At 41.5% G+C, this 72,089-nt stretch overlaps 2 protein-coding genes and 1 pseudogene across 6 annotated transcripts in view; 2 read left to right on the top strand and 1 right to left on the bottom strand.

Annotated features, from left to right (window-relative positions):
- The window catches only part of Proc (protein C, inactivator of coagulation factors Va and VIIIa), a 14,291-nt gene extending 11,858 nt beyond the window's left edge, over nt 1-2,433 (top strand). For both annotated transcript variants that reach the window (XM_021150694.3, XM_021150695.3), the window contains exons 8-9: nt 360-477; nt 1,743-2,433. In XM_021150694.3, the coding sequence (XP_021006353.2) occupies nt 360-477; nt 1,743-2,329 (705 nt within the window). In that variant the 3' untranslated portion in view covers nt 2,330-2,433. The remainder of the gene's footprint in view (nt 1-359; nt 478-1,742) is intronic.
- A 15,184-nt stretch (nt 2,434-17,617) lies between these two features.
- Nucleotides 17,618-17,889, top strand: LOC110285055 (large ribosomal subunit protein eL43 pseudogene; annotated as a pseudogene).
- Nucleotides 17,890-22,638: 4,749 nt separating this feature from the next.
- On the bottom strand, nt 22,639-63,751 carry Iws1 (interacts with SUPT6H, CTD assembly factor 1). Of its 4 annotated transcripts, none has more exons than XM_029471893.2 (14): nt 63,251-63,749; nt 60,857-60,972; nt 50,849-51,755; nt 47,990-48,182; nt 47,241-47,298; nt 46,745-46,842; nt 45,042-45,192; nt 44,278-44,360; nt 43,043-43,172; nt 41,929-42,046; nt 40,892-41,003; nt 40,224-40,280; nt 38,099-38,210; nt 22,639-22,824 (listed from the first exon to the last, which is right to left on the bottom strand). In XM_029471893.2, exons 1-14 carry the CDS (start codon nt 63,282-63,284, stop codon nt 22,813-22,815), a joined length of 2,181 nt encoding a protein of 726 aa, XP_029327753.1. In that variant the 5' UTR covers nt 63,285-63,749; the 3' UTR covers nt 22,639-22,812. The 4 variants fall into 4 exon arrangements, with proteins under 4 accessions (XP_029327753.1, XP_029327751.1, XP_021006457.1 ...); XM_029471891.2 differs by lacking the exon at nt 22,639-22,824 and adding an exon at nt 32,884-33,248 and having other exon boundaries at nt 47,990-48,179; nt 63,251-63,750; XM_021150798.3 differs by lacking the exon at nt 22,639-22,824 and adding an exon at nt 32,884-33,248 and having other exon boundaries at nt 63,251-63,748.
- Nucleotides 63,752-72,089: the final 8,338 nt, after the last annotated feature.

The following is a 72,089-nucleotide window of genomic DNA, read 5'->3' as shown; positions in this document are numbered from 1 at the left end:
GGACCAAGTTGGCCCTCAGGACAGGGGCAGAGAAAGGAACAAGGGAGAGAGAGAGCCCCAAGCAGCCGGAACTGCAAAAGCTCCCCAGAGGATGCGAGGCCTGGCCCAGTCCCAGCTTTGACATCGGTGTGGCTGAGAGTGCCTATAGGAACTACAGAGGCCATGTCAGGGAGATTCCCTGACACAGGCTAATACCAGTTAGTGTCACAAATAGAAAACACTGGAAAAAAGACCTTAAGTCTATGTGTGCCGCTGGGATCAAGAACCCAGGGGAGTGTTTGAGAAACACCGGAAGCCCCTTAGGATTCAGAGATCCTATTCCAGGAATTATCAGAAGCAGTCGAATATGTTCTTTACAGGCAATCCTTCTGGACTCCAAGAAGAAGCTGGCCTGTGGAGGGGTGCTCATCCACACCTCCTGGGTGCTGACGGCAGCCCACTGCGTGGAGGACACCAAGAAGCTTACTGTGAGGCTCGGTGAGAGCTGCAGCCAGAGGCCTGGGGTGGCTCGGGGGAGGCAAGCTTGCTGACCAAGGGTGGGTGATCCTGGCAACTACATACTTAGGTTCCACAGAGGATGCGTGCAGGACAGAGGCAACTATGCTAGCACCTGCTCACACTGGGACTCCAGTCAGCTGGGATTTTTCTGGTGTTCATCTCAGATCTAGGCCCACATATCTGTTATTGAGTAGGGGTCTCCTCACTCCTACTCCTCTGGAGTCAGCTCTGTGTGGGCCTCAGCACCTGGCCATGGTCAGACCCATGATACTGTGTGAGCTTCACACAGACTGACAGGGTGGAGCTGTGTAACATTGGCCAGCCTTGCTAACTGCTCCCCTGGGAGTCTGAGGGTTCCCAAATCCAGGCCCAACTCTGTGATAAATTTCTGGAGAGGCTTTTGGTAGACGTTATACTACAAAGAAGAAAGGTGGGTCAATAAATAGCCTAGTTGTTAAAGTGAATTCTTAGTTTAATTCCAAGCACCCACATAGAATCCAGACATAGTATTTATAGCTAATCTCATGGCTGGAGATGCAGAAACAAGAGTGTCCCTGGGGCCTGCTGACCGGCCAGTCAAGCTGAATCTGTGAGCTTCGGCTTGTGTGAGTTCTGCCTCAAATACAAGGTGGAGAGCAATCAAGGAAGAAACTAAACATTGTCCCCTAGCCTCTGCATGCACTCTCACACATGCATGCACCCTCATACACATGCATCGTCATGAACACAAGCACATACAGACATATGCAAGCACGTATGTAATAACAACAACAAAAAAGGATGCCCTGAGGATGACAAAATTAATACATTGTACAACTATTCAGTCTGGACAATGCCTATGGCCCCAGAGCCCTCAGCTGCTGAAGAGGACCTGCCGCTTTTCTGTGGTCGAGATCATTCTTCCTAGCAGTGCCCTGGCCTTGCTGGTGCTCCACCTTGGGTCTTGCTGGTGCTCCTCCTTGGCCTTGCTGGTGCTCCCCTTTAGGTCTCGCTGCCCTGGAGACAATCTCTTCGTAATATTGCTCTTTGCCCCACTCCTGTCTCTGCTTGGTCTCGGGTCTACAGGAGTCTCTGGCTTCTCTGCTGTTTCAAACTTCATTTTGCTGTCCTATCTATGAATTCTGGGAGCAGGCTAGGCCCCTGCCCCTTAGGAACAGATGATGTCCTAGGGCCTACCTACTCATGCTTCTTGGCAGGAAGTCTCAGTTTCCCCGGGCTACTCTCACAGCATCCTTGCCTTGCAGGTGAGTATGATCTGCGCCGCAGGGACCACTGGGAGCTGGACCTGGACATCAAGGAGATCCTCGTCCACCCTAACTACACCCGGAGCAGCAGTGACAACGACATTGCTCTGATCCACCTGGCCCAGCCAGCCACTCTCTCCAAAACCATAGTGCCCATCTGCCTGCCAAACAATGGGCTGGCGCAGGAGCTCACTCAGGCTGGCCAGGAGACAGTGGTGACAGGCTGGGGCTATCAAAGCGACAGAATCAAGGATGGCAGAAGGAACCGCACCTTCATCCTCACCTTCATCCGCATCCCTTTGGTTGCTCGAAATGAGTGCGTAGAGGTCATGAAGAATGTGGTCTCGGAGAACATGCTGTGTGCAGGCATCATTGGGGACACGAGAGACGCCTGTGATGGTGACAGTGGGGGGCCCATGGTGGTCTTCTTTCGGGGCACCTGGTTCCTGGTGGGCCTGGTGAGCTGGGGTGAGGGCTGTGGGCACACCAACAACTATGGCATCTACACCAGAGTGGGAAGCTACCTCAAATGGATTCACAGCTACATTGGGGAAAAGGATGCCTCCCTTAAGAGCCAGAAGCTGTAGCACCCCTCCCTGCTCACCTCTGGACCCTAGAAGTCACTCTTGGAGTAAGACTGGGCTAGTGAGTACCAAGTCAGAGGACATTAAAAGAGCATGCAACAAACATACCTACCCGAGTACCTGTCTGTCTTTTCATCCTTTTTATGGGCTACTCTGGGGGAAAGTAGCATTAATTGAGCATTTACTCTACACCAAGTCTATGAAAAGAACCTGCTTAACTCCCAAAGCAGTTGTGTAGAAGATCTAGTGGGATCTGAGCTGATATCACTTCTGGGGGTGGGTGGAGGAGATTGGTTTAGAGAAAGGAATTTTTTTTTTTTAGAAGATTCTGCAAGAGATTAATAGAGCCTTTCACAGGGCCTCAGAAAGAGCCCATGTTGGTTACATCAGAAAAGCTTGCCAGTGACCTGTGGCCAGTGAGGCTCAGAATGGCCATATGGTGGAGCCAGGATTCAAACCAAGGTCACACTCCCAAACTCAGCTGCTTCTCTTTTTTATTATCCCTGGGTCTGTGTGTATGTGTGTGTGTGTGTGTGTGTGTATGTGTGTGGGTGGATACATGCATGCATGCGTGTGTGTGTGTGTTATATATGTTTGGAGACCAGAGGACAACTTCGTTTCTCAACACCATCCACTTGTTTTGTTTTGTTTTGTTTTGTTTTGTTTTGTTTTGTTTTGTTTTGTTTGTTGACATGGGGTCTCTCACTGTCCTGAAATCTACCCAGTAGGTTAGGCTGGCTGGCCACCAAACCCCACCCCACCCTGGCTTTGACAAGTGGAGACAGAAGATCAGTAGTCCACTGGGGACGTGACCAGATGTCCAGAAGGTGCTCCTCATGGTGCCCTACAGTTTTGTTGAGGAGTCTGTATAATAATGAAGCTGGGTGCAGTGGCAGCACCTGTAGCCCCCAATACAAAAGAGAAGGAAGAAGGACAAAGTCGAATGTGGAGGACAAACAGGGGAGAGAGGGGGAGAGAAAGGGAGGGAGTCTGTCTTAGAGTTTTACAGCTGTGAACAGACACCATGACCAAGGTAACTCTTGTAAGAATAACATTTAGTTGGGGCTGGCTTACAGGTTCAGAAGTTCAGTCCATTATCATCAAGGCAGGAACATGGCAGCATTCAAGGCAGGCATGGTGCAGGAGGAGCTGAGAGTTCTATATCTTCATCTGAAGATTGCTAGTAGAATACTGGCTTCCAGGCAGCTAGGATGAGGGTCTTAAAGCCCACACCCAGTGACACACCTACTCCAACAGGGCCACACCTCCTAATCGTGCCACTCCCTGGGCTGAGCATATAGAAACCACCACAGAGTCTAACTAGTGTGGTCCACTTTGCCCCCATGGAAGACCATCACTGGGGCATAGACAACCTCCAGAGCCCACCCTGACAGTTCCTGTCCCTCCCTTCTCCAGCAGTCATCAGTTTCAAATAGCTCCTCAAGGACAGATGGGACCTTGTGAGCTTCTCCCCGCTGCAGGCTGGAATGCTGGTTGGCTTGATCTTTTACAGATCTGGCATAGCTCTGTTGTTTTTAATCTATTAATTATTTGGGGGATGGAGGCCATGTGCGTGGCATGTTACATGGGTGGAGGTCAGAGGACAACTTTTGGGAGTCACTTCTCTCCTTTCAACGTGATCTAACTCAGGTTGTCAGCTTGGCAGCAAATGCCCTTACCTGGTGAGCCATCTCACTGCCCCCTCCAAAAAGCATAATTAGGTGAGACAGGATTTACATGGAAAAAAAAAAAGCTGAAAATAATTGATCAGAAGTCTTCAAATTAGTCCAGCTCTCTGTGGTTCTGAATTGGGTTAATGTTTTTTCTTCTCTGGTTGTGACGATTAATTTTGGTTGTCAATTTGACTGGATTAGGCAATAATCAATCAGTTAGCAGTTGTGTCATTCTAGTTTTGGCTACTATAATAAAAGGCTTGAGGCATGCCAACTTTATAAAGAAAAGAGATTTATTTAGCTCACCATACATACATAATAGTAAACCAAAATTTTTAAAGGTTTGCTCATATTGAAGTAGAAAAGGTCAATTACTAGATCCCGACTTACTGATTTCTTTAGTGATTTACTTAAAGCCCTGCTTGCACTGTCTGTTTGTCAAGCATGATGCCACTTGCTACCTGGAACAGAATGACCTGGAGAAAGAGCTGAGAGGTCACTGCTGACTGCCACATGTAGTCACTCTTAAGGGCTCTTTAGACCTTACTTGTTTGCCTGCCTCATCTTACAGTTCTAAAGCAAAAATGAGAACACAAGCTATACCTAGGACTGAAGCCTTTTGGGAGGTGTCCTGGCTTCGGTCCACCAGTGATATCGCTCCTCTGCTCTGGTTGGTGCTGGGGTGCTTACTCAAGAACCATCCTGGCAACAGTGTCACTTCCCACAACGGTACTGGGGATGTTTACGGAACAGCTTGTGTTGGTGTGTAAGTACGAAGCCATACGCTGCTGGTAGTAACGAGTACCTCTGACACGTCATGAGCAAAGCTGATAAATAAACACTCGGAGCCGGGCGTGGTGGCGCACGCCTTTAATCCCAGCACTCGGGAGGCAGAGGCAGGCGGATTTCTGAGTTCGAGGCCAGCCTGGTCTACAAAGTGAGTTCCAGGACAGCCAGGGCTATACAGAGAAACCCTGTCTCGAAAAACCAAAAAAAAAAAAAAAAAAAAAAAAAAAAAAAACTCGGATTTGTACTTTCATTTTCAGCAGGTAGGTGGAGTACTTCCGAAGCAGTTTGGGCAAATGCTGCCTGTGGTTTCTCAGAGACAGCACACGTCCACACTTTCCTGCCAGTGTACAAGTTTGTTCTTCCCAGCAATATCAATGACATGTGAGGAAAAGGAGATACAATCCTTAAATTCAAATTTAGCTTGGTCACAGTGATGAGAATAAGTGATTGTTGTCTGTGAGCCATAAGTGACACCTAAGTCACCCCCTCCAAGGCTTAAGGAGCATCAGAAGGGGCAGAAAGACTGAGGAAGGAGTGGCTGTTGTAGAATGCTATCTTCCAGGCATCACATGGATGCTATATTCTCTTTTTTTCTTTATAGTTTTTTGAGGCAACGTTTCTCTGTAGCTCAGGCTGTTCTGGAACTTGCTCTGTAGAACAAACTGGCCTCAAACTCACAGAGATTCACCTGCCTCTGCCTCCTGAGTGCTGGAATCAAAGGTGTACACCACCACCTGGTGGACGTTACATTCTTGGACAGATTTTTGTCCTACTAAAATCTAATTATGCAGGAGAGAGGAGCTCACAAGGCCTCACCCCTAATGAAGGATCCGTAGGCAGTTAATTGTTGCTGGAGGAGAAAAGACATTTTCTTCAGTGGTGGAGCCACTGGTAAGACACCAGATAAATGAAAAAAAAAGAAAGGAAAGGAGGGGAGGGGAGGGGAGGGGAGGGGAGGGGAGGGGAGGGGAGGGGAGGGGAGGGGAGGGGAGGACTGGCCCTAGGTATGGTGGAGGGGAGTTTACTATACATATGTGGGAGTACATAGTCAGAGGCAGACACATCTGGAAGTTGCAAGTAGACGTGGCCAGACTAAGCTGGTCTATGTGGGGAGAGGGGGAAGGGATGGGAGAGGGTGGAGACCTTCAGTCAGAAAAGATGACTCTTAGGCAATGGAAGGGGTGGCCAGTGTGAAGCAAACACCTTGGGACTAGTTCCTAGTGTGAGAGTAATTTGTACTTACCAACACCTACAGTATAAAGAAGCAAACTCTAGCAGGGACAACTGGGGGGGGGGTGGTCAGACTTCAGAAAGAAAAAGACATTCTGGCTGCACAGCCACCTGCAAGTGACAGAGTTAGTGTTGACTTATCTTACTTGTAACACCTCAACAGTAGACCTGTTAAGAAACCAAGAAAATACATTTATTGTTCCAACCAAATTGGACATTGGTGCAGTTGATCTTTTTGTCTGTTGTGGGTTCCCTTTCTTTTTTTCTTTTCTTCTTTTTTTTTTTTTCTTTTCTTTTTTTGTTTTTTTCAAGACAGGGTTTCTCTGTGTAGTCCTGGCTGTCCTGGAACTCACTTTGTAGACCAGGCTGGCCTCAAACTCAGAAATCTACCCGCTTCTGCCTCCATGGGTTCCCTTTCTAGGGTGAGTTGATATATATGTGTGTGGACCTGTGTTTCCAGGGAAAGTATGTCACTCAACAGAGGTAATTGGTGTAATGACTGGGTCCCTGTACATTCACTGCTCTGGCCCTTTCTTTAATGTTCCCCTCCCCCTCCTCCTCCTCCTCCTCCTCCCCCTCCCCCTCCTCCTCCTCTTCCTCCTCCTCCTCCTCTTCTTCCTCCTCCTCCTCCTCCTCCCCCCCTCCTCCTCCTCCTCCTCCTCTTCCTCCTCCTCCTCCTCCTCTTCCTCCTCCCCCTCCTCCCCCTCCTCCTCCTCTTCCTCCTCTTCTTCCTCCTCCTTCTCTTCCTCTGCCTCCTATCCTGTCTAGAGGCTTGCAGACCAGCTTGTGAATTCCAGAGCAGTGAGGGCTACATAGAGAAGCCCTGTCTCAAAACAACAACAACAACAACAACAACAACAACAACAACAGCAACAACAAAACAACAAACCAAAAACAACAAAAACAAACCATAAACTAGTGAGCTAACAAATAAGTAAGTAATTAGTAAATAGATAGATAAATGATAAACGAGTGAATGAATGAAATAAAAACAAGACCTGAATGTCATGGAACTGCTGTTTGTCAGCCCCTTCACCTGACACCAAGCTTGGATGCCACCTGCTCACCATCCCCCAACACAGCTAACACATGGGTCTGCACTATCATACAACACACATCCCTGCAACCATGAAAACTGTAACCAAACAATTCAGAAGGCAACAATGCTGGACAGATGGGCATTCTGAATCTCTTTACATTCACCAAGTTGTAAGATAGCTAGCTACCTTGGAAGGCAGGGACACAAGTGGGAGCGCAAACAGGTGGTTCATAAGCCTCCATGTTAGTGTTTCTGAGCAGAGTCTCTTAGTTATGTGAAACAAAACCAACAAAGATAGAGAAAATCAGAACAGCAGTGGAAGAGTTAAAATGCCCATTTGTATCAGTCAGAAAAAAAAAAAAAGAATTGTTTTTACTTTTGCAGAGGGTCTCTTTTAGCCCAGGATAGCTCCTACTTGCTATGTTGCTGAAGATGATCTTCTGGTCCTATTTCCAGCTCTTATATGCTGGGATTACAGGCATGGGCCAGCATCCCCACTTTATGCAGTTCTCCAGTACTGAAAGGATGGAGCCCAGTGCTTTGGGCATCCAAGGCCAAGGCTCCCACCTCCCTCATAAGTCAGATCCCCAGCACTGCTGTCTCTCAGTGTCATTCCAAGTCCCTCACATTTGTGTTTATAGTTATTATGTATTTATTTTTACTTTTATTCTATCTTTCTGTCTATCTCTCTGTCTATCTCTCTGTCTATCTATCTGTCTGTCTGTCCATCCTTCCATCTGTCTGTTTATCTATCTACCTATCCATCTATCTATCTATAATGCCTGCTCACGTCAGGAAATCCAATGCCTCTGTCCTCCCTGAGCACCTGCACTCTATCCACACACATAAATGTATACATTTAAAAGCCATATAAATTAAACTTAAAATAATTACTCTGGCATTAAAAAGATAGAATGAGCCGGGCGTGGTGGCACACGCCTTTAATCCCAGCATTTGGGAGGCAGAGGCAGGCAGATTTCTGAGTTCGAGGCCACCCTGGTCTACAGAGTGAGTTCCAGGACAGCCAGGGCTACACAGAGAAACCCTGTCTCAAAAAAAACAAAACAAAACAAAAAGATAGAATGAGAGCAAAGTGACCTTGGGCTGTGGATGGGATGGACCATCGGGCACTGGGTTGGGAAGTTGAACTGGTCCAGGTGCCCAGAACCCAGAGTTCTCTCTTCAGCAGTTCATAACCTGGGGTGTTGCCACAGCACACACAGCAAGGCTAATTCTGCTGGTTGTTGGAACTTAGGGTAGGATGAGTAGAAGCCTGCTACTGATTCTGTCTCTCTCTGTTTCTCTCTCCTCCCTCCCTCCCTCCCTCCCTCCCTCCCTCCCTCCCTCCCTCCCTCCCTTCCTCCTCTTTACTTCTTCTTTTCCTCCTCCTCCCTCTTCCTCTTCTTCCTCTGTCTCCCCACCCCTTATTTTGATATAGGGTTTCTTTGTGTATCCTGGCTGTCCTGGAACTCACTCTGTAGCCCAGGTGGGCCTCGAACTCTCAGCCTCAGTCCCCAGAATGCTGAGAACACAGGTCTGAGTGATCACTGATGGCTAAAAGTTGGGATTACATTGTTGTTGCTTGTTTGTTTATTCTTTTGTACATGGGACCCAAATACAAATAGTAGCCTCAACAATAAACACGGGGATAAGTTGCTCCTCTGCTTTAGGGTCTCCCTGACCTCTGCTTTTGTTTGTTTGTTTGTTTGTTTTTTGTCTTTGGTATGTTTTGTTTTCTGTTGTTATCATGTCTATAAATTCATATTCCTTCCTCCCTCCTTCCTTCCCTTCCTACTTCTCTCTCTTTCTTTATCCCTCCCTTCCCCCTACTCTCTCTCACCCCCAGATAGGAAGCAAGCATGATAAAAGCTTGTGGTGTTTTCCTTTTTATGTAGAGAGTACTGTGTAGTGAGTGTTATCCTATGGGTGCTGCCATTCTGCTGTATGTTACCTGCTGTATGTTATATCAACCTAGATGGTGGTGAACTCACATGGTTGCTTCCATCTTGGTGAGGTTACCAGCCGAGATGTCTGCCCTCCACATGATTGCCTCCATCTTGGTGAGGTCAATGTTTAATAAAGTAACAAAGCAAGACATTATAAACAAACATTCCAGCACAAAATCTTCTTGAGATTAGAGACATAGTAGGAAGTCAGGTGAGGTCATGCAGGCCGTTAATCCCATCACTTGGGGAACAGAGGCAGGTAGAACTTTGAGTTGAAGGCAGGTATATTTAGTGATTTCCAGGGCTATGCAGAGAGGCCCCTGACCCAACTAATAAGTAAACAGGATAAATAAAGAAATAAATATAATGAACTTGGAATAAAACAAAGAAAGGAAGAAACAAGGGAAGGCAGTGCTGGGAGCCTGGCTTATGGTGGATGGGGGAATTCTGTGCTAGGGTGACTGAAACTCTGGGCTCCATCCTCTGTACTGCATAAACTCTATGGTATGTTAGCCCCTGTCTGTAACAAGGAGCTGTCCACGGTTGCAGTACTGCCTTTCCCATCTCAGCTGCCCCTCAGGAGCTGTCCACAGTGGTGACACTTTTTCAGCCTCAGCCTACAGCTTTAGGGAAACACCACTGCAGGAGCTGTCCCATAGGTGCTATACACTGAGGCAGCACCTTCTCTGTGGTCTCACCCCTCCAGACCCCACCCCCAGCAGCCCCACAGGGATGGCACCTCAGTAAAAGCCAACTGTGGCCAGAGAAGACTTCCTACCCTAACTCATGGACCCGATGCAGGGAAAACGGGGTGAAAAAAAGCCACCAAGCCCTGAGCTCCCCCAAGCTCAGGACTTGAAATCTCACCAATCCTCACTATAGAAATCTCTGCCCTGAGAAGCTCTGCCCCCTCAGAAATCCTATATAAGAACTGTCCCTTTGTCCAGTTCCCTGCCATCTGCTCCCAGGAGCAGAGGGCAGTTATCTCTGGATTCATCCCTCCACACCCTGGACCCTCCAATAAATCTTTCATGAGATTTCATGCTTCCTGTGATTCTCAGTGGAAGAAGCCAAAAAGAAAAGAACCAAAGAGAGGGAGCCAGGCTGAAGCTCCTGAGTTCTTCAGCTCAGCTGTGGATACCTGTGATGTTTTTGTTTTGTTTTTTTTTTTAAAGATTTATTTATTTATTATATGTTAGTACACTGTAGCTATCTTCAGACACACCAGAAGAGGGAGTCAGATCTTGTTACAGATGGTTGTGAGCCACCATATGGTTGTTGGGATTTGAACTCAGGACCTTCAGAAGAGCAGTCAGTGCTCTTACCCGCTGAGCCATCTCACCAGCCCCCCTGTGATGGTTTGTATATGCTGTCTAGGGAATGGCATGATTAGAAGGTATGGCCCTGTTGAAGTAGGTGTGTCACTGTGGGTGTGGGCTATAAGACCCTCATCTTAACTGCATGGAAGTCATTCTTCCACTAGCAACCTTCAGATGAAGATGTAGGACTCTCAGCTCCTCCTGCACCATGCCTGCCTAGATGCTGCCCTGCTCCCACCTTGATGATAATGGACTGAACCTCTGAACCTGTAAGCCAGCCCCAATTAAATGTTGTCCTTTATAAGACTTGCCTTGGTTGTAGTGTCTGTTCACAGCAGTAAAACCATGACTAAGACAGTATCTTCTCCTGGGAGCTGCAACAACTCTGCTGAGGAGGCTTCCTCTCAGAGCTATGTGGTTCCTGGTATCTGTAAAATTCCCTTCTATTGGGACACTTTCTAACCTCAGATCTGTGTGGTTCCTGGCCCCTGTGTCTTGGGATGCCCTTCCATTAGAACAGCTTCTCCCCTCAGAGCTGCATGGTTCCTGGACTTCTGAGTCCCAGGAGACCCTTCCATCTGAGCAGAAACACTTACAGGAGCAGAGTCCTCCAACACCACGGTTTTGTTTTGAAAGACCAAGACCAACCCTGAGGAGGTTTCTGGCAAAGGCAGATTCTAGGTGCACCTGGAGGAGACCTATAGTGCAGGACCATCAGTCATAGGTTGCTAGGCACCAATGGGCAAAGGTAGGGAAGAAATCTTACCAGAAGATTCTATTCCATTCCATTCTCCTCACAATGTAAGAGCCAAAGTTAACCTCTAAGGCCCAAGAACAAGGTAACTCTCCAGAATGCTGGGAGCTGTAGTTCTTGGGAAACAACAAGCCATGTTTTCACCCTAAACAAGTTTGTTTGAATCAACTACACTGAATGTACTTGATCATATGTAGGAGAGAGAAGATTGATTCTAGCTCAGGGTTTCAGGCTATTTCAGTCCACCATGATGGGAAAGGCATGACATTGTTTATGACAGTAAGAGCATGTAACAGAGGCTCCTCACATCACAACAGGCCAAAATGCAGAGGACAGTGCAACCAGAGGACAGTCTGTAACTTTCCAAGTCCCTCTTCTAGTGAGTTGCTTCCACCACCTCTCAGATGGTGCTACAGCTCAGGAACAGTTGTTTGAGATGTGAGATGAAGGGCAGGTACTCAACTATGGCTGTATTGTATCCTTCTATAGTTGTCCTCTGTGTGTTGAGCTATGTGCGAGATTCTCAGGTCATCGGGGTACCTGTTTTACTTTGTCAGACATATGAGACTCCTGAGAACTCTTCCTGACATCCTTGTCAGCCCAAGCTTTGGTTTAGTGTGTGCAGTACCACTCTTAGGTCTTATCTGCATATCCCTGATGGCCCATCAAGATGTGTATCTCACTGGGCTTGATGCTTAGTGGTGTATGCCTTTAAAACTAGTATTAGGAAGACAGCAACAAACAGATCTCTGTGAATTCAAGGCCACCTTGCTCTATATATTGTTTCAGAACAGACAGGGTTATGTATATAGCTTCTGTCTCAAAAAACTTAAAAAAAAGGTTGTTATGGGTCTGGGCTCACTCAGATATATCTCACCATGACCAGAAATAACTTTTAATAAGAGAAGACTTTTTGTTTTTAATTAGATACTGGCATTCAGATTGATTTGGCCCATGTCTGCCCCTGAGAGTGTTCTCAAGCCTTAGTCCCTAGCTATACTTGATTACCCAGGGTCACCTACTGCCATGGCAACAGACCCAAATTGCTGATTACCGAGCATCCACTGCTCTCATGGTAACAGACCTGAACATTCTACTACCCAGACTCCCCTGTTGTAGCAACAGGCCAGAAGACTCCATTGCTGTCATGGCAACAGATCTGATTAGGCCCTAGTATACCATCAGCCCAAGGCTTATAAAGTAAAAATCACGAAATTACATTTTTCAGTGCCTACATGCAGATAGGGTCTATTTTCAACATTTATGTTTTGGAGTTATCCTAGTCATTTAGCAGAGTATGCAAATTTGATTACAAAAGCAGAAATACCATTCTTAGGCCCTGTTGTCTTACAAGATCAGCAAATTTTACAAGATCAGTCAAGTTAATAGTCTTTGTAGGGGGCTGGAGAGATGGCTCAGCAGTTACAAGCAGCGACTGCTCTTCCAGAGGTCCTGAGTTCAATTTCCAGCAACCACATGGTGGCTCACAACCATCTGTAATGAGATCTGATGCCCTCTACTGGTGTGTCTGAAGACAGCTACAGTGTACTCATGTAAATAATAAATAAAACTTAAAAAAAATAGTTTTTGTAGCCAGGCAGTGGTGGTGTCACACCTTTAGTCCCAGTACTTGGGAGGCAGAGGCAGGCGAATTTCTGAGTTCGAAGCCAGTCTGGTCTACGGAGTGAGTTCCAGGACAGCCAGGGCTACAAAGAGAAACCCTGTCTCGAAAAGCCAAAAAAAAAAAGTCTTTGTTTGAGAAAACAGGGAAGAAAGCTGCTATTATTCAGCCTGCACAGGCTGAGAGCTTACATGTTGGAGGCTTTATTTTGTTCTTCTTTTTGACCTTCCAAGCATAGTAAGAGTAAATTTTAAATATTATGTTAATTATAACAAGATAAGCATCTCTCCCACCTTTACTGATCACTTAGATGCCCTCTTTTGTGAAATTCTTAACCAAGTTCTCTTTATTATTAGCCAGTGTTTTCTAAAGGAACAGAACTGATACTAGAATGAATATATAGACATATGCATACTAAAAGATATATGCGTAAAAATGCATGCATAATTACTAGCATGGCTTACAGGCTATAGTGAGAGTAGTCCAACAATGTTTGTTTCCTGATAGAAAACGCCAGGAATCCAGTAGTTGCTCATCCAGAAGTCTGAATGCCTCAGCAGTCTCATAATGGTACTACAAGTCCTAGGAGATCCATAGAGGACTGTTGGTCTTCAGTCCATGTTGGAATTCCATAGAAGTAGGTTCTAACAGCAGCAAAAGAATGACTCAGCAGCAGGAGCAACAAACACACCAGTGATTGGGAGAGCAAGAAGGTACAAAAGCAAAACTTACTTTTTCGATGTGCTTTTGTGTGTGATGCCACCAGAAGTTGTGGACCAGACTTAGGGAGAATCTTCCCACCTCAAAAGAGCCAATCAAGAAAATTCCTCACTGGTGTGCCCAGCTGTTAAGGTTTTAGTTCCGGATGTAGCTAAGTAGACAACTGGGATTAGCCATCATAATCTCTATTTTCTATATTTAGAGACTATAAAATTGTGTAGTTTTATATATTTTTAAAAATCATCAACAGGACCTTTGAAAAAAATCTATGCTGGATGTAGTGGGGTTTTGTTGTTGTTTTGTTTTTAAATCTAATCTCATTCTGTGTTTTTTTTTTTTTTTTTCCACAAGCAGAATTCTTAATAGCAGGTTTGGGTTTTCTTTTATTTTCTTTATAGAACTTTTTGTGTCCCATTTAAGAAATCTTTGCATCCTGGGTCATCAACATTATTTTCATCTAATAGCATACTTAGGGGGCTAGTGAAGTGGCTCAGGGGTTGAGTGTGTGCTGCTCTGCCAGCCAGAGGCCCTTAGTTCAGTTTCAGTATCTACCTTAGGCAGGTCCTTAGTGCCTGTGACACCAGCTCCGGAGTTTATGCACTCTTCTGGTTTCCACAAACACCTGCACTCACAGCACAGGTATAGACATAATTTCTTAAAATGAAACCTTTAAAAACAGAATTAGCCAGGCATGGTGAGCACATGCTTATAATCCCAGCACTCAGGAGATAGGAGGAGGAGGAGGAGGACCAGGAGTTCAAGCCCAGCCTCAGCTATGTAGAAAGCTCAAGGTCAGCCTTGGCTGCATGAAAACCCACTTCAAAAACAAACACAAAATCATTCTAAAAGTAGATATACATACAGGGGAAGATCATTGCTGTAAGATGCTTTTGTCATGGGAACCTCCTGGGTTTCACCAAAAGTTTTACTTTCTATCAGACAGGCCTATCTCCCTAAAGCAGAGATTGAGAAAATGGCATGAAATATTGAGGTCGGATTTATATATTAGTTCCCAAACTGCAAGACCACTGGGTTTTCAAAGGTTTTTGGTTATGTAGGAACTTGGCAGAACATTTCAAAATAATTTTCAGAACACATCAGGATGGAAGTTGTGGTATAGGATGTGGAAGATGTCAAATTCCAGAAAATTAGTCAAGATGTGGTCAAACTCAAGTTTTATAGGAAACAGGAAATGAACTTATTTTGACCTTGTAACCAGGTGGCTTTTAATTTTAAGATGGAGTCAGGCTGGCCCATCAGTTTCAGCTCAGCTCTGTTCTACAAGGTGGTCTGTTGTGGATGGACCTGGTGCTGTTTGTATTTTGATGCTAATTCCGCTCTCCTGGGAGGGACTGCAGACAAGGAATGAGTCACATACTCTTGTAACTTTTTTTTTTTTTCCAATCCTCTCATGAATAAAGGAGCCAATCTCTGGGAGAGTAGGAGGGACTTCTGGGTTGCACAGAGGAAGAGAGGAGAGTTAGGCCTTTCAGACAAGGATAGCAGTGTGAGGACTGACAGATTCGCCACTGGAGGATTTAGATTTAATAAGGTTTATGAGGGCTAGGATTTATGTTGCTGCACCCAGCAATTAAGTTACTGTTGTTTCTGAACTAAGTTTGTGTTGTTTTCCTTCATGCAGTGGCTTGACCAGGTTCAAGAGAGAAAGGTACAGCAGCAGAATGTGGGTTTGCCTGAGGTGCACCACAAAGGCCGTGGGGGATTTGAAGCATGGGGTTGGTGTGGTAATGACCCACCAGTGGGAACCTAGAGAGTTGGGTAGAAAGATTTTGGAGTTCTGAGTCAAGAGTCTCCACGAGATAAAAACAGGTTGGCCATGGTCCTCCAGTGCATGACCGGGCAGGCTGCTGGGGCAGAGGCACAAGTGCAGGAATGTGCCTGTTCTTTTTAGATTTTCCCAAAACAGTGGTCAAGTATGTGGTCAGAACTCGACAAAAATCTCTTTCTAGCAGGCAGGCAAGTTCTTCCTCTGGCCAGTATCTAGGGTTTTAGCTTTTTCCATTTTTCATCATGGGACTCCTGAGGAAATAATCTTTGGAGTCCATTGTTTCAATAGTTTAGTAGCAAAGGGACTAGTACTTCTGAATGTTCATGTGTACTAGAATGTGTGTGTGCACACATGCCACTGTGTGCATGTGTATGCAAAAGCCAGATGTTAATGGCAGGTAGCCCAACTAATGGAGCTGAACTTTTTAATTTTTTTTTTTTTTTTGGTTTTTCGAGACAGGGTTTCTCTGTATAGCCCTGGCTATCCTGGAACTCACTTTGTAGACCAGGCTGGCCTCGAACTCAGAAATCCACCTGCCTCTGCCTCCTGAGTGCTGGGATTTAAAAGGTATGTGCCACCATGCCAGGCGGAGCTGAACTCTTAACTTTGTTCCTCATCCTTCCACAACAAGTGTTTTATCCACTGGGCCACTTCTCCAGCCCTTTCTTTTTCTTTTTTTTTTTTTTAAAGATTTATTTATTTATTATATGTAAGTACACTGTAGCTGTCTTCAGACACACCAGAAGAGGGAGTCAGATCTCATTACAAATGGTTGTGAGCCACCATGTGGTTGCTGGGATTTGAACTCTGGACCTTCGGAAGAGCAGTCGGGTGCTCTTACCCACTGAGCCATCTCACCAGCCCATCTCCAGCTCTTTCTTGATAGCCCCTTTCATTAGGTGGCTTGGTTGTACATATTTTTAATTACAACACTCAGAAGTCAGAAAAAGATCTCTGAGTTCAAGTCCATCCTGATCTTCATGATGAATTCCAGGCCAGCTAGGACTCCATAGTGAGGCTCTCTCATATAACAAAACTTTCAGGTCTGAGAGATGCTTCAGTTAGAAGAGCTTAAGCCTAACAGTTTGCTCCCCAGAACCCAAGTAAAGGGTGGAATCAGCTCTCTGACTGTACATATGCAGCATATATTTATATAATAGTAAGGGTTTTTAAAGGTTTCAGCAAAGTATGATGGTGCATGCTTTTAATTCAAGAGGCAAAGGCTGATAGAGCACTTTGACCTCAAGGCCTGCTCAATCTATACAGCGAATTGCAGGCTACCAAGGTGACATAGTAAGACCGTTTAAAAAAAAAAAAAAGATTTGTGTGTGTATACACACAGGAGTGAGCATATGCCAATGGCATTAGATCTCTTAGAATTGGAGTTTCAAGGAGTCTTGTGCTGCCAGACATGGGTGAGAAATCCAAATTCAAGTTTTTGGCAAAAGTAATCAACAATCTTGACCATTCCCCAACCCAATAATTTTTAATCTAGGCATATGTATATGTGAGGGGCTGCACATAAGTCTGTACTCCATATGTCCCTGGTGCTTGTAGAGGCCAGAAGAGGGCATAGGGTGCCCTGAACTGGAATTACAGACAATCATTGAGCTGTCATGTAGGTACTAGGATCCCAACCTGGGTTCTCTGCAAGAGCAAGTGCTCTTAACTGCTGAGCCATGTCTTTAGACCCTTGTCCATGTTCTTTAAAGCATTTGAATATGACCACCACACGTCTCATTTCATCCAGGTATCCTCTCCTCTTCCTGTAGCCTAAAGAAAAGGAACATAGACTGTCTATCACTCAAAAATTCAGACCAGCGTGAGGACATGGAGCAGTAGCATGGAAATGCATGTGAATGATGAGAGGGTAGTTCTCATAGATACTGGAGATATGCCAAGGCCCTGGGGAGTTGCTATGACCTTGAGCTTCTTCATAGCAGTGTTAGGGAAAGAAAAGGCCTCTGAGGAATAGACACAAGCAGGCACACAGAGGCTGAATGATGTACAGAAGAAACAAAGGTCTGGAAGGGAGTGAGACTCCGCACAGCATATCCTTACCTGTGCCCACTGGCTTAGCAACAGCTGCTTTTTCTCCTAGTCAGGAATACTAGGATGGATTAGCTCTCCTATGGTTCAGTATAGTGAAATATTTTCATATTTGTTAGCCCCTGAATCCAACCAGAGAACAGACACTCCTCAAGTAGAAAAAGTGGAGGAAATATATTTATTGATTAAAAATATGAAACAAATCAGATTTAAAGCCAGAGCATGATGTTTATTTTTCAGCCTTTCTCCATTTGAATATAATTTTTCTTTCCTAATTGGTAAAGGTTACTTATCAATAAGAATAACTAGCAGTTGTACATTGTGTCTCTTCCTTTTGGGGCTTGGGCTTTAGTTCCTGAGACATGGCTAAAGGCACCTAGAATATAGAGATCATTGGGGAATATGGGACCCACTATGTTAAATCCCTACGGAAAATGATGAAGAAAACTGAAATCAGCCAGTCCGTCAAGTACTCTTGCTCCTTCAAGATCAAGATGAAGAGACGAGGCATTGGCATCTAGCACTGCAGTTCCTACATGAAAAGAATATCTTGCAGAGCCTGGACCTACAACACCATTCTGCCATCACAATGAAGTCTGCCATCAGAAGACTCAAGGAACTGAAAGACCAGTAGAAATGTTATCATCTGAGACTTGCCTAGCCTGCAATAAATGGATTAATTTACATAAAAATACTACCAACCTTTGTGACCTGGAAGTGATTTTTGTCTGGAACTAGATGTATTGGCTGGCATTTATTTGTCCTGTGGTCAGTGAATGAAAAACATAAATAAAAAGGAAAGGACATGACTGCTCCTAGGTATGGAGGAAGAGAAAGTTTATTATAGGTATGTGAGAGAGCATAGCCAGAGGCAGACACAGCTGGAAGAGTCTAGAGTGGTCATGACCCAGAACCTGGTGGGAAAGAGGGAGAGAGAAAGGGGAAGAAGGGAACCAAGTACAGCAGCCAGGAGGCTAAAGGTACAAACAAGTAAAAGTGGGCACCTAACATGTCTGAATTATATAGGGACAGCCTTGGGCCAGCGTTCAGGGTACATGGTGGGGTATGTCAGCCATACGCTGTAACAGGTATGGACTAAAGGATGCTGGGAGAGTCTGGAGTTTCAGGCCTGCTTTAAAATGTTTAATAGGCACATCTGCTGCTTGTCCTGGGCTTGAAACTTAACACCACAGCCCTTTCTTGATAATAAATGAATAAGGGGCAACATAATAATTTATGACTACCTTTTCCTCACACTGGGACACTGTTGTTGGGGATCCCAAAAGCTAGAATGTTGGCCAAGTCCAGGAAGAGCAGGCTGTTTCCCTTGCTGTCTAGGCTGCAGGACCATCTGGGGCTAAGAACACAAAGACAGCAGGTGGGGTAGTTTGCAGTCTTCCATTGATTGGAAATCTGCTGAAACAGATATACATTAGGAACAGAAGGTAAAGTTAAAGAGTTTGGGGAAATTTTTTCCTTAGGTTTATATTTAAAACTTTTAGGCCCATGGTTCTGGTAGTTGGGAGAGGGGAGTCCCAAAACCAGAAAAAGGGGAAGAGATTCCACCTTCAGAAATGGGCAGGTAGGGAAACAGGCTGTTGGTTGACAGTCCATTTGACCTGTGAGAAGTTGATCCATGTCTATACCCTAAAGCTTACAAGAATTTTTTCAGTTTACAAAAGAGGATTAAGTTTTAGATATATTAGCATTCCTACTGTTTGTAATCTGAACTGAAATCCACATTGTAGAAAGAGCAGCAGATTCACACCTTTAAGACAGAGTGAAAAAGTGTGAGACCCAAAATGATTTCCTTTATCCAGAACACTGGGTGTGTATAGATTAAATAGATTTTTTTTTTTAAGCACAATGAGAAGCACTTCTAAGTCTCTATTTAGAAGACAACCAAAGAAAATCTAAAATCTTGAGCTTGTGATTATAATATTAGTCAGTGTTTACCAGAGCTAGATTAATAGCTTATTAGAACTTCATTGGTTAATATTAAAACTCTAAACTTTTGAAGTCTTAATATAAATCTGAAACATTTTTCATTTTTACATGTATCTTAAATGCTTTCTTATACCTTTACAAATTACATTTACACACTTTCTTAGACCTTTATGACTTATAGTTACATACCTTAAAACACTTTCTAGACCTTACAAGTTACTTAAGGTTTCATACCCTCAGACCTGACATAAACTTTACAGTTTTTATCCAATTATTTACCATGAGAAACAGGTAGTTGATTACTGACAGCAGTCATTGTAAAGCAGCTTCCTTTAAATAAAGGGATAGTAAAAAGTTATTTTAAAACCTGTTTTGTGAGCTTATTTCTTTTTTTTAAGTCTGGTAGTAAGGTTCTCAGACGGAGGTCTAGGAAAGTGAGGCCTTAGGCCTGATTCTTTCATATGAAGAGAACTGAGAAGACAACTGAAGCCTTGGCTGCCGTTGTTAAACTGACAAATCTGTCACTAGTCCAGTCATCAATTCCATCTAAGATCTGAGAAGGATAAATTTCACAGGAATAAGCAGGAAGCACAGACCAAATAGCTCCTGAATAGATTAAATGTGACAAGTTTACCAGCTACCTAGACAACCACCTGACAACTCTTCTGTGATCATTTTGACTTCACTGGGGGAGGGGTCCCAGTGCAGCATCAGTCCTTGGCTACCAGGCCCAGAAGAGAGATTTCCCTGTGGTGTAGGAACTTGGGGGGCTGGCCTAACTTGTCAACGCTAAGTGGTGTGATCAACTCTCCAGTGTCCTGCTTGTCCACAGGTTGGACAGGGTCCTTGCAGCGGGTGAGGTGAAGAGCAGCTTTTCACCCAGTGTCTGGCTTTACCACATTTAAAGCAAACTCCAGATAGAGTTCTTCTGTGGCCATCATCTTCTCTGGAAACCTTGGGTAACTTCTAGACACTGGGGTCTCTGTCTGTCATAGTAAGCTTTTTCCATTAAACATTTTATATGTTATGTTCAGAAGATTCCTCAAAGTTTTGAGGACCATTCTCTATCAAGTACATAACTAACAAACTTTGCTTGTTTCTAGTTAGTTGTTTTAGGCTTAACTTTGAGAACATGTACAGGAGGCTAAATAAAGCTTATTCCAGAAATTATTTACATTAGTACTTAGCATGAACCTGAATAGACCTTCCTTAGAAATTAAAAATCTTATCAAATATACCTTATTTATCAAACATATTATTGTTATTTATTTAAATTTTTTAGACGCTTGAACAGTTAGCAAAGACACTAGTCAAACATACATCTTAAATCAGTTTTTCTTTAATCTGAGTTGACCTTTATAACCTTAAATTTTTAGCATCAAACAAAAATTCTAAAATATCTGAAGACTTCTTGTTACTTCCTTAGTCTAAAAAGATACACAGTAATAAACTAAGGGATTGAGCTATCTTACCATTGTTACTTTATGCCAAGTGGTCATCTTAAAGATAGTGAAGACACATGGTAAATATACCCTTTAACCTTAGTAAAAATGACTGCCACCAGGCAGTGGTGGCGCACACCTTTAATCCCAGCACTTGGGAGGCAGAGGCAGGCGGATTTTTGAGTTCAAGGCCACCCTGGTCTACAGAGAGAGTTCCAGGACAGCCAGGGCTACACAGAGAAACCCTGTCTCAGAAAACCAAAAAAAAAAAAAGACTGCCAGTCCTGTGGCTGCTTACATCTTGCTAAGGTCATCAGCCAAGATGGAGGCAAGTCATAAAGCTGCTGTTTCAATCATGTTTTCCTAGTAGATCTATTTTTTTTTAAAGCAAGAGTTGAATCCAAGTTTTATACCACAGTTGAATCACATATATAGTATGTTATAGCAAATTAAAATTCCTATGTATAGGTTAGTCATAAGCTTCTTAAGTTTTAAGCCAAATTTTGTTACAGAATTTATAAATAATTGTTTATCAAAACGAAGAGCAGGGAAGTAAAAAGGATAAAGGTGAATATGATCAAACAGACTATACACATATGTGAAATGTCATAATGAAAACCAATTATGTAAACTAATATATGCTAATAAAAACACCAAACCCTTTAAATTAATTCTCCAGTGGAATTTATTAGTGCTACCAAGACACTGACAGTTTAAATGTTTTTTTTTTTTTTTAAAGATTTATTTATTGGTTATATGTAAGTACACTGTAGTTGTCTTCAGACACTCCAGAAGAGGGAGTCAGATCTTGTTACGGATGGTTGTGAGCCACCATGTGGTTGCTGGGATTTGAACTCTGGACCTTTGGAAGAGCAGTCGGGTACTCTTACCCACTGAGCCACCTCACCAGCCCCTAAATGTTTTTATTACTTACATGAACATGCACACATTCTTTTGCTAACTTCAATTTGTTATAAAAACTGCTGGACTAATGAGAAACTGTAAGGTAAGCTGCCCAAGTAACTTCATTTTGCCCTAGTTTTAGCTAACTCCATCACAAGCTGCACCCTACTGTTTCCTGATGAGTAGAACATTCTCACACAGCTAAACCTGTAGCTTTAGGAAGTCCACAACATAAAACAAACTCGTTGTTTGTTTTTCAAGGCAAGGTTTCTCTGTGTAGCCCTGGCTGTCTTGGAACTCACTTCTGTAGACTGACCTAGAATTCAGAGGTCTGCCTGCCCCTGCCTCCTGAGTACTGGGATTAAAAGCATGTACCATCATCACCAGGCTAAAATAAACTTTTTTCCGCCCTGAGACAAGAGTTTTTCTATATAGATCTGGCTGTCCTGGACTCTCTTTGTAGACCAGGCTGGCCTTGAACTCACAGAGGTCCACCTGCCTCTACCTCCTGAGTGCTGGAATTGGTGTATGCCACCATGACTAGCTTAAAACAAACTGTTAATTAAACCTGTTTTATACAGTGCTGGGGATCAAACTTAGGAATTTATACTGCTGGGTCTGGTGGTGCATGCTATAGGTCTTATGTGAAATAGGTTTTCAGTTAAGAACTGTCAGTCACACTGGATATTGTGGTACATACCTTTAATTTTACCACTCAGGAGGTAGAAGCAGAAGGATCTGAGTTTGAGGCTACCCTGGTCCATACAGTGTGTTCCAGGGCAGCCAGGAACTCACTCTTCAGGTCTGGCCTGGCTTCTTCCCTGACTTGGCTTTCAAAAAGCCTTAACATAGTTGTGTTTGACTACACTGGATTATCATCCAAAAGACCAGTGCTTACTGACCCACTAGCCTCTGATGGTCTTAATATAAGACTTCTCTGAAGAAACTCTATTTCCACATTATTTCTAGTCAAAACCCTTCTTACTGCTTATGAAATGTGCACCAAAGTCAATTAGAAATCATGCTTCCTGCAAAATCCAAGGGCAGGTGATTACCCCTCTCTTCACTCTCAAACCAGAAGTAATAAATTCTGTATCATGAGAAATCCTCATTGTTAACTGACAATTGGTGTCTATATCATTGCTTTTTTTTAATCGATGTGATAAAGGCCAAGAGCTTATTTGGGGCTTACAGCTCCAGAGGGTTAGAGTCCCCAATGGCAGAGTAAAGGTGGCAGGTGGCAAACAGGAGCAGCAGCTGAAGGCTCACATCTTGATCTGCAAGCAGGAAACAGAGAGGTATAATTCACAGTGGCACGAATCTTTTGAAACCTCAAAACCCATTCATTTCCCAGTACTATACTTCTTCCAGGAATGCCACACACTTAACCGTCCAAAGATAGGTACAAACTGGGGACCAAATATTCCAATGCCTTAAACTTAGAGGGGGATATCTCATTCAAACCACCACATTCCCTGGCTCACATAGGCTTATGGCCATACATAATGCAAAATGTATTTAGTCCAACTTCAAAAGTCCCCACTATCTTCCAGTCTCAAAACAGCTTAATAGAGTCCAAACTTTCTGACACTCAGGGCAATCTTAATTGGAAGACCCTGTAAAGTCAAAAGCAAGTTACATATGTCCAACATACAATGGCACAGAATATATATTGCCATTCTAAAATTGAGGAATATAAGTTCAGTAGTCAATACTGCCCCAATACAAGACCAAAACACAGTAGGGCAAACCTCCAAATCCTGTAGATCAGTGTCTGATGTCAAAGGGCTGAGATGGCCCTCCTTGTTTGGCTTTGCTGCCTATAGGATACATCAATCAACCCATCTCTCTCTCCTGTCTTTCTCTTGGGGTGGTCCCATTTCTTCTATGTAGCTCTCCTTGGCAGATATCCCATGGCTCTGGCACCTCTAACATCTTAGAGGCTTCAGTGGAACCCAGAATTTAGTCCCACATGCCTGGCCTCCAAGGCTTTCCTTAACTGTAGAGGAAGGTTCCACAATCCCTTTACATGTGCATCAATTATGACTCTAAAGTCAGAACTGGTTGGATAATATTGTCAAGGTTCAGCTACCAATTGGCATGAATCCTGCTTCTCTTGAGTCATTTTTCCTAACAGTTTTTGTTAATTCCTTAGGCCTTTTCCTTCCCTTTTTCATAAGCTGGACCTTCAGCTGAGTGGACTCTTGCCCTGAGGGCATCCATTTGTTCATTTCAATGCAGATCTGGCCTCCCTTAACAGTCATAGTCTCTCTTCAAGCTCAAATCTTGGCTTTAACATTAATCTTGTCAGTGTTCTTTCCTGTCCAAACTCTACATTTTGTACTTCTTTCTGGCCTATTTGCTTTTCTTCATTGTAGACCTGCAAAAATGAAATAAAGTGAATAATTCCTAATAACTACACAACAGACTTAGTATTAGGCTGGCTTGAAATCTCCTCAGCCAAAGAAGTTAGTCTACTACTTGTAAATTTAACCCCAGGCAAATTCTTAAGGGCAGAAAGCCACCATATTCTCTGCCAAATATTGTAACAACGGTCTCCAGGGCATCTGCTTATATCGATTCCCTCTGAAAACTCTTGTGTGGTGGTTCCATAGTTCATAGTTCTTGCACTGCCTGGCAAGCTCCTACAAGAATGGCCCATTAAGCTCTGCTTACAGCATTGAACAGCTTTTCTAGCTTAAAGTTCCAAAGGCACACTGTTCCCCCAAACCACATGGTCAGGTCTGTCACAGCTAATAACCCACTCGTGGTACCAACTTATATATTAGTTACTTTTCTACAGTTGTGATCAAACACCATAGCCAAAGCAACTTATAGGTTTATTTGGGGCTTACAGTTTCAGAGGGTTGAAGTCCACGTTGGCATAGTGAAGGTAGCAGGTGGCAAACAGGAGCAGCAGCTGAAAGCTCACATCTTGAACCACAAGCAGGAAACAGACGGTGATAACTCTAAATGGTGTGAGTCTTTTGAAACCTCAAAGTCCACCTCCAGTAATATATTTCCAGCAAGGTCACAAGCCTTCACCTTCTACCAATAGCCACCAACTGCAAACCAAGTATTTAAATGCCCCAGACTTAATGGATATAGTGTATTGGTTTCCTCTGAGATTGACACATTCCATCTCCCAGGGAAGCTCCTTAAAACAGAAAGTTAAGCAGCTCAAAATAGCTTCAGGAAATTCCTGACATTGACCAGATTCACTAGGTCCCTCCATTCCAGACACAGGCTCAGAGTAGCTCTCCCATGAGCAAAGGTGACTCAGATAAGCCAAGATGCAAAGACTCTGAGACCAAATCAGCTGCTCTGAGGAAGTAGTGATTGACTGAACTGCCTGGGAGGGCCTTAGACCAACTGACACTCTAACCTGAAGTTTCCAGCTTTTGTGAGCTGTCATCCATGTTGGGGTGGGCTGTGATGATGCAGTTGCTTTTTTTTTTTTTGTATTTCAAGGCAGGGTTTCTCTGTATAGCCTTGGCTGTCCTGGAACTCACTCTGTAGACCAGGCTGGCCTCGAACTCAGAAATCCACCTGCCTCTACCTTCCAAGTGCTGGGATTAAAGGCGTGCACCACCTCTGACCAGCTTTGCAGTTGTCTTTGAATCATTTCTTCTGCAGTTAAGTAACACCAGTAAAACTCATTGGTTACTAAGCTGGACTTGAGTGGTATCCATATTTTTGGTCTGTCGTTGGCTCTCTGTCTGTGGTAAGTATATACATGTATATGTTGCATCTCCCCAGGAAAATTCTGTCACACAATAACTGGTCTTCAAATATGTGAAGTGGACTGTTGAAATAGAGCAGTGAAATACTGCTGGGCTGAGCAGGTAATGTGTTTCCTGTGCAAGCCTGACAAAATGAGTTCCATCCCTAGAATCCATGGAAAGGTAGGAGAGAATCAATTCTCCAAAGCTGTCCTCTGATCTTTACATATGTAATGCGGCACCCTTGTGTACACATACATATGCAATAATGTATTTTTTAATGAGGGATAAATGAAGAAAGCAGAGGAAACTAGTCCATTATTACCTTGTAAGAAATGCTGAAGGGAATCCTTCAAGTTGTAAAGAAAGGATACTAGACACATCAAAGCCATATAAGAACATAAAAGTTTCCTATAAGAATAATCACACAAACAAAAAAAAACCAGCATTAGTGTAATTTTGGTTCACAACTGTTTTTTATTCAACAGTATTTAAAATAGAAAAGCATAAAAAGTTATAAACTTGTTATTGGATTCACATGTTATTTGTGACATTGATAATGTAAAAAAGAGGGATACAGCTATAAAGAAGCTTTGTATGTGATTGAAATATGTTTAGATTGTTGAAACTTTAGGATGTTTCAAGTAAGCCTCATAAAAATCACATAAACAATATACACAAAAAGAAATTCAATCACACAGCCACTATAAATATAAACCACACGCAAACAAACAGTAAGAGAAGAAATGAAGGACCCAAAACTGTAAGACATAGAAAACAACAAAATGGCAAGTGATCCCTTTCCTTTAACAGTTACAGTAGTCACTTTGTCAATGGATTTAATCCCCTAATAGAGCATACAGCTTAGAAGAACACATTTAAAACTTAAGGTTCAACTATATAGTGTATACGAGAGACTTTAGAACCAAATACACTGATAGAATGAAAAACATGTCCCATGCAACAATAGTAACTCATAGTGGAAAGTAGCACACAGTAAGAGACAAGGATATTATGTAATGAAATAAAGGCTAACTCATCAATTAGACACAGCAATTATCAACAAAGATATGCCAACTAAAACTGCTAGGTATATGAAGGAAATAAAGACAGGGGACTATGGAAAAAATAAGACTGTTCTAGGGTTACAGATAGAAGTAAGGTAGACCAACAAGGAAAAAGAACACTTGAACACCACCACATACTATTTGGACCCCATAACACATATACAGAACACATTACCCAATAAGCAGAATATACATTTTTCTCAAGTGAACACAGAACACTTTGGGGGATATATCAAAGCCACAAAGAGCCTTAACATATTAAGCAAAATTACAAAACCCACAAATATATGTAAAATAAATAAGACATTTTTAAACAACTACTGGTTGAAAGGAGAAACCACCAGGAAAACTGGAACACTCCCTGAAACAAATGCACAAACTACCAGACGTATTGTGCTATGACAAAAGCAATGCTCAAATTCACAGCTATGCAGCACAGTCCTCAACAACCTAACTTTACTCTTCAATGAACAAGGAAATGAACAAGTAGACAGGTCAGAGCAGAGGAAACTAAAAACAAAACAAAACAAAAAACCCCAACCAAACAAACAAAAAACTAAAACCACAAACAAATCCAGAACCCAAAGACTGTCTTTCAAATCTCAAAACTGGTAAAACCTTCAGGTAGACTAGCTAGGAAAAGGGGGAAAAAATCAAAATGGGGACAATGCGGAGATGGCTCAGTAGATAAAGTGCCTCCTATGCAATCAGGAAACCAGAGCTCAGATCCCCAGAACTCCACCTGGAAAGTGAAAAGGCTAGGCAGGGGTGGGGGCTCTCTATAAATCCCAGGACTTTAAAGAGGCAGAGGTGGGGGATTCCTAGGGCACATGACTAGCCAGTCAGGAGCTCTGTATTCAACTGAGAGACTAATCAATAAATAGAGATAAAAGATGAGACCTTAACTTTACGCGCCCCCATCCCCACACACATATATGTGCACACACTTGTACACAAGTGACTATAAATACACATAGTGATGTACCTTTAAAAGGGTTAGGGACATCATGGCTAGTTTTGCAAGAATAAAAAGTACAAAGCACTATAAACTGTATTGCATCAATATAACCATTAGGTAATAGACAAAATAGAAAAACCACCAACTTTGATTCATGAAGAATTAAAAATTTAAATAGAAAAAAAAAATGCCAGGCGTGGTGGCGCATGCCTTTAATCCCAGCACTCAGGAGGCAGAGGTAGGCAGATTTCTGAGTTCAAGGCCAGCCTGGTCTACAATGTGAGTTCCAGGACAGCCAGGGCTACACAGAGAAACCCTGTCTCAAACAAACAAACAAACAACAAAAACAAAAAAATTTAAATAGGCAGACCTCTAACTAGTGAGATTACATCTAGTACCCAAATCTTCCCAGCAAAGGAAAGCCCAGTCCAGGTAGCTTTAACAGTCTATTCTACCAACCATCTAAACAACTAACACTATTCCTCTGCCCTGCCTTTTTTTTTGGGTCTTGTTTGTTTGTTTTTTGAGACAGGTTCTCACCATATAGCCTTGGGTGACTTGGAGCTGCCACACAGACCAGGTTAGCCTCAAACTCAGAAATCCTCCTGCCTCTCGAATGTTGGGATTAAAGGCATGCATCACCATGACTGACCAAATTAAAATTAATTCTGACAAATTATTCTGAAAACTTAAAAAAGGAGGGAGCATTTTCAAAATATCAGCATTACTCTTATACCAAAACCATAGCAAACTGTAAACTGAAAAGCCTAATGTGGGCCAAGGAGATGCTCAGCCGCCAAGCCTGACAACCTGAGTTCGACCCTCAAAACCCACATGGTAGAACTGACTCAAGGTGTCCTCTGATACACAAACACACTAAATGTAAAATTAAAAAAATTACTAGCAAACAGAATTCAACAACACTTTAAAGGATTACGTAGGGCTGAAGAGATGGCTCAGTGGTTCAGAGAACTGGTTGTTCTTGCAGAGGATCCTAGGTTCAGTTCCTAGTACCTGCATGGCAGATGACGACCACCCTGTTAACTCTAGTACCAGGAGACTAATGCCCTCTGATGATCTCTATGGGTACCAGGCACACATGTGGTGCACACATAGACATACAGGTATGTAGGTAAACATTCACACATATAAAATAAAAATAAAGCTTTTCAAAAAGTATCTAATTCAAAAAGTATTAGATACTATGACATGATCAAGAAGGATTTACTGACAGTGTTAGGATGACTTAACAGAGTAACAATGACAGAAATCTGATAGGTTGGAGAGAGCTTAGTTGGTAAAAGTAGATTGCCTTGCCAGCAGGAAGGCTCATGTTTAGTCCCCAGGCAGGATCTATGGAAAGGCATGTGTGATGGTGCACATCTAAGAATAGAACCTAATTAGAGAGCTCCAGGACAGTCAGAGACCTGACTCTAAAGACAAGGTGGGCGATGCCTGAGGGTTGTCCTCTGACCTGCACAACAGTGTGCACGTATGCACCGACAGATACTCGTGCATATGTACATTTGTATAATGTAAAAATGCATGCATACATAAATACATACATACATACATCAGTGAAATATACACTACCAAGATGAAAGAAAAACCAGTGATTTCAAAGGATACAGAAAAATCATTTTATAAAATCCAAATATTGTCATAATAAAAACGGAATAAATTAAAAGTAGAAGGAAGGTCAACAATGTAAAAGCCATACATGAAGGTCCCACATTATACTCAGTGAAGAAGGACAAAGCCCTTTCTTTAGTCCCATAAGACCAGGATGCCCATTTCATCACTAGGATTCACCCAATGCTAAATTCTACAATCAGGCAAGAGGAAGAAGTGAAAGGTATCCAAATGGAAAGGAAGAGGTAAAATTGTCAGTTGCATTTGTTCATGAACAATAATCCTAAATGAAAATTAGGAAAATAGAACAATTTATAACAACATCACAAGGAATTAATATACTTAGGAATAAATTCAACCATGGACTCTAAATGGAAAGACAGTTCTGTTTAAGAACCATAAGATTTAACATTGTTAAAACTCAGGACTTCCTCAAATGGCAAATGTAACCCAATCTCTGTTGAAAACCCAATGACAGCTACAGACAAGTCATACAAAACCTCAAAGAAGCCCAGAGTCCAAACATATCGAATGGAAAAGTGGAGGGGCCCAGCAGGATGGCTCTTCAGGTAAAAGTGTGGGCAGTGCAAGCCACATAACTCAGGGGGAAGAACCTATTCCTGAAAGTTGTCCTCTGGCGTCCACATGCAGCTGTGGGGCAGGCACGCACATATTCATACACACTTTCTCCTTCATTTCAAAGAATCCCAGCAACCAAAACAATACTGGAGTGAATAAATCATATTACTTGACTTCAAATTTTACTATAAAGCTCCAGAAGTAAAAACAGGATAATGAGGATAAAAAAAACAAACAAAACTAACTAAACGTCTGGAGAAAATACAGAAGTAAACCCTCATACTGTCAAATACGTTTTGATAAGGGATCCAAGAGCAGTAAGGGTCAGTCTTTCAACAAAGATGTACAGAAATAAAAGTAAACCTTTTACAACATAAAATTATCTCAAATGGATCAGACTTAACAGTAGGGCCAAAGTTACAAAAGTCATTTTAAAAAGCACAAAGCTATACATAGAAACAGGCTGGTGAGATAGCTCAAATGGTCAAAATTCTTGCCACTAAAGTCTTGCAACCTGTCTCATCCTTAGAATCCAAGTAAATAAAGGTGGAAGGCAAGAACTCCATAAAATTGTGATTTTCCATGTGCATACCAGCCCCCCCCCCCATAAATCAAAAAAGTAGGTTCCTAGAATAGTCTAAATCAGAGGCAGAAAGCAGAATGAACTTGTCAAGAGCTGGTGGAAGGAGCTAAGGTGTTTGTTGTTTGAGGCAGGATCTATGCAAGTCTTAGCTGGTCTAGAGCTCTCTATAAAGACTAGGATGACTTTGAACTCAGAAACTGTCCTGCTTCTGTCTGCTTAGTGCTGGGATTAAAAACGTGCACTACTGTGCCCAGTACAGCTAAAGTTTGTAAGATGAAGGTGGCTCATACACTGTGAACCCAGCCAATGCACCTAAACTGTATGGTAAAAAGTGGTTAAGATACAAATCTTTTGCCAAAGTGAAAGCATTTTACAAACAAACCAAAAAACAACCCAAACCAAAAAGCGACTACCCAGCATTCCATACAAGAGGTCAAAGTTAATGTGGCCAACCCTGAGACGAAGTGTCTCAGGTAGCCCAGGCTGGCTTTGTGCTTGCCATGTAGCCAGGCCAGGTTGGCAAGGTGACAGGCCAGATAGCTGTGGCACTGGGGGTGGAACCCAGACTTAGCTCGTGGTAGGCAAGCACTCCACCAACAGAGCTGCATCATCTAGCCCCTAAAAACCATGGGCTGTCTCTATTCTCAGACAGGGTTTCTCTGTATAGCTCTTGCTGACCTAAAACGCAATCAATAAAGCAGGATGGCCTCAAACTCAAGAGATCCACCTGCCTCTGTTTCCCAAATGCAGGCATTAAAGATGTGTAATGCCCTGCCACAAAACATATTTTTAAGAGAAATATGCTTAGATATGGAGCTTGAGAAGAAAGGTTCTTGATAAACTATACTCACATGCTCTGCAAAAGAAGTCTTAGATATAGAACGTAAAACGAGGCACACGGAAAAATGTTGAAGGGTACATGGGAGCTAATTTTAGTATTCTAGAAACTATAGTAAAATGGAAACTATGAAGGCAATGAATGGGTCAAGCTTGGGGCTCCACACCCCCAAATCCACACAGCAAAGGTAATTTATAAAGAAATTAGCATCTTTCCCTTTAAGTAGTGCAGAATCAGGGTAAGGGTTTACCACTTGCTGGTTATATTTACTTGCATTAACAACATGGTGTTAAGTGAGGCTCATCCCAAGACACCATAATAACTCTTAAAAACTTGCTTTACATGTTCAGAACTGTTTTGAGTTCATTAGATGCTTTTATTGTTTTTAGTTAATGAAATTAAACAAAGCCAGAGGTAGTTTGCCACCACCTAGTTCATAACTGTTGCTCTGAAGGTTTCTGATTCACACTCCATTTGTTCTTGCATGCGGAGTGTACTTTAATGAGGCTTTATGGGGCTATTTTCTTTTCTCTCTCTCTTTTTTTTTTTTTTTTTCGAGACAGGGTTTCTCTGTGTAGCCCTGGCTGTCCTGGAAGTCACTCTGTAGACCAGGCTGGCCTTGAACTCAGAAATCCGCCTGCCTCTGCCTCCCAAGTGCTGGCATTAAAGGTGTGTGTCACCACACCAGGCTTGAGAGGTTCTTATGGAGTGTTCTAGTCCATGAAGTCCACATTCCTTCAATTGTCCAAAGGCCATTGTGGCCAATAATCTATTTTTTAAATCAAGGCTCCAGTTTGTACTAGAAGAGGACTTAAGTAATGAATGAGTTACTGATAAAACTTTTTTGATCTATAGAAATCTCTCATGATTTTTAAGAATTCTCAAAACCATAGTTTCTCCTTTTTCTATTTGTCCAATTGCTATATGTAACTAATTTTCAATTATATCTGTATTTTCTTAACTTTTTCTCCCCACAGCTTAACTCTCCAGATTTAAACAAATAAAACATCTCTAACAAGAGAAATAAAAAGTATGCTTGTTGTATTTCCAACTCTACTGAGATACCATCTTTATTTGAACAGTCTTTGAGTAACTCAAAGTTACTGTTGGAAGAGCTCCCAATATTCCTGCCTCTGCCTCCAAAGTGCTGAGATTATAGGCATACACAACACAATTCTGATACCAAATGCTCAGTGTTAGTGTAAGAATTGACAGTTCTAGGGATCAGATTTCCTCCACAAGACTGTCCCAACTTCAGACCTGGACTGCAAGTGGTATCTTTAGACCAGAAAAATTCCAGGGTAGCTATAAAGAGGCAAGTTCCCAAGAATTTCTTGGCTTAAAAATCTGCTGAATGACTCATAGAACTTGGAAAAGCACTATGTCTTTCAATAAAAGGTTATACTTATAACTGATCTTATTAGAAAAGATACAAATTAAGCCAACCAGGTCAATGAAGATTCAGGAGTAGTATGGAGGGTGGTGCAGAGCTTCTGTGCCTTTGTTCTCTTGGCACATCAACATAGTTGCAGTATCCAGAGCATTTAAGAGTCTTGCCATGTAATCCAGGCTAGCCTCAAACTCATGACCCTCTTATTTCGACATCAGTCTCCAAAATGCTGGGATTATAGGTGTGCAAGGCACCTGGCTTGTCCAGAGTTCTTTTCTTTACTGCAGCTTCAATACAAAGGTATGACTGATTAATCAAACAGGCAATGCGACTAGGTCAAGCATATTTCTGTTGACTAGTCTTAGAGTGAACTTAGGGCCCTACGATGAGCCAAGTCAAGAGTATAACAAAGATAGTTCAAGAATTGTAAAGGTTTGAGATATTCCTTGTCAGGAGCCAGGAACAAAGGCCAGACAAATTCCTCATATCATACTTACACATTGAAACGGACTGGCTTTTGCTCTCACAGAGAATAGTGTCTAAGACAATGATGAGACAACCCCCCAAAACCATACTGAAATTTTATTACGTACAGTTGATAGAAGCAGGGTAGTAAGCACTCTTCTGTACAAAGCAGACAACTGGTCTTAAATACAACCGAGAGAAATGTTAGTCCTACAACAACACATGATACAAACGGAACCATTGAGAGACACACTAAAACATTTAAAATTATCTTCTTTCTCCATAGTCCACTGTGCAGCTTTTCTTTTAGAGATGGGGACACATCCCAGGCAAGATCACAATGGCATTTTATTGCCCTCGATGCTGATTTTCACTGCATGTGCAGATCTGCTTTTTTTCCTGATATCTGTGAACTTTCTCATTTGTTTATCCAGTCGACTGATACCTTTCTTGGAGGATGCCTGAAACTAAGATTGGGGAAAATTGAAGAACAAATTATTGAAATATGTAAATCTAGCAGTCAGAAGAGCCTGAAACTTAACAATAACCAGAACATGCCTTGGTGACAAGAACAAAGTGTTAGGAAAAACCTACTGAACTCTCAGTGACGATTAACTGGTTACTGTCAGTGCTTTACTTTTAATTTTGCCACAATCCATAGAAACTTCCCAAATGACAGGAGGAGGAAATACAGAAACTATAATCTCCCCAATCTCATCAATGACATCTGACAGGCTAGTTACCTGACATACAATTTCAAACAATTCTGGCATTAAAAAACAAACACCAAAGACAAGTTATTAGAGAAAGACTTTAAACATAACCAACACAGGCAAACTCTGAGGTGCTAAAGTTCTAGACTCAGCCTTGGGGTGAGTGTCTCTGCTCTGCTTCAGTGGTATCAAGAATCCTGTGCAAACTATACCCATGGTCGCTACGACTGTTAGGATATTTTCACTTGCTTTTACAGTTAAAAGCTTAGTTTTTGTTGTTGTGCTTTGTTTAAAACAAATATTTAAAAATATTTCAAGCCGGGCAGTGGTGGCGCATGCCTTTAATCCCAGCACTTGGGAGGCAGAAGCAGGCAGATTTCTGAGTTCAAGGCCAGCCTGGTCTACAGAGTGAGTTCCAGGACAGCCAGGGCTACACAGAGAAACCCTGTCTCGAAAAACAAAACAAAAAATGAATGGTGACTATGATAGCTTGAATGAGAAGAATAGCAGCTACAGCCTCATGTATTTGAATGCTTAGTCACCAGGGAGTGGAACTGTTTGAAAGAATTATAAGTATTAAGAGGTATGGCCTTGTTGGAGGAAGTGTGTCACTGCAGGTGGATTTTGAGGTTTTAAAAGCCCACGACAGGCCCAGTCTCTCCCCCCTCCTCTGCCTGTGGATCAAGATGCAACTCTTAGCTCCAGTACCATGAATGTCCCATGCTCCCACCATGCCCCCCACTCTGATGATAATGGACTCACTAACCTGCTGAGACTATAAGCAAGCCCTTAACTGCTCTCTTTTGTAAGAGTTGCCTGGGTCATGACATCTCTTCACTGCACTAGAGCAATGACTAAGATAAGCAAGTGACCTTCCTTCCTTGCTGGCTGGCTACATTGCTATGTAGGCTGCAGTGGGTAGGTAGTGGGGGAAAAGGAAAAATAATCACTGATGGTTTTACCCATCATGAACACTGAATGCTGCAATACTGACTTGCCAAGCAAGATGTGCCCACTGTGGCAATAAATGGCATGACTGTTATGAAGGTAACCAAGCACTTTCTTGTTACATTTGAGGCTTGCTTTACAGGAGAGAATTCACGTTGGTACTGTAAGCCTGGCTGAAAGCCATAGATAGCTTGGGAGGTCATAAGCCCCAGGACCCTACTACTACTGTGTTGCTACACTGTCATGTTGTCGAAATGTCTTCAAATAGTCGTGGTTATACTTATACATTACTCCTACTCTCAGCCTTGGTCAGAGACGCTCCTTTCTATAGTAGGCAGCAGTTAGTGTAGTGAGTCATAATTAGTCAAAATACTGAGAACAGTGGCTGTTCAGTTGTCAGCTTTAAGTGGGAAACCTGTATCAATACCCACCCAAGGCTCAGGGAACACAGAGAAAGAGAGAAAGAGGAAAACATAAGAGCCAAAGGATGGGGAGGAATACTGGGGAATGCTGTGGTTGTGCTCATGAGCTATGGTTACCTACCCAAGATTAAGCCAACACTGCAGCAGACAGCATAAACTGCCTTCAATGAATTATAAAAACTATATATAAATAAATAGGAGACAGTGAGATGGTTCAGTGGGTAAAACCTCTGCCAAGCCTGACAACCTGAGTTTGATTTCCAGAACCAGGTGCACTACGGCACACAAACCTAGAGATATATAAGCACATGCACAAATACATGTAAATTAAAAACCAAAACCAAGAAACTATATAAGGAGAAAATATGAAGGTAAGAAAAGTACATGGGTATCCAGAAGGATAAGAGAGGAGATACTGGGGGTGGGCAGACAGGACCAAGCTACACTGCATACACACACGTAATTGTCAAAAAACAACAACAAAAACGATGACAGATTAGAGAAGACAGGGGCTTTTCTTTTACTTCTCTCCAAATATTTATTACCGAATTCCCTCCAAAGCTATAACCTTAGAAGCACTAGGAAGGTAAGTAAGACTCTCCACAACTTCTGTACTGTAAGCCATTCATAGACTTAGCCTCTAGTATGAAGCTAGTTGATCATTAGGCAAGGAACAAACTGTCCATGGCATTCTTCAAGTTTGCTAAGAATATCCCAACTCCAAACTTGGCACTATATACTCAGCGTAAAAAATCACTGTCAGATGAGGAAAAGTTTTATCACCAGCATACCATTCCTAAGCCTTCCTTTTATTTTGTACAAGGAGTTGGTGGAGGCCTGACCGCTCAGCGCTCTGACAATGACCCGCCTCCCTGAAGCCCCACAGACCAAGCTGGATGTCTCTTTGTTCACTCCCAAGATCTTCCCTTAGCAGTCTGAACCCTCCAGGATCTGCTTGGCATGAGCCCCAGGAACACACCCAGGCTAGTGGCAGACTGCTCCTCCTGCTCTTGTCCACAGACTTCTCAACGACTGACATCTCACCACAGCCACCAGTACCTAGACCACTAAATCCAATCATCTTCATTTCCTGATTCATCAACTCTCTAACATTCCCTTGGATAGTAGGAAAGCCACAATGTTTTATCAAGAGGGGAAAAAAGCCTTTAGAAAACTAGCAAGGAACATTTACTAAAACAAGGAGGGACACAGCTACATGACAACACATAATAAATCATTAAGAATGGGAGTCAGATGGAATTTTGCCATATTAAATTAAAACCAACCCCTCAAACTAAGAGTATGATCACATTACAGACCAATTTTTTAAAAAAAAGGCTAATGGTCATGCATGCATAAAAAGCAGCAAAAATCTGTAGTTGAAAATGTTAACATATAGTGAGAGAACAAGTTATATTAATTATAATAATATCTGTAATGCCTGTATTGTAAAACTTTATAAAAATATGCATTGCTGCCACCGTTTTACTGTTACTTTTTAAAAAGCCCCATCATTCACAGGCAGATGGGGCTCTATGAGTTTGAGGGCAGTTTACTCTACTCAGCAAGTTTTGGGCCAGCCAAAATATTGTCTCTCAAAATAAAATTTTGTTTTTGTTTTTTTTGTTTAAGACTTATTTACTTATTTTATGTATGTGAGTGTACTGTCACTGTCTTCAAACACGCTAGAAGAGGGCACTGAATCCCATTACAGATGGTTGTGAGCCACCATGTGGTTACTGGGAATTGAACTCAGGACCTCTGAAAGAACAGTGCTCTTAACCACTGAGCCATCTCTCCAGCCCCAAAATAAATATTTTTTTAAAAAATCAGAAATAAATAAGTATATATTCATATAAATCACAAAGACTATTAATATATCCCTTAAAAATAAATCTCCCATGTAGATTAATGAGGAGAAATGAACAAACAATATGCTGATAGAGCTAAATTCTGGAAGCCTAGATATATATCAGCAAATGATTGGAAACTTGGGATGAGAGCTCTCCTTCACACTGGAGGAGAAGAATGTACAGCTCTCCTACCCCTCTCCCTACAAGGATATGGGCTCATAACAACCCACAACACATGATGGGCACATAGACCATGCTTCCAGAGCAGACCGGCCAACATGCACTCTCAATGCACTGGCTTATAACCAGGTGATGAATACCGTTGAATATACCTACAGATCCAGTAGTAGGTGTTAAGTAATGGAGTTCTTGATGAATGCTATCATGTCACTGACTACAGGAAAAAAGTCACTTCTTGTGCACCAACAAACTACTAAGGCAGTTTGTATACCTGTAATGCAGACTATGATTCTGGGTCCAAATAAAAAGGCTTTTTCAGCTGGGTAGTGGTGATACGTGCCTTTAATCCCAGCACTCAGGAGGCAGGGGCAGTTGGCTTGAAAGTTCAAGGCCTGCCTGGTCTACACAATGAGTTCCAGGGCAGTCAGGGCTACACTGAGACAGCCTGGGTTTGGGTTTGCTCTTTTTATAAAAATTAGTGACAATAGGGACAAACAAAATGTTTATTGGGAAAGTAATGACCTATTAGTCTCTATTATTTCCTAGAAGGGGACCTAAGGCCAACTCCTAAGGATTCAGAAGCCTTAGTGACGCAGGATGCTGGTCAGGATTATTTGTTTCAGAAGCTGATTTCAGGCCAGGCTCTTTTCTAACCTAAAAAGCACATACTTGTTTCCACTCTGCTGGCAAGTCAAGCCCATGCACAGCTCATGCTTCCTTGGGAATACCTCGGATATACACATTCTGGAAGGGCAGGACTATAGAGGCATCCTGTTGCCTTCAATGCTGAACTTGACAGCACGGTGCATTTTGCTGAGCCTCTTCTGTTCTGCAAACCGCCTCTTATGCTTTTCCAATCGACTTAGGCCCTTTTTAAGAATACCAGGCTAGAAAGAGTGGTTTGATGGGAGAAAAAGATTACCAAGAAACAACATTTGTGTAATATCTTCATTGATGACAGGGAAAGTGTCAATTGTGACAATTTCACAATAGAAATGTTTAAGCAGATGGAGAGAAAGGGAGGTGAGGATCCGAGAAAGGAGGTGAATTTTCTTTCTCATGATTCTTTAAGTGATTGAATGAGTACCTAAGAGATCCCAAAACAGATCTCTGTGACTCAAACCCTAACTGCTATAAACATTATTAAACACAGAGAAGGGAAAACAATTTAAACTGTCCTGCTCTTCCTCTGCTCACTCACCCTGGATGACTCCATTTCTACATTCCACTTGGGCCTGACAACATAGTCCTTGTTTGATGGCATTGGGACTCTTGCACGGGCACAGAAGCCAGGATCTCCAGGTCTAAGAGCCCTAAGGAAGGAAAGAAACACACATACTGCTTACTTAATTGGCCACAGCAAAGGCTAAGTGAGATTTTGCCCTTTTATTCCTTGGCCCACCCCATTCAGCTACAACACTTTAAATCTTAACCACAGACTACCTACCTACCCCTCATTACATGGCTCCTCAATGATAATTTCCTCTTTATTTGTATGAATTCTTGTTTCTCCTTGGCTTTAGATGTTATCATGCTCTATCCTCTCCAAGGCTAGTCTCAAGAAAATGTTTTCTTAAATTTATGTGTCTCAGCATTTGCTTTCATCTATGCATATGTACCGCAAGAAAAAGGAGTCAGACCCACTGGAGCTGGAGTTACAAACAATGTGAGTGCTGGGAACTGACTGCAGGATCCCTGAAATAATAGCAAGTATTCTTCCGACAAGGGGCCCTCAAGGCCAACTCCTAAGGATTCAGACGACTTGATGACTCAGGATGCTGGTCAGGATTATTTGTTTCAGAAGCTGAATTCCCCATCTCTCCAGCTCCAGAGTACTCTAAATCCTAAGTTTTCTAACCAAGTCTCAAGAGTCACCAGGACTTGAGGAAAAAATTAGATTGTCAAAATGATCCCCCAAAGCTTCATATATCCCCATAGTTTCCCAAAGTTCCATGAATGCCCATAGTTCACAAGGTCTCTGCATATGCAACTCACACATTTTCATTTGTTTCTTCTTATAGAAAACTTGTGAGGTCACTACAAATCCCCTAGCAGCTCTATGAAGTAACAGAGAGATGCCAGTGTCTCTCTCAATATTAACTTTGCAAACTATCGCACATCCCAGCCAGGATACTGATACAACCTATCTCCCTTACCTTCTTAGCTTTACTCAGGACAAGTTTTACTTGTGCTTATCTGTAGTTCTAGGCAACTTTGAAAACAACCATACTACACTAAGGTCACACTTCTTAAGTGAGTCAAGCCTCTCTGTCAAGGTCTGAGCAGTTAAGCCATTCAGTCCTTTGGAGCTCCCTCTAAAGGAATGGTGAGAGTAGACCTCTACCTCTACTGGGAGCAGGGAACAAACATCTATACTCTCATCTCCAGGCTCTGCTCCAGCATGCACTGACACATCTTCACTACTGGCTCCTCAGCTACACTCCTTTGCCAACTTGGCTAGTTCATTTTTATTTGAGACTCTAAATTGAACATTTACCCCTGCTTTGGATATAACCATCAAGTTTATATGTCTACCCTGACTAGACTCCATGGTGGTTCTAAGAGTATCATAGAAACATATGGAAGGGCTAGAAAATAACTAATTTCTTCAAATCTACTTACTCTTCCTACATTTTGGTAGATGGTTCTATCACTGTCTCTATATTTTGGTTTGAGTCTTCAATTGTAAGCTGACTTCTCCCCTAAATATGTCACCAACTCTTCTACAATGTCTTCTCAGCCTCTGTTACCCTACTACGAGCCCCATTTAACTGTATCACTCACTGCCTTCAGCCCACTGCTCTAACCTGTCCAAATGATGCCCTCAGAGCCAGAATTTCTAATCAAATATGACAGTTTCACATATAAACTCAAAACTTTCTGCTAAATCATAAAGAGAAGCAACAATTCCACATTTTGATCTCAGTTGGGCTCCTGCTAGTTCACATCTGCATTGCTAGGATCTCACAGTGCCGCCGGATCAGCACATCTGCCATTTTGAAACCAGGATTGCATATGAACCCATACATCTTGGTCTATATCCCTTCATGAAACTACTTGATAGCATGGGGAAATTTTTAAGTTCTTTTGTATTCTTTAAGACTTAAAAGGATTCTAACACTTACCAATCAACAACAAAATACTTGTTAAATGATCTATCCTCTTAATTCTTCAGAGCACACAATATACTGTTATATATTTAATAAACATTAAATTGAAAAAAATTACCCTTTGTCAAAGGAACACATAATTTAATTTTGTGCTTATAATGAAGTAAAAAGAAAATCTTCTCTATAAACTAAGAAAGATCAAGACAGAACTCTTACTTTTCTTCTCCTGTTAGGACCTTCTCCAGGTCTCTTCGTGGGGTCTGACCACCAGTGCTGGAAAAAGAGCAAACAGTGAGATAACAGAAATCTCAAATTCTTAGAACTAGGGAAAAGCATGAGAAAATATCACATTTATATTATAACTAATACTTTATACTGAACCATAAAAAAACAATTAATTAAAAGTATGTGTGTGAGAGTATGCATGTGGCGGTCAGAGGATTACTGGAGTTAGTTTTCCTTCCATCTTTACTTGGGTCATGCGGATCACTCAAGTTGCCAGACTTGCACAGCAAGTGCCTTTCTGCTCTGAACCATCTTGCTGGCCTGAGAACTTGTCATTGTTTTAATGTATTCTTCACTGTAACTGTCATTTGTGCAGGAGGTTTCATTCTGGGTGACCTACCCAAACTATACTTATAAATGATTGCCCTGCCCTTCCAAGATATATCCAGAATACTGATAAATTAAACCAATAACATTTTTTTCCTCTTACAGTTTAGGAACAGGGCTGAGAAAGCTGTTTTCTGCAAATGTCTAGAACACTACCATCTCTAGCACTGCAACCCTGGGAGAGCATATTGTACTCAGCTGTCCCAGAAAGGTCTTCCCTAGATGCCATCAGATTAAACTACACTTGTGCATTCATACCTGTTCCCTCATACCTGCTCATTCTTCGTCGCTGTGGCATTTGTTCTAGATCTCTCTGCTCCCTTTCTTCTCTTGTCATTCCTTTATAGTTTGAGGTAAGACCAAATATGGGCCGAGACCACTCATCTGCAAAAAGGGAAAATAATAAGAATTTAGTTCACAAAACAGCATTTTCTCCCAGGCCTTTAAATAAACATAACCTAATTCTGGGCAGTACTGTAGGTATTTATAGAGTATTTCTTTCTTAAATGTGGCACATGGGAAAGATGAAAACCAACCTAGAGCTTCCAGTCAATCTGTACTTCAGTTAGGATCTAGATCTCTCTGTCATAAACAAGGAAGCATATGAAAAGGTCTTGGAGGCTGACAAGAGCAACTGTGGCTAACTTTCTTTTTGTGTTTTGGTATTTTTAAAAGGTTTATTTCACGTATATGAGTACACTGTAGCTGTCTTCAGACACATCAGAAACGGGCATCGGATTCCATTACAGATGTTTGTGAACCACCATGTGGTTGCTGGAAATTGAACTGAGGACCTCTGGAAGGGCAGTCAGCACTCTTAACCACTGAGCCATCTTTCCAGATCTTGTGGCTAACTTTCTTGATAGTAGTTCTCCCTATATATCCTCTCATTTAATCTTTGTAATAGCCCAAAGAAAACAAACAAAAAAATATTTCTATCTCTTTATTACAGATGTAGACAAGTGTGAGGCTTAGGTTACTAGCTGAGGGGTTGCAGGAAGGTGGTGGAGTCAATTCTATAATCTAGGCATGGCTAACTCCAGGGCCTGCATTCTACCCACTCTCCATGTTCTTGGGCCACAGCTAGAAGACATGTTTTTAATTGTTGTAGTTAATACTGGAAAACACATTTAAATAGTCTTAAAATCATTTTAAGCATAAGAAAAAAAAGTTAATACCTATGTGAAGGCACAAAAATTCTTCTATTTCACTTTACTGAATCATTTAAACAAATATTGGAAAAATACAGTGTTTATATATGCACCGCTCTCTCTAGACATTAAACAAATACAAAGCCAACTTCACATACTGATGAGCTTCCCTGCCATATCCTTGTTGGACCTTGATTCCTTAGGGTGTTTATACAGATACATCACTGCTCGGCCAATCCCACTATGCTTCAGGGTCTCTTGGCTCACACTCGGTAGCTAGGGAACAAAAACATACACATGCATATTAATTCACTCATAAGCTAGGAAGTATGTTAATTTGAGATCTTCAAATCCTCCTTCATTCACATTAGAACTAATATAAAACTCCATTTTCAGGATCTGCGAAGACATGGAACATCCTTTGTGCCGACATCAAAAGCCGGCATCTTAGTATTAGTGAAGTAAAACCTAACAATGTGAAGAAATATGAACTACACATATGTAAGAGAACAGCAGCTCAACCTAGGCTGTGGAAAGCAACAAACCTAAGCCTGAATCTAAGCATAGCCACCACTAGCTGCATGGCTTTGGACAAATCATTTAACTTGTCTTAGTTTCCTCATCTATAAAATAGAGGCAGTATGCCTAACTTTACAAGTTTTTTGTAAAAGACCAATAAGCTAATACACTAGCACAGTGTTTTGCACATAGAGGCTCCTTCCAAGTTTAGATGTTAAGCGACTTGTCTAGGCTGTCCTAACCACGCCAAAGAGTATGACCCAACTGAAGTTTATCATCTCTAGATGTAGTACACTTTCAATTTATTTATTGTTTTATATATAAATACACTGTAGCTGTCTTCACACACACCAGAAGAGAGCATCAGATCTCATTACAGATGGTTGTGAGCCACCATGTGGTTGGTGGGATTTGAACTCGGGACCTTTGGAAGAGCAGTCAGTACTCTTAACCGCTGAGCCATCTCTCCAGCCCGTAGTACACTTCCTACTTCAAGTGCCTCTTCACAACATGATCACTACTGGACTGCTCTTCTGAGAAACCACTGGCTCCACTAAGAACTCTTCCCTTGAAAACTGCCATTAATCAAGTTTAATAAGGTTTGTTTGTTTTTAATGCTCATTTTACTAGGTATGGTCACTTTTCCTAAACCCCTTTTCTGGCATGCTGTAGTAGAACAAAATTTACAAGTAAATGGTACAAAATACACATCAGATACTTAATAAATTACTTAATAAATTATCTGTGGCTAACCTCTTGCAGAATCTTTAACAATTCCTCCCGAATCTTCAGTGCAGGCAAACTCCTATCTGGTAGAGGTGAGAGCCACTCTTTAATGGCAGACATCACACCACTGTCAATAAATGTTTCTTTAAGGTCCTGCCTATAACAGTAATGATAATAACAATGAACACAGTAACTACACCAAGTCTATCACGCTGACTTTATTTACATAGTGACATCTCAAACTGCTTTTAAAGAAAGTTTGTTTATACTGTTTACTCAACTTCTATTCTAGTTTCAAAAACAGTACAAAAGTTAGCTTCCAGAACTGTACAGATTTGACAAATGTAACCTGCTAAGATATGCAAGCTTTACAAATTAGATTAATACCATTATTAATGATACAGACAGTAAAAAAACAATAAAGTCCAATTATTACTAAAAAAGAAAAAATCTACTAGAATAGTTTCACAGTAAGGAAAATACCTCAATTGAACACAAATATTAAATTCTGCTTTATATTGTAAAATAAACTAGAAAATACAAAATATCTATGTGAAGTCTGCCAGATAGCTTTTCCTACCGCAGTGGAAAAAGCAGTTCCAGTTGGCTCACTGGAGTGCTATGGCATTTCAACTAACAAAAACAGGTCATCACTCTATGCAAAGAAAAAAACAAAGCTGCTCATGACTACAGCAAACTAACAAAAGAATCTGCAACACGGATTTAGAAGGAGCTTCATTAAAGAAGGAGCAGTGACTGTGATGTACAAGATTAATTGAATCAGGACAACATGAGCTCTAAGCAATATCTGCTAAGATTTGCTGTTTCCAACTACCATGGGAAAAAAAGAGATGAAAATTTACAAGGTCTCAAGTGTCTATAAAGAATAAAATCAATAAATTTCCAGGTTTTCTTTAATATTACTAGTTTTCTGTTTGTTCTGTTTTCAAAAGTTTTTTTAAAAAACTTACGAGCCAGGCATGGTGGCACAGGTCTTTAATCCCAGCACTTGGTAGGCAGAGAGGCAGGCAGATCTCTGTGAGTTCAAGGCCAGCCTGGAAGTTTACGTAGAGAGACCTTGTCTCAAAAAACAAACAAAACCCCCCAAAATGTATGAAGAACGGTAACTGAGGAAAATGTACTCATCCCTGATTTCTATGGCCCAATAGAAGGGCATAACTATTTAATGGTTCTAGAATAGTGTATGGCTTGAATATCATTTTATTAAAAGAAAAACATTTCCAAGAAAACAAAATACTTACTTTTTAAGGTGCATAACCACAGTAGGCAATAAGGTTAATTTTTTCAGAGCTGGCTTTTTTTGATTATTCAATTGTCTGTCTTCCTATTTAGAAAATAGACATCCCCCCCCCAAAAGAAAAGGTTTAAAATAAAGTAACATTAACTCTTAATAGGCAATTATAATCACCATTCTAAACCTTAAAATAGAAATTATGTTCTAAGAAGAAAGCATAAGCTGTCTGCCCAAAGCCAAACTCCTTATCTGTTTAGTCAATCAAACCCATAAAATTGTTACATCATTGCTTTTTAACCATCAGAACCAAGAGGCAATGTCATTTTCACTACTGACAAGTTTTCAAGTTTTTGGAGTTTATTCTAGTAACAAAATATAGCTGAAAAATGTTGGTTTCTCTTCAAGAATTATCTTCCTATGAGGAAGGATATGACCTATTACCAAAAATATTTGAATAATTTCTCCTTTTTATACACTTTATATTTGAATAGACATCAACTGTGTTCGTGAACCAGATAGCTATAAAAACAAACTTCCCATTCACTTAAAAAAGACTCACTTTTACTTACAATTTCTTTTCCTAATAATGTGGCTGAATCTTTTCAGTTAAGATTATTTATAGAATTAAAATTTTTTCAGGAAAAGATTATTACAGAAAGCACGGAACCTTTTATGGTAGTCTAAGCTTAAACATTTAAAGAAAAAGATGCCACACCATCAATTTGGTTGAGGGCAGGAGGGGAGAAAGGATAACCTAGAAGAGACACTTACCTCAGCAGCTTCATTCATCTTGACAATCATGGCGCTCACAACATCATCTGCATCACTAATAAAAGTGCCCCCATCTCGATTTCGTCTGCGTTTGCCACACATGCTCTTTTTTCGTTGTAACATCATCTCAAAATCTGACAGAAAGTCCATACTGGGCAGCAACACAAAATCAAGCTCTTTATAATCACACACCTTCTTTAATCAAATTAAGAACACCAAATTGGCCAGGTAGTGGTAGCACATACCTTTAATCCCAGCACTTGGGAGGCAGAGGTAGGTGGATCTCTTAGGAGTTTGAGGCCAGCCTGGTCTACAGATCGAGTTCCAGGACAGCCAGGGCTACACAGAGAAACCCTGTCTCAAAAAAACAAACTTCTTTGACTCTAATCTTGAGTCAAACTGTTTGTTTGTTTGTTTGTTTAAGATTAATTTTATGTGAGTACACTGTAGCTGTCTTCAGACACACCAGAAGAGGGCATCAGATCTCATTACTTACGGTTATGAGCCACCATGTGGTTGCCAGGAATTAAACTCAGGATCTCTGGAAGAGCAGACAGTGCTCTTAACCACTGAGCCATCTCTCCAGCCCTGTTGTTTAGTTTTAAGACAAAGTTTCTTTGTGTAGTTTTCCTTGTCCTAGAACTTACTACATAGACCAGGTTGGCCTCAAACTCAGAGATGCACCTGCCTTTGCCTTCAAAGTGTTGGGATTAAAAGCACGAGTCACCACCACCCAGCTACATATTTTAAAGCTCATATATGCATAACTTCCTACAACAAGAAGAGGACTTTATGTCAGTTCTTATTCTACCCACTGTAAACTTTAATCACAATGAGGCCTAAGTTTTTCATATGCCACATTCACACCTGTTGTCTGTTAGCTTGAAAAGGAATAAATATCTCAAGTCCTCAGTCAAGAGCACTCAATTTAGGTGTACTGCCTTTTTAGGAATAGGAAATGTTAAATTATTTAAACGTTTTTGCCTTATGAACCATGACTAGAAAAAAATTAATTGCTGCTTTTTAGTTCTGAAGAGCACACTGAAACCACAGTGACTGTAGGCATGCCAAGGGCTGCTCTTAAGCTATCCTCACTTAGACCCAAGAGGGTGCCACCTCACTCTGCCACTGGTCATGCTAGTAAATCCACAATTCTGAAAGCAGCACCCAAGTGTGGCTGCTTAATTCTTGCACATCATTAAAGAGAAACTTTACTTGCTAAAGCATAATCAATCTTTACAACTGTGAACAGTGCTCAGTCTAGGCTCCCATTCCCCCTCGTGGTATCATCTCTTTTGTGAACATGGTTTGCAATTATCTTAACAAAAGTAATCAAAGTATAATTAAGAAACATTTTAGTGCTGACTTTAGATTTATTTCCCCTGCCACCCAAAATGAGCCTCCCCATTTTTTTCATATCACATAATTTCTCGGTAGAATCTATCTTGTAAAAAATAAATTAGGAATGTCAAGTAATGGTATGATATCTGAGCACAGAGCAAATAACAGCAAACAATTCACTAATACTATATAGAGGAAGTGAAGGGGGGAGGGGGAGGGGGAGGGGAGAGGAGGGGGAGGGGAAGGGGAAGGGGGAGGGGGAGGCCGAGAAACATACTCTTCCAAATCTGGAAACCTAGATGAGAAACAGAAAAGCTCAATGTGTCCCTCCCTTTACTTTTCTCAGTACCCCCACCACTTACTGCTTGCCTCTCTTTATGTTATCATCAGAATCAGAATCTTCTGCTTCCTTTAGCTGTGTTTCGTTTTTCTCTTCCTCCAAATCTTCTTGGTTAAAACCCTGAAGGCACAGTGAGTTAGCCCATTATAACCATCTTACAGATTTCCTTCTGCAAATAACTCCCAATTTTTCATGTTAAATAATATATTCACAAAAGACAAAGATACTGAATAGGTATCAAAAAGGATGTAACAAAAGCTCCCTCCTTATCCCTAATCTGGGATTTTTTTTTGATCCAGATAGGTCCATACCTGTATGAGCACGTTCATGCTCTAGGGTCTCCTTTTATTATATATATGCCAGCATACTATTCATAGCATGCACTTTCCACATTCTACAACCTAAAATACTTCTATTCTTTGTAAGGCTTTCTACTATTTCACTGTAAGTATTATAGAACTGCTGCACAGAAATAAAACAAAGCATACATAAAACAAATAGTCCCATCTTATACTTACCGTAAATTCCTCTTCCTCTTCATCACCAGATTCTCCAAATATATCTGCAATAAGATTTCTAAAAAAGAAAATATAAGAAGATTCATCTGGGGCTGGAAAGATGGCTCAGCAGTTAAGAGCACACTGTTCTTCCAGAGGTCCTGAGTTCAGTTCCCAGAAACCACATGGTGGCTCACAACCTTTTGGGATCTGATGCCCTCTTCTGGTGTGTCCGAAGACAGCTACAGTGTACTTATATAAATAAATCTTAAAAAAAAGAAGAAGATTCATCTGCTTTCTTACATTTGCATATGCATCATTTTTACAAACAAGGCATAATTTATGGACAGTAAAATGTGCAGACCTTAGGCATCTAGTTCAGCAGGCTGTAACAAATGAACACGCATATAACCAGTGCTCTACTCACGAAGCCTATTTTCCCAGAAGTTTCCTCACAGCTGTTTCTTACTTGGGCAGTGCTGAACCCACAGGTGAGGGCGTTTGGTTTTGTTGTTTCAAATACTCTGATTGAGTTACATCCCCAGCCCTTTTAAATTGGCCTTCCACAACCAAAACCCAGAGGGAATATGATTACTGACCCCAGCACCATGTGTTTTACCAGTTCTTAAACTTCATCTCCTTTCATCTCCTTCACTCAGCATAATTCTCATGTTGTGGTCTGTGGTAATACTTCAGCTCAAGTGCTAAATGGCCCAAGGCATTCTACTCCTGAAGATCCCTTGGAAGCCCCCATGTTCGTTCTCACTTACTCTTCTTCATTGCCGGATTCACTATCACTCCCAAACAGATCCTTCTCTTCTTTCTTCTTTACAGAAGACTCTTCTTTCCCAGCTTCTTCTTCACTGTCAGATGCTACTGTCTTCTCTCTTTTGCCTGACTTGTCTGATACAACATCACTATCAGAGTCATCAGCATCAGAGACAACTCGACTCTTCTTTGCTGCTGTTAGAAAATACAATCATTCATGCCCAGTTAAAGGCCCATGATGCACAAAATTGAAAAACTGAGGACAACTCTGGTACACATCAGATACCTGGACAAACCTCTGAGCACACATAAGAAAATCCAACTGACCATCTCCAGTGCATAGAACTAGCAATCTCCGACCTTCAAGGAACCACAGTCAAAACTATTCCCATGCCTCACCTTTTTTCTTTATACCCACTGCACACTTAAGCGCACCTTTTTTTTACTGTATGAAACTGGTTTTTTGAGACAGTGTTTCTCTGTTTAACAGCCCTGGTTGTCCAGGATCTTGCTTTGAACTCACAGAATCTGCCTGCCTCTGCCTTGTGAGTGCTACAATTAAAGATATATATGCACTACCACCCCTCAACTCTGGATTGAACTTTTAATTTTGATTATTCTCCTTTATATATTCACCTAATTTGTTTATGCATTTTATTACCATTCTTGGACAGTATCTTTCTTTTCCTTAGATTTATATTTTTCTGTTTGGCCCTTATGTCTTTGTCTTCCTTGTCCCATTAGTCTAACTTTACCTTATTGTCTTTAAAAAACAAACAATTTTTACATTTAACTAATTTTGTGTTTGAATTTTTTTTACCACTTAAGTGACTTTTTCCTTTTAAAAATTTTCTAATTTCCTGTTCTTGCTTTCCCTTCTAAAACATCATCAGCTTTCATCTAATGTGCCTCGTTTCTCTTTTCCTGCCCTTCCCCGTCTTCCTTTATCTCTCTGATTATTTCCATCCTTGTCCTAGGTAACTTCTGACTCCACAGCACACTCTACAGTAATGCTGCCTTTTCCAGTCCTCTGGCCACTGGTGTATTAGGTGCAATGGCTAATTTTAAGCATCTTTCTAGATCTCGTGTGATGCTGCTGCTCCTACAGCAGTTTGTCTCCTTCTCACTTCCTGTATGGGATTGAGCCTTCAAGAGTAGACTGCTGGGGAAGATGACTCCCACCCCCAGATTAAGAAAAGACATCCAAACAAGAGTTATATAAATCACCACACAGAAATACAAGAACTGTGAACAGGCAAAGCTACATGACTCTTCAACTATGGAAATCAAAGGTACTGACCCAGCTAAAATGTAAGACAAAAGTTTCAACACTTTCCTGGTAAAATGAACAATGACCTGAAAGGCTACACAGCAGATGAATCTGATCCATACCCCAGAGAGAGAGAGAGAGTGAGCAACACACAGGGAAAAGGCTACAAAACAGATGAGAAACCTCAATGGAAAAGTCAGCAACACAGAAGGAAAAACAGCAAGAAAACAGATTTTAAGTGAGGGATATGGTGGAGAAATTGTTAGAATCAAACCCCCAGTAAATGAAATATGACCTAACAAGCAGTTTTCTGCTGTAACAACTCTTATTCTAAAGGAATGTTTTGTTTTGTTTTTTTCCTAAAAAAGACAAGTTGCAGAAAAGGTGAGGATGGAGTCTGAGGCAGTGAAGACTAACAGTCTGTACAGCTATGGTCTCTAAATAGAACCCTCTAAGCCCTCTCCTACACTTGATCTTAGCCAAAAGGCCGAGAAGCGATTCTAAGCCCTCTCCTATGTGGGTCCTCAACAATGTTTAACATTTAACAACGAGAAAGACTTCTGAAGCTCAGTTCCTGTCCGAGTGACACTCGAATCAGCAGTTGCAGAGAATCCCAGCCTACTATAGATACAGACAACAGTTTTCATGGGAACATATTTCTTTAACATACTGGCTTTTCTAAGAAAGAAAAATGAAGTCTTTTATATTGGCAATTAAACCATTATTTCAAGCACACAGTTAATACAGTGAAGTTAGAATAATTCAAAGAAAATTTAGCCAATGATAGGAGAGGGAAATGAGTGTTTTTATTATATTTTAGAATATCATGCTAGGTGTTGGGATTTAACTCCGTGGTTCAGCACCTGCCTACCACCAAGCGCAAGGTCTTGTTTGACCCTTAGCTTAAAAAAAAAAACATTAAAAATAAGGCAATTAGAATGTCATGTTGGAAAACAATACACACCTAACATCTAACATTAACCTTAGAGATTCAAAGCCAGTCAAAGTGCTGAGAATAAGTGACTATTGAATGCTCAACCATGAACGAGACATCTGTATCACGTCCTCTCAGTCTCAGAAAATAAATAAGGTAGAAAGAACAGGGAGAGCCTAAGAGTCCGAGGAGTGGGGAGGTGGTGAGGACCAGAAACTTCCAATCATGACTTGGCTGTTCCACTCTTGTCACATCAGCTATGAATACCTGCCCAAGACTGGGACCATCAATATATGGTCATGTAGGGGAATGAATTTTTGAAGCCCCATCCTCCCTCAGTTAATGGTTGGTAGGGAAAGGAGAAATATTTTCTTCGGCAGTGGAGCCACTGGAAAGGTGCACAACTTCCATAAGGTAAACCCAATAAAACTCATATGGTTACAAAACAAAAATAAGAACTGAGTATGAGGGGGAGTTGGACAAGACAGGATAATGAGATAAGTATGATTAAAATACATTATATACTTATGTGAAAAGGCCATGAAGAAACTAACATTACAATCAATATATGCTAATAAAACATTCCAGAAGAGGACCCAATATTTTAGTTGTAACTAGAGTGAATAAGGAAAGCGACAGTCCAATAGGAATACTTACATGCGTTGCCTGCGTCATCCTCACTATCAGAAAGCACAGCCGCCTTCCGCTTTGCTACTTTCTCCTCATCCCCCTCCTTTTCTTCATCATCATCACTGTCAATTTTTTGCCTTTTGGGTTCTTCCTCCTCGCTGTCAGAGCTGTGGAGTCCTTTTCTGTCTGTATGGCCGTCTGACTCATTCTGCACTTCAGAATCTTCCCTCTTATTCTCCCCATCACTGTCATCTGAGTCTGGCTTCTCTTTGTGTCTGGAGGCATCCTCAGCTTCAGAATCACTAGCAGGTCCTTTCTGAGGGTCCTCACTTTCCGAGTCGCTGACTCGGGGTTTGGGGAGCTCCTCGCTTTCTGAGTCACTGGCCTGGGGCCTTGGGGGGTCCTCACTTTCTGAGTCACTGATCCGGGGTTTGGGGAGCTCCTCGCTTTCTGAGTCACTGGCCTGGGGCCTTGGAGGGTCCTCACTTTCCGAGTCACTGACTCGGGGTTTGGGGAGCTCCTCGCTTTCCGAGTCACTTATCCGAGGTTTGGGAGGCGCCTCATTTTCTGAGTCACTGGCCTGGGGCCTTGGGGGATCTTCACTGTCAGACTCGCTGGCCTGAGGCTGCAGAGTGTCCTCGGTTTCAGAGTCACTGGCTGCATGCTTTCTAACCTCTTCCTTTTCAGAGTCACTGGCATGCCCATTAAGCAGCTCTTCATTTTCAGAGTCGCTCCCATGTTGGTTGACAGGTTCATTTTCAGAGTCACTGGCAGGAGACTCTGCATGCTCCTCAGAGTCAGAGTCACTGTCCTTTGGCCTGTGAAGCTCCTCACTTTCAGAGTCACTGGCATTAGCATTGGAAGGCTCATCATTCTCAGAGTCTGTTCCATTATGTATCTTGGCCAAGCCATCTTCTCTATCACTAGTTTCATTCTGAAAAATTTAGAAAAAGATAGCAATGTCAAAAAAAGCAGTGAAACTTTAAAATTTTTAAGCAATTGTTTTAAATGTAGGAATTTGTGAATACTAAAAGAAGATTTTTTTATCCTATACCTATACAGACATATCACTTTAAATTAAGGCCAGTCTGTGAAATGAACTGTCATAGTGTTATAACTCCCAAAGAGAAGTATAATCAAGCCTGTATAGCATGCTTCCAGATGTGGAGGGTCTCAGGAGTTTAAAATGGAGCCTTAATTCCTCACATAATTCTAGTGACCCAAAGAAACCACTACAGCCAATTTAGAAGGGGGATCTTTATAGGACTGCAGGAATATGTTTCTCAAGAAGAAACAAAGAAGTGTAGCATAAAATTTGAATAGTTTGGATTTTTCCTTAAAAATGGTTTTCATTTTACTACCATTGCAACAGCACAGCATTTCAAAGAAATTATAACTGCTATACATATTCACTGAAATATAACAAATTTAGGAAGTGTAAAATTGTAAACTTTTTAAATGTTTTCTTGAGCTCTCAGTAAGCACTCATTGACTCCTTGTCAGTGAGGAAGCAGGCTTCTAGCACGTGTAACACAGAGCCTGTGGGACAAACATACAATCTTATGAGCACTGAGCTTTTACCTTAGCACACTTCTCATTGCAGAAGAGTGCAGGTAAAAAACTATGCAGAAAGTCATCTAAAAAGGCAGGCATTTTAAACTGTTTTCATCACAAAGGTCTATTATTAGAGCACAGAAGGTTCTCTAGTGCACAGGTACATACACATTTGATGAATGAATAATAAAGGCTTAAAAGGATAATACAAAATTAAACAAACATTAAATAAATACTACGCTCAAAGTTGTGGATGTTTCCCAGGTCCTGTTCCTAAGAAAGTATTTGTCTAAAGTCAGGGAAACACAAGAAAATACGTAAGAATTTGATCCACCACTATGAAAGTATACAAGATATTTTGTGGCGGGGGCCCAGAGGTATCCAGACAGGGTTTCTCTGTGTAGCCCTAGCTATCCTGGAACTCACTCCGTAGACCAGACTGGTCGTGAACAGAGAGATCTGTCTCTCTCTGTCTCTTCAGTGCTAGGGTCAAAGGTGTGCGCTACACGAACACCTGGCTCCTATCATTTTTACTTCTTCTTTTTTTTTTTTTTCAGTACTGGTAACTGAACTCAAGACTTCATACATGCTAGGTAAGTTCTACCACTCAGCTCTACCCCAAGCACCATCCTCCTTTTGGGAGATATTTCAAGACAGGGTTTCTATATGTAGCCCTGGCTGTTCTGGAATTCACTCTGTAGACCAGGCTGGCTTCCATCTCAAGAGATCCTCCTGCCTCTCTGCCTCTCAAGTGCTAGGATTAAAGACACCTACCACTACCACCTGTTCTATCATTTTTAAAATGACCTTTATAAATATCCAGACACTCATCCATTATGTGGCATGAAAGGATGAAACAGAGCAACCACTTCGGACAAGAAAGAGCTAGTTCTGGGCATGAAGGCACAGAACCTGGGAAACAGAAGCAGTCAGATCTCTAGGAGCACAAGGCTAGCCTGGTCTAAATAGTGGAGTCCCAGGTCAAGCAGAGCTACTTAGTGAGACCCTGTCCCAATACAAACAAAACCAAAAAGAAAAAAAGAGACAGAACTAGTCCCAAGAGACTCTAGCAGGAGACAAAGACATTACAGAATTTGAGAAGATGATATTAGAAACAGAAACTATGTAGCTAAAAGGTTTAAAAGTTATCAAAATATTTTAGAATTTTAGCAAACTGAAAACTAAACTTTAAAAAAAAACCAGAAATCAGACATGAGTATAAAAAACATAACAAATTGTCATAAAATTTCTTAAGAAACATTGTTTTTATTCAAACAGGGTCTCAAGTATCTCAGATTGGCCTCAGGCTTGCTTTGTAGCTGAGGCTAGATAAGCTTGAACTTCTGATCCCTCCTGCTTCTACTTCCTGAAAGCTGAGATTATAGGCACGCACACCTACATCTAGGTTATATGGTAGTAGGTATTGTACTTAGGGTCTTATAATGTGCTAAGCAAGCACTCTATCTACTCAGCTACACACCTAGCCCAAATGTCATCTTCTTAAGGCAAAACATTCCCAGTTAGAATGGTCAGAAAAAACAGCACTCTGAGAGTCTGTGCCCCAAGCTTTCTTTGCAACAATTCATGCTTCAGTTATAAATATTGGTTATCTATCATAAATATCTTGTTCATTTTAGCATTCAAATAGTATTCATTCTTACAGACTAGCTCCATAGCATATAACGAAAATAACTGTCCTTTTGGTTGTAAGCCTTAGCCTTTAACTGCTGAGCAATCTCCTAGCCTCAACTGACATTCTTAAAGTGAAAAGCAAACTGCTGTAAAGCAATCATTTGTATTATGAGGAGATGAGAGGGGAAAGAAGAGAGTCTAAGAAAAATCATAAAATAGCACAATGCTATTAATCCAATGTAAACTCCCAGAGAGAATTGCAATGTCTTAAAACTTCATTTTTTACCATTAAGATATAAAAAAACAAAGCTACATTTTAGAATATCCCCCGTCTGTCAAACGCTACCTTGCAGTGTCAAAAAACAAAAGCAGTACTGATGACTAGAAAAGTGATTTTTACACAGATCTGCAACAACCCCGCCTGCCTCCTCTAACTCATACTCCCATCTTGACACACAACTCTTCATCTCACTGCTGCCTCCCTGCCTTTCACACATATTTTATTTTCATAAAACTTGGCAGCCATAAAGCTTAGCAAGAATACTCCTCACATGTAAAGCCTTCCTTTTCCATCTTCTCTTCTACAAAGAATAGACTTTGTGCAATGTAATGTGAAAATTAAGAACACAGACTTGAGCCACAGTACAGCCTGGGGTCAAAATCATAGCCCTGCCACATTATCCTGTGATCTAGGGAAGTTTGCTTAATGCCTCAAAGCCCACTATGTGATAGTCAGAGATAGTAATTACACAATTTTTTTTCTTCCTTCCTTGCCGTCCATTCATTTGTTTTTCCAGACAGGGTTTTTCTGTGTAGCGCTGGCTGTCCTGAACTCACTCTGTAGACCAGGCTGGCCTCAAACTCACAGAAATCCCACCTGCTTCTGCCTCCCAAGTACTGTGATTAAAGCCTGGCTATAACTGTACTTTAAAGAGTTGCTCTAAACATTAAATGCACGAAAAGCTGCTAATAACAAATCCTTACTAGTTATATTAATCATAAATCTTTCAAGACACAGCACAACATATCCTATGACGTAGAGCTAGCTAGTCATTACTCTTTAATACCCCACAGCACCTTCTATTTCTACATTGCCAAAAAATGAGACTCTACCATCCCATCATACATTGATCGTCCTTAAGATCAAACACCACTTTTTCCAATTAAGTTTCTTTGTTTTATTTTATATGCATGATTGTTTTGCCTGCAGAGAAAAGTGTGTATGTGTGTAAATGCACTGCATGTGTGCCAGGTGCCTGCAGAGCCAGAAGGCATCAGATCCCCTGGAAGTGGAGTGACAGGTGGTTGTGAGCCACCATGTGAGTCCTAGGAATTGAACCTGTGTCCGTCCTCTGGAAGAGCAGCAAATGCTGTAAATCACTGAGCTATCTCTCTAGCCACCTATTTGCTATATCATGAAAAAGTACTTGGATAAATTCCACACAAAGGAGTCAGAAAGATGACTCTGGCAAAGAGCACTCATTGTTCTTCCAGAGGACCTGTATTCAGTTCCCAGGACCCACATGGTGACTCATAACTAACTCCAATTCGAGAATATCTGATGATCTCTTCTGGCCTCATAGAAGCTGAACACAGCTTGATCTACAGAGCAAGTTCCGGGCTAGCCATATTTTGAGACTCTGGTTCAAAAACAAAGTGCCTAGACAGCACACAATTTGAAAATATCATGGGTTTTTGTTACATTTCATTTTCCAAGAGTAACAGGCAGACAGATGTGGCACTTCATAACTTTCTCTCTGCACAGTAGTAACTCTGGTCTCCATTCCGTGCAAGGTTTGCTCTTACTAGGATGTCAGAAAAACATTAAGACTGGGTCTACAAGAGGCAAGAGTTGCCAAACAGCAGTAACTACCCATGGTCATCCTCCTTCACACTCCAGAATGTCCAGGGGAAGTTCAATGACCTTCAGCCAGGAATCTCCAGACTCCTGTCAATCAGGCAAAAAATGGAGAAACTTCTAAATTCAGCAAGAGGCAGAGTCTGTAATATCAGAGTCAAGATTATATTCCTTCCAATCTCACAGCTTATGATTCTAAGGTAGAGATCCTATTCTAGACCAATCATAAACTCAGGCCCTATTACCACCCCACCCAAGAAAACTTTCATTTTGGAAGAAGCAAGATATCCTGCCTTAACATGACTAGAATGGAGCTAAATCCTGGGTAAATGCATTCCAGATTAGGGAATCCTATCTTGTGTGCCATCCTTAATCAAAGGCTGTACCTCAGACACTGTCACTCTTCCCCCAGCTTGTTAAGAACATGGTAATGAGATGCTACCTCATTCCTACTCTGGCTGAGAGCTCAGCTTCTGGAGCACTGGAAAAAAACAGGCTTAAGCTAAATCACTCTTTTTTTGTTGTTGTTTTTTGTTTTTTGAGACAGGGTTTCTCTGTGTAGTCCTGGCTGTCCTGGAACTTACTTTGTAGACCAGGCTGGCCTCGAACTCAGAAATCCGCCTGCCTCTGCCTCCCAAGTGCTGGGATTAAATAAAGGCAGGCGCCACCACCACCCAGCAAGCTAAATCATTCTGATCACTTCACCAAAGAAATGGACTTCACATATAACCAGATTTAAGGAAATTGTGGCAGAAAGCACTTGGGAAGAGATTCTTGACACAGGCTACTCTATAGGCAAGTTAATTTTCTGGAGAGCACCAGGGACTAAGACAATTAGGAAGAAGGGCTAGACTTTACTGGAGGACCAGAGTTTGACTCCCAGAATATACACAGTAGTTCAGAATAGTTTCTAATTCCAGTTCCAAGGGATCTGATGCACTCTTCTGGCTCTGGAATGAACCAGGAATGAGCCAGGTACCCAGGCACACACAGAGGCAAAACATACAACACACATAAATAATAAAAAAGACAGCTAGAAGTCATTCTTGGATTGGACTAGAATAATGGTTAACACTGTTCTTAGAACTACTCATTCTAAGGAGCCAGGATTTGGTGGGATTATTTTATAAAGCAATATAAATCACATTGCATTATTCAAAACAAGGAGCAGCAAAGAACTTCACTGTCCTGGTGTGGTGAAGGAAAAGGGGCTCTGACCGTTTAAAAGCCAACAATAATGAGGGACTCCCCCCAAATAAGCACTTAACAAACCAGAGTACAGGCTAAAAACTAACAGTACCTCGTGGTGTTACTATGTAGTTAGGCACAGAACTTTGTCACTATCCCCTCAACATGTATGGTAAGGAATCTAGCAATGACTGAACAATGTGTCTATTACACAAGAACCATACCTTAAAAAATTTGTTTTTTAGACAGAGAACTCACTTAGTAGCCTAGGCTAGCCTTCATCTCACAGCAATCCTATTTCCAAAGTGTTAGAATTTCAGGCATGCGCCACTCACTTTGCTTGGTTTACCATTTTAAATGTAGTAAGAACCCAAGACTTATACATGCCAAGAACACACTCTATCACTAGGCCACACCCTTCATCTCTTGTGTCATTTGTAGTATGCAATGTGAATGAGCATCCTTGATGTGGGTTTCAGATGGCAGGGATGAGGCAAAGTCCTGGAATCAAATTTCATGGACACATGGGTGACTGTACTGTTTATAATATTATGAAATTATTAAATTACACATAGTGAGATTCTTAATGACATGGAGAAATATTTGTTATTTTAAGCAAAGAGATAAAAATAATATGCAGACACAAAATATACATAATATCTTAAGTAACTTAAAAGATATATACAGTTTATATGCAGGAGGGGAGGCTAATATGTAGGAAAAATAATTTCTACAGGCCATTTCTGAGACAATATGTCAATCTTAATTTCTTTCTTTAAAATGATTTCATTTCCAAGTTTTCCACACGTACATTTACTTCTTTAGGATATGTATCAGTTACAGAAGCAACTGTTAATGTTTACCACCAAGTATGAGGCTATGAGATGGTCACCTTAACAGGCTCTAAGCTGACACAGGCACTGGCTGTTCTTTCAGAGGACCTGGGTTCGATTCTCAGCACCCACATGGTGGGTCACATGTGTCTGTAACTACATTCCCAGGATCTCTGACATCTTCTTCCGGCCTCTGCAAGTACCAAGCACACACACAGAATACAGACATACATGCAGGCAAAACACTCAACACATACACACACATAAAAAAAGATGAAGAAAACTTACACTATTAATAATTCTGTTTTAACATTTTATTTTTAGGGGATTAAGAGATGGCTCAGAGGTTAAGAGCACAAGCTGCTCTTCCAAGAGGACCAGGTTCAATTCCCAGTACCCACTTGGTCACTCAGAACTGTCTGTAACTCCAGTTCCAAGGGACCTAATAATCCTTTCTGTCCTCTGATGGTACCAGGCGTGCACATGGTACACAGATACAGGTTGAGGCAAAACATTCATATAAAATAAATTATAAAGAAATCTAACTTTTATTCTGTGTGTGTTTTGTGCCTGTAGGTTAGAAAGGAGTGTGAGACTGCTTGAAGCTAGAGATAACCCTGACCTGAGTACTGCACACTGAACCTGGAAGAGCAGCAGATACTTTTAACCACTGAGTCATCTTCGAAGTCCCTACACTATTAATAATTCTTACCTGTCATTAATTAAAAATAGAATTTAATTTATTTAAGAGCCTCTAACACTGAGTGACATCAAAACACCTAAACAAGACATTCTAAACCTGCAATTTGCTGACCTCCCATGCCTCTCATAGATTACGGTCCCTACCCTACACTTGCTCCTTGGTGGCCCTTGGGGACTTCAAACACACTACCACTACCACTGGCAAGAGTGTTCTTCCTCTACAGACACAGGCCTAAATGGCTATTTCTTTGGCATCCTTCCTCAACCATCCCCTTTAAATGTCCCCTCTGCAATAAGGCCTACACGGACTTACTCAACATGGAAGACTAGCTTCCATCCTTGTACCCAGCATTGCTCTATTTTTGTTCTATTTGTCACTTTCTAATAGACTACACAATTTAAAATATATTACCTATCATCTATAATACATACTTATAGATATATATTTTAAACATTAAATATATTATATATTATAATATATATTTTAAATATATCCTTATGTATAATATAAATATATGGTTGTAACACAAAATATATAGGAATATACAATACTATAAATATATTAGTGTGTGTAATGTTATGTCTTTCTCCTTCCACTGGAAAATAAACCCAACAATGGGATTTTGATTCTTATGTTCTTTTGGACACTGTATGTCCAAAGCACCTTTAAAAAAAGCATGACACACAGCAGGTGGCCAGTAAGTAAGTTCGATGTATATATGAATGTGAATGTATACACTAAAAAAAAAAAAGGTCTATAATAACAGAGTCAGTATAATTTCTTTTCTTTTCTTTTCTTTTCTTTTTTCTTTCTTTCTTTCTTTTTTTTCTGAGACATGGTTTCTCTGTGTAGCCCTGGCTGCCCTGGAACTCACTCTGTCGACCAGGCTGGCTTCAAACTCAGAAATCCGCCTGCCTCTGCCTCCCAAATGCTCGGATTAAAGGCATGCGCCACCACTGCCCAGCAATTTCTTTTCTTTTTGTAAAAGATTTTATTTACTTACTTTGTGTATGAGTGCTTTATCTGCATGCACACCTGCATAGCAGAAAAGGGCATCAGATCCCATTATAGATGGCTGTGAGCCACTATGTGGTTGCTGGGAATTGAACTCAGGACCTCTGGAAGAGCAGCAAGTGCCGGAAACCATTAAGCCATCTCTACAGCCCAGTATAATTTCTAAGATATATCTACTATTTAAAATTGGACAATCTTCTATGCTTATATAATAAAAATGTCAGTCATAAAATTCTTACAAAAATCCATTCACCTTTATCATTCCTATTTGTTTCAGTGTATACCTATCAAAGATGTATGCTGATTTACTGGAAAATTACAGTTTTATGTTATTAATACTGAAAGGTTATATGACTAGAAAGGTATATTAAGTAGCTTCAAAAATATTTAGGACAAATGTTAAATATTAGGAGATATATACATTTTACCATTTGGTTATTAAACTGTAACAGCTTTTAACAATACATTTGTCATAAGTATGGTTTTACACGCCTATAAACCCAGCTACATAGGAGTTTGCTAAAGCAGAAGAGTCAAAAGTTCAAGGCTAGCTTGGGTTACATAAAGAGTTCAAGGCTCTAGCCTGGGCAATTTAGCAAGATTCTGTCTTAACGATAAAAATAATGCTGGCTAGATGGCTCCATTTGTGAAGGCATTTGCCACTACAGCTGATAACCTTAATTCTACCCTCAGAACCCACTTGGTGGAAGGAAAGAACTAATTTCTGCAAGTTGTCCTTTGACCTTCACGCCCTAGGCATGCTCTGCCCTGACCTTCAAGTAAATATAATAAAAAATAAAAGGCAGCTCAGTGGTAGAGTGTTTACTTTTCTAGCAGATGCAAAGCCCTGAGCTTAGTCCCAAGTAACACAATAACAAACCAAAACAAACACAGCAAAGCAGTACACATTTGAGTTATAATCCTAGACCTTGCTATAGATCAAACCTGTCTAATTCCTGACATACACCTTAATAAATGATAGCCCAGATCATGTCAAGTGGTATTTCTGACTGCTTACTGCCCTTGCCAAATATTATTTACGGATGCTGAAGCCTGCTAATACATCATACACTGAATAAACAGGCACAGCTGAAAACTGCCTAGTATTTGAAATTTAACCCAAGAGAACTTTCTTCTCCGTGATCTTCGGATGACCAGACTATCCCTACTCATTTTAAAAATGCCTCTACCAGTTTTTACGCTTTCTTTCAGGGCATTTGAAGTGTAGGGAAAGGCCCCCGAAGACACTGTACCTCTGAGTGGTGGTCTACACTTCCAGTGTCGGATCCGGAGTGCTGCTCGGTAACACCATCCTCACCATCTGACCCTGAATCCCGCTCGTCCTGTACTGGGGTTGCACCACCATCATCTGCTTAAAAACAAAACAAAACCCCACTCAGGGTGTATAGTGGATGGCATGTGTAATAATGTTTATGACTACAGTTAAAATGAGCATCTACAGCTAAGATGGGCAAAGGTTCTGGACAACAGAATGCTCGTATAAATGCTAATAACTACCACCACATGATGCAGCACACGAAACAGTGAAAATATTTCATAAAGGTGAAGGCCAGAACAAATACTAAATGCCAAGTTAGAAATCATCTAAATTATAGTTTGTATTGTTTTATTGTCTATCTTTCTAAGGCATTTACCACATTCTAATGCGCTATGTGACTTAAGTTATTTTGTCTACTGGAGTTTTTTGATTCATAACTTAATCTTTGGAGCCCAGAATATTGTCTGTTACATGGTATACAGGAAGTGCTTGCTTATGAATGGAGAGCACAAGGAACTTCAGTCCAGAAATAATAAAAATTCATTGAAGTATATAAACTATAATTTGATAGAATGAATAGTATTGTTACCTAACCTTAGCCAATATCTTAAAAATATAAAGTAAAATTATCCTTGAGAGGTACTTAGGGGTATTGGAAGGCATAAGACTTGATTAGCAGTTTAAGAAACAAATAAGTAGGGGTTGGTGAGATGGCTCAGCAGTTAAGAGGGCTGACTGCCCTTCCAAAGGTCCTGAGTTCAAATCCCAGCAACCACATGGTGGCTCACGATCATCTGTAATGAAATCTCTTCTGGAGTGTCTGAAGACAGCTACAGTGTACTTACATATAATAAATAAATCTTAAAAAAAAAAAGAAACAAATAAGTAAACAAAAGTTAAATGAAACAGCCAAGTACAAGAAAGCCAAAAAAAAGTAGTATAAAAAAATGGAATTACTTTCATACTAATGAGATATTCAATTCACCTTAAAGAGTAAAGTTTATACCTGGGCATGGTGGTGCATGCATTTGATCCCAGCACTAAGGAAGCAGAGGCAGGAGGATCTCTGTGAGTTCGAGGCCAGCCTGGTCTACAGAGTGAGTTCCATGACAGCCAGAGCTGTTACACAGAGAAACCCTGTCTCAAAAAAAAAAAACCAAAGTTTATAGAGTAACAATAAAAAAAATAGTTTTGGAACGTCTTAACCAATGTTTTTTCAAATGTGTAAACGGCTGGCGAGGTGAGGGCAGATACGGGGCTAATTACTATCCTGGAATAACGGGAAAACACTGAATGGCAAAAAAAAATACATAACGAGAGAGCCATAATACAGACATAAAATAATTAAAATCAGAAGGGCAGCTAGGCATTCACCTTTAATTCTAGCATTGGGGAGGCAGAGGCAGAGGCAGAGGCAGGCTGATCTCTGATCTCTGTGGATTCCAGGGCAGCCTGGTCTACAAAGTGAGCTTGAGGCCAGCCAGGGTTACAGAGTAAGCTGTCTCAAGAAAATAAAAAATAAAATAAAATAAAAAAAACTAACCAAAAACGACCTAAACAGCTAAAAAGAGGTGTTTGTGTGTGTTAGGGAACTGTCATCTTTTTGCTACCTCGATTTTTTTTTTTTCATGTAACATGGCCTACCCACCATTCACACAGAATTATTTTTGAACTTAATTTTAAAATGCCAATGAACTGAAAACATATTTTGGTATTTAGGCAAAAACAACAGTTGAGGTTCAGGATAACGGAGTCTGTTATCATCACTGCTGTCAAAGTCAAAACAGAAAACAGCTTAATGCTAAACTATTTGTCCAGTACTTTTGAGACAGAAAGTCCAAAAGAGATCGGCACACGGCTGTTTTTACCCAGCAGGCCCTTGCCTTGTTCATCTCTTCGTCTAGGGTGCCTAGCATAGTGGTGCCGATTTCGTGCTGAAGGCACGAAAGTCACTCCAAGTACCAGGGGACTCATTCCTTGCTTTAAAAAGTGTGTGTGTGTGTAAACTTAAAAGACCCCGCCCTTTCTTCCCGGGAAGGCAGGATCACAGGAAAGATTAAATTAGACCTAACTGGGTAAGAGCAGTCTAAGGATGATTCCTGTCCCCCATCGAACCGGAAAACCTCAATTCCCGGCGATTCCCTTTAAAAGCCGTGTCTATTCCCTGGTAGACCTTCCTGGACCGGAAGCTCCCCTTTGGGGTTCGCTGGCCCACGCTCAGCCCCGCCCCTCGTCGCCGGGACACCTGAGGAGGCGGCAGGAAGGGACTTCACCAGGGCATGGATGCTGACGGCGGGCTTTCGGGTGCTGGGCTCCGACGGAGAGCTTTTCTCCTCGCCGCAGCGCGGTCCTCCCCGGCCCGACCCACCTGACTGGTCCCCGCTGTAGTACTCCGAGTCCATGGCAGGCGGGCTCTCGGCGGGGAGTGTCCGCGCCACGCGCCGCCCCCGTCACGTCCTTCCTGGCCGAGTGACCTCTCTCCGCCGCGGCGCGCTTCTGCCTCGCCCGAGACTCCGGAGAGGTCGGCGGCGGCGGACGCCGACGCTTCGCCCAGGAAACGCCAGCTACTCCACAGGGCCGTGCCTTACCAGCCGGCAAAACCAGAAATCGCGCTCAACTTCCCAGAAGCACCTCTGGGGCCAAAATGGCGTCTACCCACGGCCCTCAGAGAAATGCAATGCGCAGGCGCCGTCACCCTGCTGTCGGCCAATCAGGATACGCTATGGTAATATGACGCCAAGGCACCGCCGAGACAGAGACTGCCGGGAGAACCGAGTGGACGCGGGAAGTTCGGCTCTAGTTAAATACCGGCCTCGGCCCGGCTTGGTCTGTCTCCAGGAGGAGTAATGTTACTCCCTTGGCTCTGAGTTCGGGCTTGCCGAGAAAAACATTTTAGTTCTTGCGAAAAATGAAAACTCGCTAAAATTACATTTTACCATTCAGCCAAATAACTGTAGTTCCAATTCCCGCCCATAGTTTAGAAAGAAAGTAGCGAGTTGTTCTCTGGGATTTGTAGTTCAAAGGTTGGATTCCCTTCGCCCAGAAAGTTAAAAATAAGATAAATAAAGATGACTGACAGCCGGGTGTGGTGGCGCACGCCTTTAATCCCAGCTCTTGGGAGGCAGAGGCAGGCGGATTTCTGAGTTCGAGGCCAGCCTGGTCTACAAAGTGAGTTCCAGGACAGCCAGAGCTACGCAGAGAAACCCTGTATCGAAAAACAAAAAACAAACAAAAAAAAGATGACTGACTCGTCATTATAAAATGTTTCATGATCTTTCTTTCTTTACAAAATAACTAAATTATAACTGAAAAACCATTTGGTCAACAAGTACAGATCTTTGTCTTAAGAGACCCTGGCCAGGCGTGGTGGCGCATGCCTTTAATCCCAGCACTTGGGAGGCAGAGGCAGGCGGATTACTGAGTTCGAGGCCAGCCTGGTCTACAAAGTGAGTTGCAGGACAGCCAGAGCTATACAGAGAAACCCTGTCTCGAAAAATCAAGAAAAAAAAAAAAAAAAAGAAAAAAAAAGAAAGAGACCCTGATAGCCAGGAGGTGGTGAAACAGACCTTTTAATCCCAGCACTCAGAAAACAAAGGTAAGGGGATCTCTAAGTTCGAGGCCAGCCTGGTCTACAGAGTAAGTTACAGCCAGGGCTACACAGAGAAACCCTGTCTTAACCAAAACAGTCCCTGATAAAACCTTGATGAAGGAGTAAGTACATACACTGAGTAACTGGTTTCTAGTCCTCAGTCAGGAAGATTTGAGTGATAGTTTGAGGCAGTAATGACTTATACTCTTTGTTGCAACAGCTTAGAGGGGAATTTCAAAATACAAGGATAGAAGATTAGAGCTATCATGATAAAGGATTCAATAAAAAGGATTATTCCTGTTCCCCAAGTGCTCCAGAAGCCTGTCCAGTCTGATGGGGAGTATCTGGCTTGTGATACTTTTCTTTCTTTTCTTTTCTTTTTTTTTTTTTTAAAGCTGTCTGCTGTTCTTAGACACCTGATAAATTCGTGTAGAAAGAACATTTCACACACACACCCCTGCCAACAGCACAGATTCCTCCCCCCTCTGCCACAATGAGATTTAATCCCCATCTATTTTGCAATACCACGGCTGCCAGGGAGTTCACCTGAGTCTGGGGTTTTTCAATGCTATCCTGTACCAGTGTTAGCTCAACCTTGATTTGTTGAGCAAGTTGGCTATGTTGTACTTAATGGAGTCCCAACAGGATTAGAATTAATGTCATCCCTTTTGGTTCAGATAGGGGTAGACTGGTGGTTTATTTTAGCCCTAGGGATGATTATAAGACCTGAAACTAAATATACAACTTGGTGCATGGGATACCAAGGGATAGGTTACCCTTGGTAAAGGGATTTTAGTTAAGCCTGTGCCCAAGTATGTAGCTCGTCTTGTTCTCAGGCAGATCCAACAGTTTTTTCTTAGGTCAGGCAGAAATTTAGAGAGCATTTTGTGGCTACTGTTTATGAGAACAAACATTTTAAGGAGAGGAGCATTGGAATCCAAGAGGGAGCTTAGGGTTGGGCTGGCTTGGTTTTTCTGAGGAGGAATTTTATCATCAGAAGAATCAAGACTTCATATGGATCCACACTATGAATTAGGACAGAAATGTCTACAGTTTTTATCCCAGGCAGAGGGTGCTTTTTGGAAGGAGGTCCTTGCCATTAGCTAGCCATCAGAGGCCAAACTTTTGCTTTCCAGCGTTTGTAAGACCTTTAAACTCAATTATTCATAGTATTTCTTGCTTTTTTCTGGTCTGTGTTCTGGATGGCCAGGGGATTCTGGCTACTGAATTTGATGTAATCTGTGGAGGTAAGAGTCCCTAACCAGGAACCCAAGGAGGCAGAAATGGCACCATATCAGTCCTACAGACAGGACTGGGGCAGGTCTTCTCAAACACCAATGCTGAAGCCTGTTCCTCTTAACATAACTGTGGCCTGTTTACACTCAGACTCCATGTCACTCACACGGTTAAATAAAGTTCATAGTTATTACTTCAACTGACACTGAAGAATGCTACTAATAAACCAAAAAGTTATGATTGTGTCTTAGTTAGGGTTTTACTGCTGTGAAGAGACACCATGACCAAGGCAGCTCTTATAAAGGACAACATTTAATTGGGGCTGGCTTCCAGGTTCAGAGGTTCAGTCTGTTATCATCAAGGTGGGAGCAGGGCAGCATCTAGGCAGACATGGTGCAGGAGGAGCTGAGAGTTTTCCCTCTTCATCTGAAGTAGAAGACTGGCTTCCAGGCAGCTAGGAGGGGGTCTTAAAGCCCACAGTGATGCACTTCCTCCAACAAGGCCACAACTACTTAAACAAGGCCACACCTCAGGCCAAGCATATTTAAACCACCACAGATTGAATCACTTGTACCCTGTTATCACAATATTCTGAAATTCCCCTGTTCACCACCTGTCCACCACCCTTCTCACCTCACTCAGGACCAATCAGCTTAAAGGTTAGCTATTAATACTTTCTCTAGTTAGCCAAAAATGCTGAACCACTTCACTGCCTGCCTTCAAACTTTGGAGCCTGGTTTTTCCTATAAAAAGTCTACACTGAGAGCAGACTAGTACTGTAATTAGGCTCCTGACTCCTTTTTTTTCCCCTGAGGTCCTAGACATCCAGTATTATTGTGTACATTCAATAAACTATTCTTGCTTAACTGAGATTGGTATATGCATGGTTCCTGTGACAACTCCCAGACCCCAACAACCAACAGCTGTCCCTGAGAACCTACTTCACATAGCTACAATGTTGCTTGTTTCTGTTGAGGAGTCAGGACAGGATTCAGAGACCAGTACAAATAGGTTTTCTATAGTTGCCAAGACCTTATCTCAAAGATATTAAGCTGGCCTTTCTGAATGCAGGTCATCTTTGTCTCCTCCTCCTCCTCCTCCTCTTTTCTCTGTGCTGCTCTGACTGCCCTGGAACTTGCTCTGTAGACCATGCTGGCTCTGCCTCCCAAGTCCTGGGATTAAAGGTGTGTGACAGTTCTTAATAAGAGTAGCCAGACAATGGTGCTCCATGATTTTTTAAAAAAGATTTGGGCCAATTTTTTTTTTTTTTTAGTGGAGAGAGGACTCAGAGTTAGGACTGAGAGTAAAGGAAGAAGAATTTTATAATTGAGAGGAGATTCTGAAGAAGGGATGGCACCAAATAACCCCTAATGTTATAACAATAATCAGGTAAAAGAGGGACCCATCCCTAGTGGTGTGTATGTGTGTGGCACTGTAGACAGTAAGCGGATAAACAGAAAAAAAAATGATAAAATAGTTAAATACAGAGTTTGCAGACCATTGTTGGGGCAGACAGAGAAAATCTGGATTTGGTTAGAAGCCTACTGGATAAAAGTTCCCTGGACTCTTCCGGTCTGACCAGCATCGGGATAGCTAGGGCACAGGGTCGGCTGACACTCGCCAGCTACCCACAACACCCGCCACAGGATCTTAAGACTTCTGGTGAGTGGAACACAGCTTCTGCTCCAATCCAATTGCGCGCAGGACCTGAGACTGCATTAGTTAGGGAAGCAGAAAACCGGCCTGAGTAGGGCCACAAGCCTCTTCCGGTCTGACCAGCACCCGAGTAGCTAGGGCGCAGGGTCAGCTGACACCCGCCAGCTACCCACGACACCCGCCACAGAATCTTAAGACTTCTGGTGAGTGGAACACAGCGTCTGCTCCAATCTTTAAACAGTGACAACGATAACAACTAACCCCAGAGATTACCAGATGGTGAAAGGTAAACTTAAGAATCTTACTAACAGAAACCAAGACCACTCACCATCATCAGAACCCAGCACTCCCACTTCGCCCAGTCCAGGGCACCCCAACACACCGGAGAAGCTAGACCCGGATCTAAAAGCATATCTCATGATGATGGTAGAGGACATCAAGAAGGACTTTAATAACACACTTAAAGAAATACAGGAGAACACTGCTAAACAGGTAGAAGACATTAAAGAGGAAGTACAAAAATCCCTTAAAGAATTGCAGGAGAACATTGCTAAACAGGTAGAAGACATTAAAGAGGAAGCACAAAAATCCCTTAAAGAATTGCAGGAGAACACTGCTAAACAGGTAGAAGACATTAAAGAGGAAGCACAAAAATCCCTTAAAGAATTGCAGGAAAACCAGACCAAACAGGTGATGGAATTGAATAAAACCATCCAAGACCTAAAAAGGGAAGTAGAGACAATGAAGAAAACCCAAATTGAGGCAACGCTGGAGATAGAAACCCTAGGAAAGAAATCTGGAACCATAGATGCGAGCATCAGCAACAGAATACAAGAGATGGAAGAGAGAATCTCAGGTGCAGAAGACTCCATAGAGAACATCGGCATGACAATCAAAGAAAATACAAAATCCAAAAAGATCCTAACTCAAAACTTCCAGGAAATCCAGGACAAAATGAGAAGACCAAACCTACGGATAATAGGAGTAGATGAGAATGAAGATTTTCAACTCAAAGGACCAGCAAATATCTTCAACAAAATTATAGAAGAAAACTTCCCAAACCTAAAGAAAGAGATGCCCATGAACATACAAGAAGCTTACAGAACTCCAAATAGACTGGACCAGAAAAGAAATACCTCCCGACACATAATAATCAGAACAACAAATGCACTAAATAAAGATAGAATACTAAAAGCAGTAAGGGAAAAAGGTCAAGTAACATATAAAGGCAAGCCTATCAGAATTACACCGGATTTTTCACCAGAGACTATGAAAGCCAGAAGGGCCTGGACAGATGTTATACAGAAACTAAGAGAACACAATTTCCAGCCCAGGCTACTATACCCAGCCAAACTCTCAATTACCATAGATGGAGAAACCAAAGTATTCCACGACAAAACCAAATTCACACATTATCTTTCCACGAATCCAGCCCTTCAAAGGATAATAACAGAAAAAAACCAATACAAGGACGGAAACCACGTCCTAGAAAAAGCAAGAAGGTAATCAGACCTAAATAGACCTAAAAGAAGACAGCCACAAGAACAGAACACCAACTCTAACAACAAAAATAAAAGGAAGCAACAATTACTTCTCCCTAATATCTCTTAATATCAATGGACTCAACTCCCCAATAAAAAGACATAGACTAACAGACTGGCTACAGAAACAGGACCCAACATTTTGCTGCTTACAGGAAACTCATCTCAGAGAAAAAGATAGACACTACCTCAGAATGAAAGGCTGGAAAACAATTTTCCAAGCAAATGGTAGGAAGAAACAAGCTGGAGTAGCCATTATAATATCTGATAAGATTGACTTCCAACCCAAAGTCATCAAAAAAGACAAGGAAGGGCACTTCATTCTCATCAAAGGTAAAATCCTCCAAGAGGAACTATCAATTCTGAATATCTATGCTCCAAATACAAGGGCAGCCACATTCATTAAAGATACTTTAGTAAAGCTCAAACCACACATTGCACCTCACACAATAATAGTGGGAGACTTCAACACACCACTTTCACCAATAGACAGATCATGGAAGCAGAAACTAAACAGGGACACAGTGAAACTAACAGAGGTTATGAAACAAATGGATCTGACAGATATCTACAGAACATTTTATCCTAAAACAAAAGGATATACCTTCTTCTCAGCACCTCACGGTACCTTCTCCAAAATTGACCACATAATTGGTCACAAAACAAGCCTCAACATATACAAAAATATTGAAATTGTCCCATGCATCCTATCAGATCACCATGGACTAAGACTGATCTTCAATAACAAAATAAATAATAGAAAGCCAACACACACGTGGAAACTAAACAACACTCTTCTCAATGATACCTTGGTCAAGGAAGGAATAAAGAAAGAAATTAAGGACTTTCTGGAGTTTAATGAAAATGAAGCCACAACATACCCAAACTTATGGGACACATTGAAAGCATTTCTAAGAGGAAAACTCATAGCTTTGAGTGCCTCTAAAAAGAAACTAGGGAGAGCACACATTAGCAGCTTGACAACACACTTAAAAGCTCTAGAATGAAAGGAAGCAAATTCACCCAAGAGGAGTAGACGGCAAGAAATAATCAAACTCAGGGGTGAAATCAACCAAGTGGAAACAAGAAGAACAATTCAAAGAATCAACCAATCGAGGAGCTGGTTCTTTGAGAAAATCAACAAGATAGATAAACCCTTAGCCAGACTCACTAGAGGGCATAGGGAAAGTATTCTAATTAACAAAATCAGAAATGAAAAGGGAGACATAACAACAGACCCTGAAGAAATCCAAAACACCATCAGATCCTTCTACAAAAGGCTATACTCAACAAAACTGGAGAACCTGGATGAAATGGAGAAGTTCCTAGACAGATACCAGGTACCAAAGTTAAATCAAGATCAGGTTAGTGATCTAAACATTCCCATATCCCCTAAAGAAATAGAAGCAGTCATTAATAGTCTCCCAACCAAGAAAAGCCCAGGACCATATGGGTTTAGTGCAGAGTTCTATCAAACCTTCAAAGAAGAACTAATCCCAGTTCTTCACAAAATAGTCCACAAAATAGAATCAGAAGGTACTCTACCCAACTCATTCTATGAAGCCACAATTACTCTGATACCTAAACCATATAAAGACCCAACAAAAATAGAGAACGTCAGACCAATTTCCCTTATGAATATTGATGCAAAAATCCTCAATAAAGTTCTCGCTAACCAAATTCAAGAACACATCAAAACAATCATCCATCCTGACCAAGTAGGTTTCAACCCAGGGATGCAAGGATGGTTCAATATATGAAAATCCATCAATGTAATCCATTATATAAACAAACTCAAAGACAAAAACCACATGATCATCTCGTTAGATGCTGAAAAAGCATTTGACAAAATCCAACACCCATTCATGATAAAAGTCTTGGAAAGATCAGGAATTCAAGGCCCATACCTAACCATGATAAAAGCAATATACAGCAAACCAGTAGCCAACATCAAAGTAAATGGTGAGAAGCTGGAAGAAATCCCACTAAAATCAGGGACTAGACAAGGCTGCCCACTCTCTCCCTACCTATTCAACATTGTATTTGAAGTCCTAGCCAGAGCAATTAGACAACAAAAGGAGATCAAGGGGATACAAATCAGAAAAGAAGAAGTCAAAATATCGCTTTTTGCAGATGATATGATAGTATACATAAGTGACCCTAAAAATTCCACCAGAGAACTCCTAAGCCTGATAAATAGCTTCGGTGAAGTAGCTGGATATAAAGCAAGTCAATGGCCTTTCTGTACACAAAGGATAAACAGGCAGAGAAGGAAATTAGGGAAACAACACCCTTCTCAATAGTCACAAACAATATAAAATACCTTGGCGTGACTCTAAGGAAGTGAAAGATCTGTATGACAAGAACTTCAAGTCCCTGAAGAAAAAAATTAAAGAAGATCTCAGAAGATGGAAAGACACCAGGCACACACCTTTAGTCCCAGCACATGGGAGACAGGGACAGGCAGATTTCTGAGTTTGAAGCCAGCTTCATCTATAGAGCAAGTTCCAGGACAGTCAAAGAAACTCTGTTTCAAACAAAACAAAACAAAATTTGCATTTAGCATATTGGCCAGGAATGCCTCCTGCCCTCGACCATAGTTACTGATACTGAACACCACCAAGCCGGCTCCTCCATGAGGAGGTAAGTTTCTTTTTTTTTTTTTTTTTTTTTTTTTTTTGGTTTTTCTTGGTTTGCTCTTGTTTCTGGTACCTTTTAGTGACTCGGGTGATGTGGGGCGGTGAGCTGTACACAGACAGCCTGGTCCCCAGATGAGCTCAGGCTTTGAACCCCGGAGACCTGGTAAGTGACTTCCGCCTATGAGGGACAACAGCTAGAAGTAAGGAAAATTTTGTCTGTCTGTTTTAAGTATATAAATGTAGGTGACCTCATCATCTTTGTTTCTAGCTGGTCTTAAGTGTGTTAAGTTTACTATGTTCTGCATGTCTTGGTTATAAACTATTGGCTTATAAGTTATTGGGTATAGTTAAAATTTTGTAACTTTTGTAACAGAAAGTTGACTTAAAACAAGAAACTCGAGCTGGGCATGGTGGTGCACGCCTTTAATCCCAGCACTTGGGAGGCAGAGGCAGACGGATTTCTGAGTTCGAGGCCAGCCTGGTCTATAGAGTGAGTTCCAGGACAGCCAGGGCTACACAGAGAAACCCTGTCTTGAAAAACCAATA

The sequence above is a fragment of the Mus caroli genome, unplaced genomic scaffold, assembly GCF_978045245.1.
Source record: "Mus caroli unplaced genomic scaffold, Mus_caroli_1 scaffold_19, whole genome shotgun sequence".
In the NCBI taxonomy this organism is placed as follows: Eukaryota; Metazoa; Chordata; class Mammalia; order Rodentia; family Muridae; genus Mus; species Mus caroli.
The sequence above is the reverse complement of the archived record's forward strand: the minus strand, read 5'-3'. Positions and strand labels throughout refer to the sequence as shown.

Excerpts from the sequence above, each read along its gene's own strand:
- Iws1 (XM_021150798.3), bottom strand. The coding sequence starts at position 63,284 with ATGGACTCGGAGTACTACAGCGGGGACCAGTCAG. Across the intron at positions 42,047-43,042 it reads TGTTAAAGATTCTGCAAGAG|CTACCGAGTGTGAGCCAAGA; the intron begins GTTAGCCACAGA and ends TTTGTTCCCTAG. Across the intron at positions 33,249-38,098 it reads TAGAAATGGAGTCATCCAGG|TTTCAGGCATCCTCCAAGAA; the intron begins GTGAGTGAGCAG and ends CCCCAATCTTAG.